This window comes from Salvelinus namaycush, chromosome 5, assembly GCF_016432855.1.
Source record: "Salvelinus namaycush isolate Seneca chromosome 5, SaNama_1.0, whole genome shotgun sequence".
Classification (NCBI taxonomy): domain Eukaryota; kingdom Metazoa; phylum Chordata; class Actinopteri; order Salmoniformes; family Salmonidae; genus Salvelinus; species Salvelinus namaycush.
In genome coordinates this window covers 26,513,453-26,584,611 of record NC_052311.1, presented here as the reverse complement: position 1 = coordinate 26,584,611, position 71,159 = coordinate 26,513,453, and the positions used below count along the sequence as shown (strand labels likewise).

Below are 71,159 nucleotides of genomic sequence, written 5' to 3'. Positions count from 1 at the left end.
CTGTGCCTCGACACAATCCTGTCTCGGAGCTCTACGGACAATTGCTTCAACCTCATGGCTTGGTTTTTGCTCTGACATGCACTGCCAACTGTGGGACCTTATATAGACAGGTGTGTGCCTTTCCAAATCATGTTCAATCAATTGAATTTATCACAGGTGAACTCCAATCAAGTTGTAGAAACATCTCAAGGATGATCAATGGAAACAGGATTCCTCTGAGTTAAATTTTGAGTCTCATAGCAAAATGTCTGAATACGGATTATTATTATTTTTTATATATACATTCGCAACAATTTCTAAAAACCTGTTTTCGCTTTGTCATTATGGGATATTGTGTGTAGATTGATGAGGATTTTTTTTATTTAATCCATTTTAGAATAAGGCTGTAACGTAACAAAATGTTGAAAAAGTCAAGAGCTCTGAATACTTTCCGAATGCACTGTATATATAAAAGTATGTGGACACTTCTTCAAATTAGTGGATTCAGCTATTTCAGCCACAACCGTTGCTGACAGGTGTATAAAATTGAGCGCGCAGCCATGCAATCTCCATAGACAAACATTGGCAGTAGAATGACCTTACTGAAGAGCTCAGTGACTTTCAAAGTGGCACCGTCATAGGATGCCACCTTTCCAACAAGTCAGTTCGTCAAATGTCTGCCCTGCTAGAGCTGCCCCGGTCAGCTGTAAGTGCTGTTATTGTGAAGTGGAAACGTCTAGGAGCAACAAAGGCTCAGCCGCGAAGTGGTAGGCCACACAAGCTCACTGAACGGGACCGTCGAGTGCTGAAGCGCATAGCACGTCAGTCCTCGGTTGCAACACTCGCTACTAAGTTCCAAACTGCCTCTGGAATCAACGTCAGCACAGTAACTGTTTGTCAGGAGCTTCATGAAATGGGTTTCCATGGCTGAGCAGCCGCATATAAACCTAAGATCACCATACGCATTACCAAGCGTTGGCTGGAGTGGTGTAAAGCTCGCCGCCATTGGACTCTGGAGCAGTGGAAACGCGTTCTCTGGAGTGATGAATCACGCTTCACCATCTGGCAGTCCGACAGACTAATCTGGATTTGGTGGATGCCAGGCGTATACTACCTGTCCCAATGCATAGTGTCTTTTATAGCTAGGGCTAGGCCCCTTAGTTTCAGTGAAGGGTAATCTTAACGCTACAGCATACAATGACATTCTAGATGATTCTGTGCTTCCAACTTTGTGGCAACAGTTTGGGGAAGGCTACAATGCCCCTGTGCACAAAGCGAGGTCCATACAAAAATGGTTTGTCGAGATCCGTGTGGAAGAACTTGACTGGCCTGTAAAAATCCTTGACCTCAACTCCACCGAACACCTTTGGGATGAATTGGAACGCCAACTGCGAGCCAGGCCTAATCCCAACATCAGTGCCTGACCTCACTAATGCTCTTGTGGCTGAATGGAAGCAAGTCCCCGCAGCAATATTGCAACATCTGGTGGAAAGCCTTCCCAGAAGAGAGGAGGCTGTTAAAGCAGCAAAGGGGGGACCGACTCCAAATTAATGGCAATGCTTTTGGAATGAGATGTTCAACGAGCAGGTGTCCACAGTCTTTTTTCATGTAGTGTATGTGCCCGAGTCTTGGCAGCAAGTACAGTGATTGTCTGCTTTAAAGAGCGTTGGTTCACCAGCTCCACCATGTCTCAGACAACGTTTAACTCAGAGTTTTACTCCCCAGGGATTCACAGATGCCCTCTCACACACAACAAACACTCGGAGAGCACACAAAACGGTCATGGATCCGAGTCCTCCCTCTCTCTCTCAGGCTCCATAAACTGAGACCTGGGAAGAAAATAAAACACGATATAAAACTGCTGACAATAAATAATAGACTCTACAGCTCTGCAAAACAATAGAGTCAATGTGACCTTTATTTGTTGCTGCTCTCAGCACCACCGGATCCTGATTCCCTGCACCCGCTGCCACTGCTGGCTTCCCAGTCTCCGAGGCCCAGCTGGACAGAACCCTCAGACAGACTGACAGACACCAGAGGTATAAACACTCACTGCTAGTTCACATGGAGGTGAATAGCTACGGCTTCACAGAATATAATATAGTTCAAATTGAAGTACTCGAACAAAAATGCTTCATCAAATCCATCTGTTGATGTCGTAAATAAAACAAAGTAGAAGGATGTAAACGAAGAGACTGGTTGGAGAGAGAGCATCAAGCGGAAAAACAAAAAGCTCTGGAGTAAACAGTACATGGGACAAGCAACAAGCAAGAGGGAGTGTTATGTTGTGGTGCTGGAAGGAGGGATGGCTGAATTCTTTGTTGTTGCTGTTTCTATTCATGAGTCGCCCAGACTTCATGTGACAGACATATGGGCCTCGTGCTGAGCCATGGAGACCCAAGTCCCTGAATCATCCTTCTTCAACCCAGACCCAGGCACAGGGAATCAGCATAGCACACAGATGAAGAATAGAGACCAAACACTCAGGGATCCTGCACAGTGTCGTCTCCCTTTACTCGGCAATGAGATGCAGCATGCTCTCAGCACTGTTCTGTCTCTATCACTTTCCCTCCCCTGATCCTCACCTCTCCAACTCTCTCTTTTTCTCACTCTGTTCTCTTTTGGGACTCTTTCCATCCTCTACCCTTTCACTTTCTTTATTTTTTCTCCAAGTGGTGTTTTTCCCCCTTTTCTTTGGCTGTAACACAAGGAAACTGCAGAGGACATCCAACAATGCAACACAGGACTTTAGTGAATGCGGGTGGATTTAAGTAACGTCTAACCTTGTCCTTTAACCCTCTGGCTCCCTACACTCCCTCATTTGATACCCTCTGATGGAGGTGCTGAGGTGTCAGATTCAGCTAGGCCAAGGTTAGGCCTGCCCACGTCTTCACTCTGTGTTAACCCTATGCAATCAATACAGTCAGAGTCACTGCAAAGTCAGATCACACACAACCTGCTGGCAGTGCTGGTCTCATGGAACCGGACTGATCCGGTCCAGACCAATCCATTGTGGATCCATAAGGGTTCATCAGTGGACTCAAGTCGATCCCCATACATTGTATGTTGGATGGGAATCCCATATAAAACGAACAGGTGGAGTTTGGCTCACCTGTACTCTCATCGTAGTTTGGAGTTCGGTGATACAACATAATCAATAGTATCATAATGCCTACAGCGGACCATGCAGCACAGCTGTGTCCATGCAGAGCTGTGGTGGGCGAGGGGCCAGCTATTTAAATCCCCATCACCATTGGGAATCCTACCAAGAGAGCCCATTAGTGGGGATAAGAGCAGTAATTTAGTGTAGAATGGCAGGGTTGGGCAATGGGCAGACCTCCGGATCATACCACCAGCTGACAGTGAACTTCTTATGATCTCTCACCACCTACTGTAATGCACTGCAATGTGCTGCTTGATGCCTTAATGAACCACACCCACATTAAAAAATACTATAGTATGGTATAAATACTAAAGTATTCACTGTAGTGTTTTTGCAGACTTTATTTGGCACAAACATTACAGTGAATACTGTACTATTTACTGTAGTATTTACTATAGTATTCTACAGTATACAACAACATGCTATAGTAGGTACTACACGTGATCAAGGGATACAACAGTGTATAGTATAGTATACTACATTTCACTATAGAATTCTATAGTAAGTACTCTCGTATTATATAGTAAACTGTAGTATTTTTTCATGTGGGTATACAGCAACAAGAAGCCCAATAAAGGCAATCAATGAAATACAGCACCAATGTTTGCAGATACTGTGGAAACACGTATAAATGTATTAAGACAAGCATTTCATTACGCACTTTCTCACACACACAGCACAGGCTCACATTTTCAATTGGAAACGCTCTGAAATACTCACGCAAACTGGGATTAGTTGGTTGGAATGATGTCACAGAGCACTTTGGCCAGGCGGTTTGATTCCAGTTTCATACAGTCCAGTTGAATCTCACGGCACCACTGTGTAGGTCAGTGAATGACGAGATGTGTTAAAGGAATGGGCACACGTCCAGATTAGGTCACCTCTCCTCCCCTTCTGGTCCAGTGATCCAAAACACAAATAGACACAGACACTAAACTTCAAACAAACAACTCCTTACTAATACTTATCTTTCTGGTGCCTCGGGAGTTGACTGTCTGAGCCACTGAGGAGATGCAGAAACCAGAGCCACCCATTCATAAATCATCATCATCATCATCATCCCCATCATCATCACCATCATGGAAGAAAAACAGAGAGATGAGAAAATGCAAACATGAACCAAATGGAAGTCATTAAAGATACATATTCATGACCGCAGACCAGAGATGTAACGCATGTCATCTGATCAAAGCCTGAGAGAAATATGATTAATCATTTGTCAGAAGTAAACAATGTTCTTTCTGTGGTAATATTTATGTAAACCAATGACAACAGCTGTCAGAATAATATTTATGTAAACAGCTGTCAGGATATCTATACTGAATCTATATCCTTGTCACTATATTTAAAGATCATGTCTGTTTGGTGGCACAGAGCAGACAAATCAGATAGATTTACAATATGTGGTTTATTAAAACGGATAAACTGTTTTGATAAACCAAAATAACTCAATGTGCATGACTAAAGTGTAATCAAACACAAAGATAACAACATTTAATCACTTTACATGACCTGTTTGATGGCTTAGAAGTAGCTGATTCTGAACCATTCTGAAAGGCATGTAGTTACCAAGTTTTGGCACAGTTTATCTTTGTATAATTTCTTTGGTATGTTTTTCTTCCTAGCTTATTTTTTCTCATTTTATTTCAAGGGAAGCCACACTAAGAGTTTGGATAGAAACCAGTCCCATAAAGTGACCACTCGCCCTGCTCTAACAATGAGCACATACAGAGCCAAGCCAAATAATCCAAACAAATCTATGGCAAAATGTTACTGTAGAAAAACATCAACTGGCCCTATATTCACACATCATCTTTGAGCTATTTGTATTGTGATCTGCAGCCCCTAGAGGACTCTGCCTTGGCAGAGATTACTATTCCATCGAATATGATTACTAATACCACTGCTAAAAGTCAACATCAGGGCTAATTTATTATCCTCAGCAGATCAACTCATCCAAAGAGGCTTGAATTGGCTCCTCTCCTTCGCTTCATTTATACTTTCCTATGCAGTGTGTATTTTGTGTGTGTGTGTGGGGGGGGGGGGGGGGGGGGGCTTACTCTCAATGGGATGGATGTTAGACTATTCTTATTAAGCTGGTTGGGGTACCAGACTAAGAAGACAATCCCTAAAGGCAGAGTAAAGGAATTTCATTTAAGAGCATGTTTACCAGTGCAGTACATAAGCATGATGTGATGATGTGATCTGAGATGATCTAAATGTATGTTGTTGGGTTTGAGGCAGCAGGACAGGATAAGAGGTAGAAAAACAAGAGGCCAATGAGGGGATAGACTGAGCATGAGCAACCATAAGATTGTGACAGAAGAGACCGCAAGGAGGCAGCCTTACATAATGGTTTATATTTAAGCAATAAGGCCCGAGTGGGGGGTGGTGGTACATGGCCAATATATCACGGCTATGGGCTGTTCTTAAGGACAACGCAATGCGGAGTGCCCGGATACAGCCCTTAGCCTTGGTATATTGGCCATATACCACCCCCCCCTATTGCTATTATAAAGTGGTCACCAACATAGTTAGAACAGTAAAAAGTCATGTTTTGTCATATACGTGGTATATGGTCTGATATACCACGGCTGTCAGCAAATCAGCATTCAGGGCTCGAACCACCCAGTTTATAACTATGGTTGATTAATGGGTCTACCAACCTGTGGGACAACAGATTAAATCTCAGGATGCCTCAGGCGGGGCTCCCATCCTCAGTCCTGTTCTCCTTTGACTACTCAGTCTTTCTTACGCCTTTATTCTCCACTTCTGTCATTTCCACCCGGTCGCCCCTGCTCTGTGAGGTACAGAATTTACAGTTGAAGTCAGAAGCTTACATACACTTAGGTTGGAGTCATTAAAACTCGTTTTTCAACCACTCCACAAATTTCTTGTTAACAAACTATAGTTTTGACAAGTCGGTTAGGACATCTACTTTGTGCATGACACAAGTCATTTAAACAATTGTTTACAGACAGATTATTTCACTTATAATTCACTGTATCACAATTCCAGTGGGTCAGAAGTTTACATACACTAAGTTGACTGTGCCTTTAAACAGCTTGGAAAATTCCAGAAAATTATGTCATGGCTTTAGAAGCTTATGATAGGCTAATTGACATAATTTGAGTCAATTGGAGGTGTACCTGTGGATGTATTTCACGGCCATACCTTCAAACTCAGTGCCTCTTTGCTTGACATCATGGGAAAATCTAAAGAAATCAGCCAAGACCTCAGAAAAAAATTGTAGACCTCCACAAGTCTGGTTCATCCTTGGGAGCAATTTCCAAATGCCTGAAGGTACCACGTTCATCTGTACAAACAATAGTACGTAAGTATAAACACCATGGGACCCCGCAGCTCTCATACCGCTCAGTAAAGAGACGCGTTCTGTCTCCTAGAGATGAACGTACTTAAAACCTACTAAAAATTAGTCCTATATTGACATAACCTGAAAGGCCACTCAGCAAGGAAGAAGCCACTGCTTCAAAACCGCCATAAAAAAAGCCAGACTACTAACTGCACATGGGGACAAATATTGTACGTTTTGGACAAATGTCCTCTGGTCTAATGAAACAAAAATAGAACTCTTTGGCCATAAAGACCATCGTTATGTTTGGAGGAAAAAGGGGGAGGCTTGCAAGCCGAAGAACACCATCCCAACCGTGAAGCACGGGGGTGGCAGCATCACGTTGTGGGGGAGCTTTGCTGCAGGAGGGACTGGTGCACTTCACAAAATAGATGGCATCATGTGGGAGGAAAATTATGTGGATATATTGAAGCAACATCTCAAGACATCAGTCAGGAAGTTAAAGCTTGGTTGCAAATGGATCTTCCAAATGGACAATGACCCCAAGTACACTTCCAGAGTTGTGGCAAAATGGCTTAAGGACAACAAAGTCAAGGTATTGGAGTGGCCATCACAAAGCCCTGACCTCAATCCTATCGAAGATTTGTGGGCAGAACTGAAAAAGCGTGTGCGAGCAAGGAGGCCTACAAACCTGACTCAGTTACACCAGCTCTATCGGGAGGAATGGTCCAAAATTCACCCAACTTATTGTGGGAAGCTTGTGGAAGGCTACCTGAAACATTTGACCCAAGTTAAACAATTTTAAAGGCAATGCTACCAAATACTAATTGAGTGTATGTAAACTTCTGACCCACTGGGAATGTGATAAAAGAAATAAAAGCTGAAATAAATCATTCTCTCTGCTACTATTCTGACATTTCACATTCTTAAAATAAAGTGGTGATCCTAACTGACCTAAGACAGGGAATTTTTACGAGGATTAAATGTCAGGAATTGTGAAAAACTGAGTTTAAATGTATTTGGCTAAGGTGTATGTAAACTTCCGACTTCAACTGTATATTGTTGCCAAGCCCCCCCCCCCCCCCCACCCTGGCCTGCCCCCTTTTACAGTGGAATTTTATGAAGGGACAAGGGACCATCTGGTAAAATCCACTGCCAAATAAAAAATGGATGTCGCGAAACGATGCCCGGTGGTTGACTGGGTGGCTCCCTCCACAGTTCTACATTGGTGCCGCTACTTCTTGGCTGTGAAAACAGTAGGACTATGTTGATTGAAACCCCCTTCCCTCTCCACATGCCAAGGCAAAGTCCACGTCGCGTCCTTGACTTCTGTCTAGTGTGGGTCCTTTCACGTGGAACGAATGGAGTCACATGAACTGGTGTCATTTTTCCAATTAGGAGAAGAGGGGATGACTGGAGAAGGGAGTGAAGAGAAGGAAAAGACTGCTTCAGTCAGTGTGTGAACACTCATTCACACCCAGCTGTGTGAGTTTAAGCCATGCGAGCATGTGTGTGGTGGATGTGTGTGTGTGTTTTCATACTGACCAACTGAACTCTTATAACTCCACCATGAGTGGGGTTCTGGTGCATAAAAAAAAATGAGACAGAGGAATGCACACGCTGTAAAAAAATAGGCACAAGTGTACGTACACACTTTCACACAGACAGACAGCGACACACACCGAAACAACATTCTCACGCATCCCGTCTGGCTTTCTCCCACACTACAGTCTAATAACCAAGCTGTACAGAAAGGCTGACTGACTTAGAATGACAAGCTCAGACTCTGTGGTATCAGTAGCTTGTCCTCAGTCTATGTGCTCAACTGTGTGTGTGTGTGTGTGCTTGTGTGCACTCACAGCTGGTTTTAATATAAGTGGGAATGACAAGGCAAGATGTATCTGCACCAGCCAGAAGCAGGAAGGGGGAAATTGATTCTGGTAGGCTTAAAGAACAGGAATTAAAAGGAATTAAAAAATGTATAAACAGTAAGTCACAACTAGGTTTGCGAAGGGAGGGTATTTACTGGAAACGTTCAAATTTTACCAGTAAAGTACAGGAATTTGGTATCTTTCAAGGATTTTATGTAATCTATCACAAGACATCTAGTGGCCCTTTTGGGTACTTCAGATTATTAATGGCGTCTAATTATCTCTGACCCTCTATCTGGCCTTATCACAGGTAAAATATATGAAATAATTAAATACATTTTTTTATTGAATGACAAACCTGTAAAACATGATCCTAAATATAAACCATCAGCTTAGTGAATACCATTGGTGTTTAATATGAGGATTTCAGCATGAAATATCCTTTATATATATATTTTCCCCCCCCCTTATTTTAGTATGTCAATATGTATTTGTTGTCAATGTTTTGACATCAAACTGGTGGCAGTTGTGGAAAAAGTCAATTGTAAGAAGAGTTACAGAGTTCATTGAAAATAATTAGTGGTGTAAAGTACTTAAGTAAAAATACTTTAAAGTAGTACTTAAGTAATTTTTTGGGATATCTGTACTTTACTTTTCTATTTATATTTTTTCCAACTTTTACTTTTACTTCACTACATTCCTAAAGAAAATAATATAGTTTTTACTCCATACATTTTCCCTGACACCTAAGAGTACATTTTGACAGGAAAATGGTCCAATTCACACACTTATCAAGAGAGCATCCCTGGTCATCCTTACTGCCTCTGATCTGGCAGACTCACTAAACACAAATGCTTTGTTTGTATAAATTATGTCTGAGTGTTGGAGTGTGCCCCTGGCTATCCGTCAATAAAAAAAATATAAGAAATTTGTGCAGTCTGGTTTGCTTATAATACGGAATTTGAAATGGTTTATACTTTTACTTTTGATACTTAAGTACATTTAAAACCAAATACTTTTAGACTTTTACTCAAGTACTATTTGACTGGGTGACTTTCACTTTACTTGAGTCATTTTCTATAAATGTATCTTTACTTTTACTCAAGTATAACAATTGAGTACTTTTTCCACAACTGTAAATAAGGCCATTGTTGACTAAAAACTTTTTTCATTCATTAGGCTATTTTCTCTTGAACCATGTGGTCTATCTACTAGAAACTCATGGACAATGTGGACACAGATATAACCAATTAGTACTATATATTAAAACAGAAGATTCCAGTAACTTTGGTAAATTTCCAGTAGCGTTGCAACCTTAGTCACAACCCACTGCAAGTGCAGAGCCTCAGACATCTAATACTTTTATGATGTTCACACACCTATTACCCAGTGTCTGCAGAGGGCCTCTGAGAGAGAAAGGGAGGGGGGGTGCAGGAGGAGGGAGTGTTTCTCACATAGAGCCCAAGATTAAGAGGGAAAAAGAGTGACGGGTCTCCCAGGGCCTCAGAAATCCCTACAAAGACAGGCCTCCGCTCCGCCACGTCACATGCAGCCCCTCTCCCAGATCACGGCTTCCCTGCAGAGGAGAGTTCCCAGCCAAGGCCAGAGGAAGCTGGGTACGGCAGCTGGACTCCACCCCACCCCTGCCGATCACCACAGCAGCATAGCACACTGTACCCACAGACGGCCCAGCTGAACCATGTGTGGTTCTGTTACCCTTGGTCGCCAACCCTGGACTGGGGCCCACTCTAACACACTGGACAGACTGACCGCACGTGCCAATTCATGCAAGACCGCAAAGTTATTCATCCTGAAACAGTGGTATCTGTGTTTAGAGCAGTGATGCTTTCAACAGATGCTGCTTTCAGGTCAGAGTTGCTGGTTATCACCTCACAGTTGAGACCCCTTTGTTATGACCATCTCTCTCCTCTCTGTGTTGTTACTTCATCCACTGCCAGAGAGCTAAAAACTGACAGACAGAGAGACATGAGCAGATGCATGGAAGAACAAGTAGTTTGATTTAAAAGATTAAGAACAGCAGTAGGTTTTAGAATAAATCTGGGAGCTTGACAGCACTTCTCCTAAATTTTATTGCCAACGTCAACTGGAAACCTGGAGCTCTCTCAGCTATACATCACAACCAGGTTTTTGGAGAGAATAATAGGATCTCGACCAACTGTTTCGACTACATCACTACAGCATTTTATATGGGGTCTAATTCGCAGACAGAATCCAAGATGCCCAAACTTATTTCCAGCACCAAAGCTATCAGAATGTATTAAAATAGCAATTTTTAATTAAAAAAAATGTATTTCAACTTTATTTAATCTAGTGACTGATTACTACGCTTTAGTTATCCAAGTCCACATATGGTAATCCATCAAAATTACACTGATTCTTATCCATTGTTAAGGTAATTTATGTGATATTGGAGAGTAATATTGATCAGTCTACTACTTAACTACATTCATTGCAAAGAATCTCTGAATAATAGATAACGTCAGCCAACCATTATTACAGTCAGAGGAAAAGGTTATGTAACAGCCAACATCAAATAGTACATTTTGACCTTGGATTATCACACACATGGAATTCTTATCGGTACAGGTGCTCCCGAGTGGCAAAGCGGTCTCAGGCACTGCATCTCAATGCAAGAGGCGTCACTACAGTCCCTGGTTCGAATCCAGGCTATATCACATCCGTCCGTGATTGGAAGTTCCATAGGGCGTCGCACAATTGGCCCATCGTCGTCCGGGTTTGGCTGGGGTAGACCGTCATTGTTTTCTTAACTGATTTGCCTAGTTAATAAAAAAAATACAAGTATGGGACTCAACCAGGAGGTGTTGAACAGCGATAGCCCAGGGACTAGGATGAGAATGGAGGAGCTACACAACACTGCCACCCAGCGGCCATCCATCTGCTCTGCTACTGACAAAGAACAGATCTGTCCCCTATATCGCAAGTCACGACCTCTACAATGAAGAATGCATATTGTACAAGCAAAGTGTTTCACACTTTAAAACTTACAGAACATTTCTTTAAAGATGTTTTATTAATTTATAATACAAGCTTTAAGCAGACCACATTTCATTAGTATTATTTTTTTAAACATTTATTCATATTGAGCTACATTTCATAGCAGTGACATTGGTTGACGGACACTAACCAAAGGACACTCACTAAAAGGAAGGATTCACACTGTTTCCATGGAAACCACAGCCACCCAACACCAATCTATCCTCCACCACCTGCATCACTAACCTCCAGTGCTCACACACACAAAACACACCGTTTTTAGGTTTTCGCAAACACACACCCATTACTCAAATACACAAACTGTCTCCATACACTCAGTCATTTCCCCAACCCATCCACTCACACATACAACAGTCATGTAAAAATAATACGCAATTCCCACACACACTAACCCCTGGGACAAAAAGCATTCAATTAACAGGAGTCAGACATCAGCAACTGGACAAACAATATCAATACAAGATAAAAATTGACATTTTCCAATTGCAATATTAATGATATTACTGAATAATTCCACAATCAAAAAGGCAAACAAAAACAGACAGCATCCAAACAAAAAGGAGGTCAAATACCATCATCATCATCTCCTCCTATTTTCCAGAGGGGAACCCTCTCCAAGGAATTGCTCCCTCTCATGCCTCTAGCCCTAATGCCCTGTAGCTGGCCATGAAGCCCTCCAACTACCAACACCTCTCTGTTGATTGGCTCCTGGTGTCGATTCCCTTATTCCTCACTCAGGTCGGACGGGGAGTGGCGAGGGGGCTGTCCCATGGGACGGGATGTAGTCTAAATGGTCATGTTGATCAGAGGTGGAAGCCATACAGAATGACAATGGTCACGCAGAAGCAATCCTTCAATACTTTTCACTCAGTTAAAAAAGAAGGGAAAAAGCAGGGCTTCACAACCAGGGGGAGAACGTGTAGGAGTTAGTTTAGATTCTTCTAGCTAGACCAGTTCATCATTCACCGTCGAGGTGATCAAACACGTGACAATGCCACACACACACAGGTGTGTGGCACAACTTTGAACTCTTCCTCTGTTGGTCCAAGTCCAGGAACAAACACGAGTGTGGCCCATGTCACAGAGATACACACCACTCCACTGGTGCTATGGCAGACTACACACACCCTGCTAGTAGGAGTCAACTACTGTACTGTGCACGGTCTACATCGGGTGAGGAGGATGGCACTTTGTCTAACAGTAGGACATTATTCTCTCTTCCTCTGTAAGATGGGAAGATTAAGACGATACAAAAAAAACCTACAAGAAACACTTTCAAATAAACAACCCAGTTAAGTGCAATGAGAGGTTTTAACACCGTTCTATAAGAGCCATGGGAACTTCCATTTCATTAGCAGAAAGATACTTGGAGTCAATGCAAATGACCAACGCCACAGTACGGGTCAATGTTCCGAAGTCATAGTTTGACAGTATTTCTGTGGGAGGTCTTCAAAACCTGTATGGCCACCCAGCTAGCTCATCCTGGGTAACCACGGAGATTATATGTACAAATTCTTAACATGGTTTTACAACACAGAAGAAAAAAGGCAGAATCTGGCAAAAGGGTGAAAAAAGAAAATTGATCTGAATAAATGGGTACGAAAAAAATAAAAAAAATAAAATAAAACTACAAATAATTCCAAAGCCACCGATTGGGTCAGAGTGCCACAAACATGTGCCAGACAGCAGGCTGACAGCTCTGTGACCCATCTCCCTGTGATCTCTCCAAATCCATGGTTGACGGGCAGACAGAAGCCGAGCAGGGGTGAACGTGGGGGAGGGTTAAGGGGAGGATTGTTGTTTGTTGTCGTCTTTACAAGAGCAGACAGCAGTTGCTCTCCGCGGTCTTCTCCCGGTTACGCTGACCTACAAAGACGAGGACGATAGAAAGAAACTTGGTGAGACAACTGCAAACACGACAACTAGAGCAATATCACCAGACTTTTCGGTTTAAAAGGGACCATAAGGCCTAAAGCTGTAGCAATTACAGCTCAACATGGTCCCTGACAGCTAGGTGATGGGATGGGTTGACCTCCTTGAGATGAGGAGACAGAACGAGACGGAGGGGTTCTCACCATGGGAGTTAGGCTCTGGCAGGGTCTCTCTGGCAACCAAGTGCATGACAGTTGTTCGGCCAGGGGGCAGCTTTAAAGCTTAAAAAACAAAAAAGGACAGAGACACAATGAACAATTAATATGCAGAATATATAAATCCTCTTTAATTATGGTATTACTAAACATGTTCCGAATGCCCATTCTCCATCTTTGAAGATTCATTCATTCCAGTGAACGTCCTTAAGTGTGGCACGGGTAACCCTCTAGAGTCTAAGGCCGCCATTGGCGGATTGAGACACAGCCCATTCAACAAAAAAAAAACGAATATCTCTTAGTCAAACAGTTGATGTTTTTATTATGCTAATTAGATGTTTGCGGGGAGCGGACATCGACTCTAGGGTCAAACTTAATTTCAAAGGACACAGGTGATTCAATCACAGTATTCACTAGTGAATTTCAGACATGTAGGATGAGTGTGTGTGTGTGTGTGTGTGTGTGTGTGTGTGTGTGTGTGTGTGTGTAGGAGGGTCCATCAAATACCTCCCAGGGTGACGTTGCCATGCAGGAAGCGTCCCTGGAAGATGAGGCGTAGGATGCTGGCGCTGCTCACCTGCTCCTCCTCCCATCCTGATGGAGCGATGAGACAACATTAGAGCAACACACAGAAGCTCAGGGGGGGAGAAGAAATCATCAGCGCCAGAAACACTCAGACACTTCCTGCAGTGGTTGAACCCACACAAACATTACTACCATCATCAGGGGTGTGGAGATGGAATAAAGTGCTACGACACAAGGCATGGTCCAACAGCTGTTCCTATAACAGTAATGGACTTCAAAGTGGTCTTTCACAACAAGAAACAGAAGTATGCCCAGTACAATAAATCAGACAGTTGAAGTGACCTGATTAATTCCACAATACAACTCAATAGAAAACAAGACAGTGAAGTGGTAGTTTCCTGGTCCACCTCCCAACATGCAAAAACTCACCCAAGGGCCAGTTATCAAAGACGTGCTTGGCGATGTCCATGGCCGAGTCGTTGGGGGAGAAGATGAAGTCTTGTGTCTTCCCACTGACCAGGATAAGACGCAGGTTCACCTGGAATGGCCCAAACAAAACATCTTAATAATCCTACACATGCACCACAGAAATCACACAAAATTACAGTATAATAAAAGTCCACATTTCCACCTCATCGAGCAATGAGAGGCACGTAGCTTCGCCTAATCACATGGAATCCTTCCGTTTTCTCTCACCTCGAATGACATGATGACCTTCGGAAGCCTGCACCGAAATTGGCATTCCTGTCTAATTAGATTTCTCTGGTGCAGCTCTCAGCCCCTTTGACTGGGCTGCTTCCTTCAGAGAGGACTGAGCTTGTTGTGTAGTGAGCCCCTATAGTAGGACAGGGCATAGATAAGGGTGGAGCTGGGGGGTGAGGGGGTGGAGGGGGAGAACAGTGGGCCTTCAGTGGCTTGAGGCAGGGAGCAGCTCCTCTCTCCGGGCTGTCGGCCTAATGTGATAACCCCAGGTGTCCCAGACAGCCCTGGGCCACATTATTACATTGATATTGCCAACGCGTAGTAACCCTGGGGGGGGGGGGGGGGGGGGGGGCGTACGTGAAGATCTTAGAAAGGGCTTTTCCCTGCTCTTCTTTGTACCCACCCAGTCCACTAAATGAAAGCATCGAGAAAAAAATACATGAAAATGTGTTTGACATGTTGCCCTAATCGTACTAGCTCCTCATGACATGTTTCCCTAAAGCCTTTAAAAGGCTCCTAAAACAAACAGACCATTTCATATTTATTAGTCATTTACAGAGTCCAAAAGGATGGTCCTAGTTTACTTTTTAGGAGACTTGGGTAATGGCACTTTAAAAAAATATATATATTCTTGGATTTAAAATAGTTATTTGGTTCAACGGTTACATCATCCACATGCTGTTTGCAGAGTTCTGCTGGGAATAAACGGCGAAAGAGGACAAGGTAAGGCAGTTGGTCCAGTGCATTGAGTCAAATCCCAAATGCCACAGAATAATGAATCAAATGATGAATAAAACCAACTGATTATTTCAGAGAAATCAAAGTACATACAAGTCATGAAATTGAAATCCTATTGGGCAATAGGGAAACATAATTTCACATGAAGTAGAATGAGGTAGTGCAACCCTGAGGTTTCCTGTCAGACACTCCATGTAGGCTATGTAAATAGAATCTATTATCAACTCATCAATTCTAAACTCATAAAACATCCGCTACGGTAAGTAGCCTTAAGCATACACAGCAGTGCCTGCACAAGAGGAGACCCAGGCTCAAAGCCTTCCCTCCTGTGGTGGCAGCAGCCCCAGGTCAGAACCTCCGATAGGGAAAAATGCTCTGAAGCATCATTATGGACGGAAGGCACACTGTCGCCACCCCTCCTCTGCATCTCTCCATCAGTTGACAGATCGTAACACGCTGCACACACACAACCACTGCCTCACATTAAAAAAAAAAATAATTCACCAAAGTAGATATTGGTATTCCACCAGAATCCAGCAAATGCCTGGGAAATCATGGCATTCCAACCATTAGGCCTACCAATACTATTATAGTTTGGAGACCAATATCAATGTTACATTAACAGATGGGTAATTTCCCCACATATTACAATGTGTTAATTTGATCCTAAACTTTCTCTGTCGGTAATCAGGGAAGCCAGTACAAAGAGCGTGCCACCAGGTGTGACGTCAGGACAGTCCTACAATGATCCGTTTACAAACACGCCAACCCCCCCTAAGCAGAGGAAGTCCCATCCCCTCCCCCCCATGAACTGCATAACCCCTTCGTGTGGGGTTACATACCCATGTCATCATTAACAAGCTTTAACCCCCCCTTATCCACAACCAAACAAACAAAAAACGAACTAGAATCTGCCCAGCTGCCCTTTTTTCTAATCCATCACGAATATACTGTTAAGATTATCCAATCAAGAGACAAACAAAAATGCACTTTAAAAACTCAGATTTGAATTAAGAGAAAAGGTCTGCAACATGCGTGCATTGAGAACAGAAATGTAACAATGAGGGATTCTACCAAATAAGCAAAAGTAGACGACTCCAGAACACCACAAGCTGGCATCAGTACAATAGTACAGGCAGTCCAGAGTAGCCTACTAGCTTCTGCATTGATTTTAGATTGTTTATGATTTCAATTTGACTGGTTCTCCTCAGTTCCGAAAAAACAATCCCCTCTCCAGCCATGCCTTAACACAAAAGTGCCACGGACATGGTTTTTACACTGGTCATACAGGTTTGTTCAGAAATGAACAATATCCAAGAGGGTAGAGCTGTGATTTGGGGATAGGAAACAAATCAGTTAAAGGTCCAATACAGCCGTTTATATCTCAATAGCAAATCATTTCTGGGTAACAATTAAGTAGCTTAGCGAGATTTTTTTTTTTTTTTTTAAATTCAAAACAAAGATATATATTTTCTTTAAATAGCTTCTTAGTAAAAGGACAATTTCTCAAGCAAGAATTTAGCTAAGACTGTCTGGGAATGTTTTGAGTGGGGAAGGGAAGTTTAAATGAGCTGTTATAGGCAGAGAGGTTTGGAACTCTATTGGTCTATTAACCAATTTACCACATGGTGACATTACCCATAGAAGGCCAAAACTCCCTCCATTTCAGGAGGGACATTTCAGGCAGTCTGAAAAACAGCTCTTACACTAAAAGTGCATTATAATTTTCACAGCATTATTCCAACCTCAGTGTGGAAATGTTTATAACAGGGGGGGGGGGGGGAATCATCACGTTTGACTGCACTGGGCCTTTAAGGCTCACCTCTACAAAAAATGTGGGGCAATCTCAAAATGTAGTTTGACAGATGATTACAGAAACAGCAGCTATTCTGTTTGAGTTAATCCCTGATCCTAAACTAGCCTTCAAATACATCCAGACATGGAAATCATCACAAGCACTGTAACCACGTCAATATTAGACATGCACAGCATTGGATCTTATGCAGTAACTAAGGATTGATTGTGTTGGGTTGCAATTAATACTCACAATATCGACATCCCTTTGAGTTGTCATGGCTCTGAAGCTGCTCTGAACAGAGCCGACTGGGCAGTTAGTGTTGCGCTTTGCTGATGGAGACTGGGCCAAACCCCTGGCACAAAGAACACGTTTCACTACTCTCTCACCCCCCCCCCTTCTTTCTCTGCTTTCCACAGCCTGGCACCAACTCAAGCGCTCTGACCAACGTGAAACATAAAATTGGTTACAAGATTCGCCTGTTGATGTGATATCTGCGAACGATGGTGGCTAGGTGTCAAGCGTATGTATCCAATCAACCACTGCAATCATACACTGTCAGACGGAAGCAATTTACTTAGATAGCATTTGGCTACACATTAGCTAGTTAGCTAGCTAGCTTCAGTAGCTTGCCAACACTAACGTTACTTAGTTAACAACAGATGGCTATAAACTCGTTGCTTTAACCTCGACAGATTAACTCAAAATCATCCGTACTGCCTGACAAGATATCCTAACGCTGGCTTGTAACTAGTAGCATTGTAGGCTAGCAAGGAGATGACACCCGAAGAAACGTTAGGTAGCTGTGTTAATTTACAAGGAAGGTAACTAACTTATGTAGGTAGGTAGCTACGTTGCTAAAATGTAAGGTGAAAATATCTGACTGCGGCAGAAAAGAGGAACTGTGGGAGCACAGAGACGACAACCCGCGATATCACTACCGTTAATCTTACCAAAATAAACCTCACATCTCTAAAGACCGTAACGGTATAAAACAAATACTTAAATATTTAAGCATCCCAATGGTTAAACGTATCCCACGTTTGGGTGTCTCTTTCCGTCAAATAACATCATACCTAGCTGCTGCTTGTCGAAGAATAATGGCAGGACATTTAAAGACACCGGAAATCAGCTGTTTGTCAACATAGGGAACGAAAAGTATTTCTGGGAGTTGCAGTCTTGCCATAAGATTCCATTTTGATTGAACAAGTGATGAAAGTCGGACACGAAGGAAATCGACAAATTGGGATAATTTGACATTTGTTTCAAGCCACCTTGTAAAGAAAGCCTGGAAAAAATAACATTCAGTAAGTCACAGAAGACAGAAATCATTTTTCATTGGATTCAAATTTACTTTAAAAAAGCATTGATTATATACAGTAATTTTTCTTGACACATTTACAGATAGTACATGTACTGTTATACTATGCTTTAAAATCAGTAAGAGTACAAATGGACATGAAACAGTTAGTACAACACAATTGTTATTTTCTCAAATACTGTTCTGATGACCTCAAGGTTGTTTGTAAACATCCTAGTATTGTAACTCACGCCACAAAACCTTGTATGAGACACTGATGTAATGTGCAAAACTTAGCCCCCTGGAAGCATAAAAAAAAAGATCCCCACATTGTAGACGTTTGTAGTGTGCTTTCTAGACCATTTTTACACAAGACTGGCCAGTCTTGATCTTAAAATTGTAATTTAAATCGCAATAATATGAAGGGATACCAATTTGAATTGATTATCTGTGATGTGACCATTTCCACATCTCGTAAATAGGCATAGAATACAAATAACAGTTACATACATACCCTTGAAGTGAGCAAATACATTTTGAGGCACATAGTTAAAAACAGAAAAAACATAACAAGTTGATTTGAACACCACAGCAAAGTGTCTAGAAACAAAATTTGACTGAGGCTGGTGGGGTTTTCAGTTCATGTTATGAATACATTCAGTTAGACACTCAGAGTTAAGACATTAAAACCCAGGCCCATCTTTCAATGACAATTATATACAAAACAGTTATGTACAAAATTATACATGGAATCAATCATGTAAGTAACATGTACCACGAGATTAAGACCTTAAAACAGGAATGAAACCTGTAAGCCTTTTCATACTAGGCTAATGTATTGTAATCCTTTCTCTGCCTTTTAGTAGTGCTAGTTTTGGGCTCCAAGGAATATCAGCATTTTTCTTCAGTGTACCTTCCTATAGACATCTCTCTATTCGGTAGAGTTTGTCGATCATCATGGTACAAAAATAAGTTATTTCTCTCGTCACACAATCTCTACAGTTAAGAGCATAATTTTAAATTGAATAATTATTTGGGCAGCTCTTCCAATAATTAACAAATATAACATACATATCTATGTATCTGTATAAATATGAAAACAAAATTAAATTAATGATTGTTTAAAAAAATATTCTCTATTCTAAATGGTAAATTCTTAAAAAATTAGAAATATTACCATCTTTTGGAAAAAGGACCAAGTTTTACACAGTGTAATTTAATTGTCAAGCATCTCTAAAGTGCAGACAGTGAGTTCTGGGGTGGTTTGACCCTCTCCTTGGTATTGCCTGTCCCCAAAGAACACAAATAATACCATAGTAATTTACCTATATGGACAGGAGGACACACGACACACCCTGTTGATGTGCTTACTGTGCCCAGCAGTAACTCACAGGGCAAAGACAGTAGAGATCAGACACCATTTTGGGGAAAATGGCTGAATTCAGGCAGAAACAACCAGGCACTAGAATAACACATTAAAAATGGAGGAACTCTGTTTCATGCCATTTGTACCACCTAAATGACATATTTAATACAAAAAACCCTTTCAATGTTTAGATATGCAGAAATTTGCCAAGTTCATGTTGATCGAGTATACTGAGCGTACAAAACGTTAAGAACACCTTCCTAATATTAAGTTGCACGCACCCCTCCCTTTTGCCCTCAGAACAGCCTCAAGTAGTTAGGGCATGGACTCTACAAGGTGTCGAAAGAGTTCCATAGGGATGCTGGCCCATGTTGACTCCAATGCTTCCCACAGTTGTTTCAAGTTGGCTAGGTGTCCTTTGGGTGGTGGACTATTTTTGTTACACATAGAAACCTGTTGAGCGTGAAAAACCCAGCAGTGTGCCTGGCACCTACTACCATAAGCTTTCACCAGGTCAGACTGTCATGGAAATCACACATGTTCTTAATGTTTTGTACAATCAGTGTATATCTCACTGCACATACAGTACCAGTCAAAAGTTAATACACTACTACTCATTCCAGGTTCTTTATTCTTTACATTGTAGAATAATAGTGAAGGTATCAAAACTATGAAATAACACATGTAGTAACCAAAAAGTGTTAAATCAAAATACATTTTATATATTTGAGATTTTTCCAAGTAGCCAGCCTTTGCCTTGAGGACAGCTTTGCACACTCTCAACCAGCTTCACCTGGAATGCTTTTCCAACAGTCATGAAGGAGTTCCCACATATGCTGAGCACTTGTTGGTTGCTTTTCCTTCAACTGCAGTCTAACTCATCCCAAACCATCTCAATTGGGTTAAGCTCGGGTGATTGTGGAGGCCAGCTTATCTGATGCAGCACTCCATCACTCTCCTTCTTGGTCAAATAGCCCTTACACAGCCTGGAGGTGTGTTTTGGGTCATTGTCCTGTTGAAAAACCAATGATAGTCCCACTAAGCGCAAACCAGATGGGATGGCGTATCGCTGCAGAATGCTGTGGTATCCATTCTGGTTAAGTGTGCCTTGAATTCTAAATAAATCACTGACAGTGCACCACAAAGCACCCCCACACCATCACACCTCCATGCTTCACGGTGGGAACCACACATGCGGAGATCATCCGTTCACCTACTCTGCATCTCACAAAGACACGTGGTTTGGAATCAAAAAATCTCAAATTTTGATTCATCAGACCAAAGGACAGATTTCCACCGGTCTAATGTTTACTACTCTTTTTTCTTAGCCCAAGCAAGTCTCTTCTTATTATTGGTGTCCTTCAGTAGTGTTTTTAGTTGTTGCAGTAATTCGACCATGAAGGCATGATTCATGCAGTCTCCTCTGAACAGTTGATGTTGAGATGTGTCTGTTACCTGAACTCTGAAGCATTTATTTGGGCTGCAATTTCTGAGGCTGGTAACTCTAATGAACTTATCCTCTACAGCAGAGGTAACTCTGGGTCTTGCTTTCCTGTGGCGGTCCTCATGAGAGCCAGTTTCATCATTGCGCTTGATGTTTTTTGCGACTGCACTTGAAGAAACTTTCAAAGTTATTGATATTTTCCGGATTGACTGACCTTCATGTCTTAAAGTAATGATGGACAGTCGTTTCATTTTGCTCATTTGAGCTGTTCTTGACATAATATGGACTTGGTCTTTAACTAAATAGGGCTATATTCTGTATACCACCCCTACCTTGTCACAACACAACTGATTGGCTTAAACACATTAAGAAGGAAAGAAATTCCCAAATTAACAAGTCACACCTGTTAATTGAAATGCATTCCAGGTGACTACCTCATGAAGCTAGTTGAGAGAATGCCATAGGTGTGCAAAGGGTGGTTACTTTGATGAATCACACTTTTTTGCTTACTACATGATTCCATGTGTGTTTTTCATAGGTTTGATGTATTCACTATTATTCTACAATGTAGAAAATAATACAAATAAAGAAAAACCCTTGAATGAGTAGATGTCCAAACTTTTGACTGATACTGTACATCCAAAATCTATTTAGCATGTGAGGGTCTCTACATTATAGGAATGACCAAATATCAACAAAGGAGAAGACAGTCGGTTATAGCACAATGCCCAGACAGTTGAAAATTAACGCGATGAGACTGTGCACCTGTTCGTCTTGCGTGGTATGTTGTTGGGGCGTACACCATCTACTCCACCACTATTCTCCTCTAAGGTGTCATCCCTTCCACCTCACTGTCATCCTCTGCCAGGTAGATGGGACTCTTTGATCGGAGGACTGTCTCAAATTTACCACGGTTGGGTGTGGCCTCTGAGCTGTTCTTAATCCCATAACCAAAGTAGATGAGAAAACCTAGGAGAAAGAGAAGGAAGAAAAACTGATTTAAACAGTGATAAACTGCAGCATGTCAAAGGTGAACCTCACTGACACACTGTACTTGTGCCCCCGCACCTCTCTGATTCAGAGGGGCTGTGTTAAATGCGGAAGACACATTTCCGTTGAATGCTTTCATTCAATTGTACAACTGACTATGTATCCCCCTTACCTTTCCTTGAGTAATACAACGTTGAGTAATAATACAGATCGGCACAAGAGCAAGAGGCAAAGCAATAATAAGGGGTGGGAATCTCACTAACCAATAGTCATCCACACTGCAAAGCGACACCACGTTGGCCCATCCAGCTGCATCATGAGGTAAATGTTGACAAAGATACTGACCAATGGCAGCACTGGGAGTAGGGGTACCTGAGGGGATTCACATTTTTTTGTTTAGTTTCTACATTAACCACAATTAGCACATACTGGACATAAGACTAACAAGTACAACATCTAATGTTAATTTTCTTTGTTTTTAGCTAAGAGCTGATGATTCAATGAAACAAGTACAGACAGACAGTGGTTTCTAGGAGAACGCAGAAACCTACAGTAAATAGGAAATGGTTTCTCAGGATGAATGAAACAACAAACGCGAACTGAGTCATGTGATTGACAACTCCCATCATACCTTAAAGGTGAGTGCCTGTCTGCTCGGGGGCTGTCTCCAGATGATGGCCACACACAGGAAGGCGAGGAAGGCCAGTATGGCACATATGGTGACCCACAGGGGGTGGCCACTCACCACCTCTGCCCCCCACACAGCCAGCACTACGCACAGCAGGGTGAATACCACAGCTACAGAGAAAAAGAGAGATTGTGAACTTCAGCATGTATAGTGGAATCTTAATTATACTTTACAGTTCTTGGTCATACATAATGCAAATGAGAGAATGCATTGAAATGATCAGACAGCTGCTTCCATTTGTAACCAGTATGCCAAACTTATCAAAAAAAGTCTCACTTAAATATGTGGAGCTATTCTGGTACACCCAAAACAGCTTTAAACGTCATCAACACTTCACCCTGACAAAAGGGGGAGACTCACAGATGACAGCGGTAGTGATGTACACGATAAGTCCGGAGGTCTTGGTGGGGACGTCACAGCTGGGCACCAGCAGCATCTTGAGGGTGAACCTCTCCCTGAGGGCCCTGGTCTCCCCCTCAACCTCCTGGTCAAACTCGTCCCCACTGTCCCCCTCCGCCATGGTTGCCCTCTGCAGACCCACCAGCTCCACCAGCTTCTCACTGGCACCGCTGAGGCCCAGGGTACCCGGCTGGTACCTGAGAACAAATACACATAAAGAGTCAACCTTACGTTGACTGAGAACTCTTTTTAGCCAAGATCCTCTGCACTAACCTGAGGATAAGCACACACACTGCCACAAGTGTGTATGCCAGGAGAGTTCCTATCGACATCAGGTCTACCAGGGCTGCCAGATCAAACAGGAACGCCATCAGGGCTGCAGAGAGAAAGAATCCATTTAAATTCTAAGAAACATAGAGTAGCTGCTAAACAGTTGACAGAAAACTAAGTGTTGGTGCACAGTAAAGCAAGGGCTAAGCTTACCTGCTACAATACCCGACACGATGGTGGCTAACAGGGGGGTCTTGGTTTTTATGTTCATCTTTGAGAGGAAGCGGAAGAGCAGGCCGTCCTCAGCCATGGCATAGATTACACGGGGCATGGGGAACATTGAGCCCAGTAAACTGGAAAGAGAAAAGACAGAGGGACTCAGACAAAGTCATCGCCATCACACAGAGGTCAGCCATGTCTCTGGACAGTCCACAAACACTGACTGGCCATCAACATTTAACACAAGAAACCAAAAAAGTTTGGTTCATATATTCCATATCATAATTGGAACAACAAAAAAAGGAACTGAAAGCACAATATATGAAAAGAAACATCTGTTCAGACACAAAAATAAATAAACTAAAAATAGCCTGCCATCTGGGTGCCTTTCTACCTTTGCTAGAAGTGCACACAAGGCCATGAGAAGTCTCTATGGGAAACTGTCTGTGCCAGTCACCTGGTGGAGAGGGCACAGAGGGATCCCACAGCCACGATGTAGCGGGCAGGGTCCCAGTGCACATAACTGAAGGCCTCTGGCAGTGGGCTCTCTCTGTTCAGCAGGTAGTAGGGCATCATAAGGGTGAGAGCCGCAGACACCCCGAAGTAGGCAAAGAAACAGATGAGCAGAGAAGCCACGATACCGATGGGGATGGAACGCATAGGGTTCTTGGCCTCTTCACCTGTGTAGATAGAGATGGTTTAAATTTGACAGTCGTCAACCACAGAAAAAAATACTCTGGTGTCAAGAGACAAGAAGAAATGGCCTACTTGTTGTTGCGATGCAGTCGAACCCCACAAAGGCATAGAAGCAGGTTGCTGCACCAGACAGGACTCCACTGAAGCCAAATGGAGCAAAACCCCCAGTGCCAAACTTCTCTTTAATGATCCTGGACAAAGAAAGAGAACAGGGGACTGGTTATTGCAGTACCCTTAAACACAGAAAAATGCCCAAGAGAAAGAGTAATCGTTTCATATTTAGTCTTCAAGAAGAGAACTGCTACCCCTGATGGGGTAAAGCTTTGATCTATTTTTGCAAACAGACTTTCGTACCCTCTCATTTACTGCATAGGTCTTATTTTAAAACATAACACCATTCCTGCCTAATAAACTCCTCTTTCTGAGCTCCCCTCCCCGTCTTGTGTTTTGGTGACTCACTCTGGATCAGTGATGTTGGTTGTGTTGACAAAGTCCTCCACGGTGAGGTTCCAGTTGGTACGGTCTCCCTTCACCAGGCCTGAGATGATGACGAAGCCCAGCACCACCAGGTTGACCCCCGTGAAGATCTTGTTCACCAGGGCCGACTCGCTAACGCCAAATGCCAGCAGGCCTGTGTGGGTGTTAGCAAAGTGTCAGAGCCACAGATGTGGGCAGCGGCCAATCATAATGCTGCACTGAATGGGCACTCTGCCCTTGCTCTAGGGCAGCAATGAAGAGGCAGCCATAGAAACCTCTCTTTAGTAGCTGTAGTTTCGCTGAGGTTGTGTATTATGCTTTCAAATGTGTTCTGAGTTATGTTAATGATATGCGAGCCACACCAGTGAGCAGCAAGATCAGGATGAAGGCGAAGAGGTCTGGGTATTCAGCAAGAATATTCCCAGGGACCTTGATGGACATGGAGGCTCTGAAGAAGTCTGAGATCTTCTGTTCAACCAGGTTGTCAAAGGTGGAGCTCCAGGCCCGAGCAACACTGGCTGTGCCTGAAAGAGGGAGAGACTTACAATGAGGAGGTTGGAGTCATACTTTCAAGGGCTCTTCTGTCATGAGGCAATCCTTCTGAAGGACCAGGCACTTGCTCTGCCTGTAAAACCTCTTCAGCTCACGTCCTCGTCAGAATCTTAATCATTCAGTCTAATTATTCAGCTACTCAGAATGGCTGATTATCTCAACTGACTGGCTGGGTATAGCAGTAATATCACTGCAGTTTAAGCAGCTTGGAGTTGTGTGCAGTCACATACATTTATGTTATCCTTGCACCTCATATCCTGCTTTTACCTTTAAAAACATGTTTCTTGCAACTTTACACAAAGAAAAGATCAAACATTTCCTGCCCATTTTTTTATCACGTTGGTTCTTCATTTCAAATCCCTCATTTTTACTAACCCACTTCTGACTTACCTATGACATAGGAGAGGATGAGGTTCCAGCCAGTGATGAAGGCCCAGATTTCCCCCACAGTCACATAGCTGTACATGTAGGCTGAACCAGTCTTGGGCACACGAGCACCAAACTCAGCATAACACAGACCAGCAAGGACGGAGGAGAGCGCTGCGATGAGGAAGCAGAGGACGATGGCTGGGCCGGCCTTCTCCCTGGCCACCTCTCCAGCCAGCACATAGACGCCCGCCCCCAGAGTGGCACCCACCCCCAGGGCAATAAGGTCCAGCGTGGTCAGGCAGCGGGCGAAGTGGCTCTCTTCCTGGTTACAGTCCAGCGCCCGTCGCCGGAGCAGCATCTTACCGAAGGACGCTAGCTTCTCAGCCATGATAGGACAGGTCACCAAATCAAGAGGAGGAGATGAAGGATCTTCTTACAGCCAACTGAGGAAGAGGACAATCTACTGTCAAATGAGAGCGGAAAGTGGTTTGGAGGGACAAGTTCAGACACAACGATCATTATTTTGTAATCGACTACTTTCTCAGAAGCGAAATATCATAGAAATCAAATGGGGAGTGAAATGTCAGTCAGAAAAACAAAGCAATACGCTTCCTCACACGAAAGAATGAGTCATTCCATGTAGAGTAGATGCCAAAACTGTATCATAATTCTCTGAAGGGTCATTCTGTTTGAATTCAGTCACTTTTTGACCACACCCCTTTTGATTTGAACAAAACTTTCGAAACATATTTGCCCATGGTAGAAGTGGTCAAAAAGTGACTGTGGACATGAATGCCAAAACATTTAGAAGACAGATGTGCTCAAAGTTTACCAATTTTGCATTACACACACCCTACCATAAGACATCCATGTCTTCATCACTGGATAAGATAAACAGTTGAGTTTGATATCACTAAAAAGCTTACAAACTGGGTTTACAAGAAAATTGTTTAATAAAAATTGTCATTTTTTATCGAAAAATCTTTTTTTTTTTTTAAATGTTGTAGGTTAGACCCTATTTTACATCATCTGAAGTGTAGGTAAGCACAACATCACCGAGCGCAACATCAGAGATATGCATCCTTCGTCAATCCCCAATCTCTCTGCTGATCTAACACTGACACTAGGTTAACAGTGCTGGGAAATCCCACAGTAACAGAATTGCGCTGAGACTCAGATGTTTCACTTAAAATGTATTCCAAACAAAAACCATTGATTTCAAAGTTAAACAAACCATACAACTCCATGCACAATGACTGCTTTTAACAATTTACACAGAACAGTTTACAGAAATATTTACTGGAAGAACTGTGCATATGCAAAGTTGGGTAACAACATTTCGGTAAAATATTACTCAGTTATTAAATACTGCTAAGAATTAAGATTCAAAGATTTCTGCCAACAGAATGGTATGTCAGCTGTCACAAGGCATCTTGACTCTGAAAAAATCTATTTTGGAACTACAGTAAGTGAAGTGGATTTACACCCGGTAACAGAATTGCGGTAATGGAATTCCATCATGGGTGCCTGATCTGTACTACACAAAAATGCATAATTATGGATATGAATGTCATTCTCTTCATGGTGATGTATCCCAAAGTGGTACACAAAGGTATAAATATCCTAATTTGCATATTTGGGTATTATTCTACACACTTGCTATTATTTTAACGAGCTCCACCACCAAACTTGGTTGGTCCAGACCGGATCAAACCTGAAGCAATCGTATTTGTCTATGTTTCACAATTTTGGATATTAAAGTACAGCCCAGTAGAGTACAGTACAGTAAAGTATAGTTCAGTACAGTACATTAGCATACAGGACTCTACTATATGGTAGTGTACTGTGCTGTCCAAACTTGTGAAACATAGATGTCTATGATTGGTTCAGATTTGGTCCGGTCCAAATCTGAAACAATCATGGACGTCTATAAAAAATAAAAAAAATAAAAAATAGGACTTTTACCCCTTTTTCGTGATATGCAAATTGGTAGTTACAGTCTTGTCCCATTACTGCAACTCCTACGGACTCGGGAGCGGCAAAGGTCAAGCGCCATGCGTCCTCCGAGACACGACCCTGCCAAGCCGCACTGCTTCTTGACACACTGCTATCTTAACCCGGAAGCCAGCCCACCAATGTGTCGGAGGAAACACCATCCAGCTGGCGACCGACATCAGCTTGCAGGCGCCCGGCCCGCCACAAGGAGTCGCTAGAGCACGATGGGACAAGGAAATCCCGGCCGGTCAAACCCACCTCTACCACGGACGACACTGGGCCAACTGGGCCCCGCTTAATGGGTCTCCCGGTCGCCTGGGATCGAACTCGGGTCTGTAGTAACACCTCAAGCACTCCGATGCAGTGCCTTAGACCACTTGGAGCCCATGGACCTCTATGTTTGGGCCAAATGAAGGCCGTACCAGACGTCTGTGGACATTGAAATCAAGGTCAGGCCGGACCAAATTCCAACTACTTTTCATCATTCATGGACGTCCGGTGTCAGTTGGTGCTCAGTGGGAGAAGATGCTGATTACAGTAAAATGGGAAGAAAGGGGGCTCATGGGTAGGTGTCAGTAAGAGCTGGGAGAGGTGACATTAATTGGAGAGACTTTTCACACTCTTGCTTTGACCACCAGACTACAGAAAGAAAACTTATCAGATCAACATGACAGTATGCCAGCAGAAGGGAGGACAGTAGCAGGGGACCCAACTGTGGTTTGTGACAACTATGATTTCCCCATTGTAGCCAATTCAATTGCAGAAATTCTGTTACCGATTCACTTAATTCATAAACAAAACTGATATCAGTAAAACACTACAACTAATTGATGTCTACCTTTACTTGTTCTGTGAACATTCATTATCCTTCCTCCTCATGAGGGAGAGAAATGAGAAAATATCTCAAAAGAGACTCTCCAGTTTTGTATACTTTTTTTGACAGTAATTCTGAAAGTTGTGCTCACAAGCCAAAAGTGGTCCCTGAAAATTGCTACTACGTCACATAGGTGCAGATATGTACACCACGTCATTGCATGTCCATCTTGCTAGTCTTCACTGAAATGGCGAGGGGTTGAAGCTCATTGGCTAGAACTCAAATTGCTAGGGAGCTGGCCCATGTGGGGGGAAAATGGTGCAGTACAACTTCCGGAAAACAAGTTGATTTCAAACTAGGGACTTCGTGGTCAATTTAGGTAATTCTGCTCATAGATTATGCATGTATGAAATACACCAACAAATCCAGCCTAAAGCGGAAGGTTTAAAAAAGACTTAGTAGTCGCCAAAGTTCCGGATCATGTCTAATGATGTGGGTTTTTGGTAATGGAATTTCAAGGCACAAGGCAAGATTTCTTGAACTTACAGAATGCTGACTTTTTCTCTTATAAACTAAATATAAAAAAGTGTTGATATTAGTTGGCAGGGGTCTTTACTTCAACATTGTTTTTTGGTATATTTCTAACACCTTTTAAGACTTTCTGGTAGATGTTTTCTAAGACCCATTTCCATCTGTTTGACAAGAAATCATAGTGTTAGCTTATTCCACATTTTTAGGATGGAAAATGGTTGAAAAATGTATATATGCCTTAATTTCTCAAAAATAGAGACTCTTAGCTATCATTTGACATGCTCATATGAACTTCAGATGTTGGAGCTCGTAGGTCCTTTTATATGGAATTTACCTGTCTGGCTGAATAGGGAATAATGTCAGGCAGCCATTTAGGCCCCGACCACTGGCTGGTGGCCGCTTGAGGAAAGAAAGCCCTGCAGTAGTGCATAGTGCTGACCAGTACCCTGACCTTGGCTGAGACCATATTGAATCTGAAAGACTGAAAGGGAGGGAGTCAAGAACCCCATTCATGTGCAGCCAGAAAAACTAAAATAGGAGAATGAAGAAAATAAATGAAAAGAGAACAGGGTGAAAAGAGAGAATAGCAGGAATGGCAGCATAGTTGGCAAATAAAGCTTGGGAGAGAGAGGGGAATGGAAAAACATGATGAAAGGCCTCTGACTTGACACACCAGACCGATTAAATTTTTAAGAAGCAGACAGATGATCCCAATACAAAGCTGGGTAAGAAAACTAGAATTGCCCTATCCAACTGTGCCCAAAAAAGGAACTATTCAACAGGAAAAAAATTGCTGTCCAAGCCCACTGTGTGGGCACCATGGTTGGACATAATAAAGCTCTCCTGTCTGGCAATGGGTCCAGTTCGAAGGGTTGATCCTGGCACACACACACCAGAGAGGCCATGCAAGTTTAATCAGGCCAAGTCTGGGAAACACACCTCATCAGGAGGGAGAGAGCGTCCATGTCAACTCTGTTTGGCTGACAGGAGACAATGTCTATAGGGGACACAGGCAACTGCATTTCCTACACCTAGATCTCATTCCCCTGTGGCCCTTGTTCTTAAATCTATAGTGTACACACTATAGGCCAGGGCTATTCAACTGGCGGCCAGCAGGCCAGATCTGGCCCGTATATTAATTTATACCGGCCCTTAGATCAATTCTGAACATTAACAAAAGATCTGAAAAATAATCCCTGCCCAAATCCGACATTCAGTGCCAAAAAGACAAGCACTATGGTGGTTGTCTATAGTGTGGTTTCTAGCACTATGGTGGTTGTCTATAGTGTGGTTTCTAGCACTATGGTGGTTGTCTATAGTGTGGTTTCTAGCACTATGGTGGTTGTCTATAGTGTGGTTTCTAGCACCTGTGGCATGTTGATCATTTTTTCTTCATATGAATTTATCTCTAGCGTTTGAACGGTTTAAGCTATGACCCCATTCCTGAAAGCTACGACTCTCAGTAACACGCATGTGCCTTCTATTTCCCTCTCTGACGCTCACAAGGACTCGTTAGAAGGGTGTGACAACAAACATCTAATGACTGAGAAAAAATGAATTCAAAGAATTCTTCCTTCAGACTGGAATTTGGCATAGCTGTCTTTTTATTGACATGCTTAATTAGGATTTTAAAAATGACCTAATTACTTTTAATTAAGCTTTTAATAGTTGTTTAAATAAAACAAAAATAATGGTGAGCAAGCGTTGCACCTTTTCCTTTCAATGATGATCAATTGTTTTGGTTGCACCTCAACTGGTGTTGGTTGAGCACCCTCCAAAGTGCTATATTGGTGGTAATGCATTGCTTTCTTTAATACAGTTCTTCTGAAGAATAATCGCATGTGCAAAATGTCCGGCCCCCGTGCAATTAACCTTTTTACATCTGTCCCCGTAAGAATACGTTAAATGGCCCTGCTATAGGCTATGAGTTCAACAAATAGACATCTCAGTCACAAGTTACTACACCCACGGCACTTACAATTTCCTAACAATTTGACTATTAACATATTGCTGACTTTAGGCTGATAGAGATAGTCAAAATGGGATTGCAAGGTCTGCCAGGCTGCATGTTGTCATCTACTAAGCGCAGTAGACTGACATCCTAGCCAGGCTAAATTGGGAAAATCCAGCCTCTGGAATAACAACTATATCAAGCACAGTTGGCCTTTCTCCTCCATTAAGAGGATAATCAACAGTGTTACATAAGCCTGCTAACCTTCTTAGAGGTGAACAAATAATTAGTCATGATTATGTTTGTGTAGCCTAGCATGACCATGGTGAAATGTGTGGGCTAAACTTCACCACAAAGTCTTTGCAATATGATGTGGGAAATTAATTGCATGTTCTGGTAATTTCTAAGAAGTATTAAAGAATATAACTGTTTTGGGCTCCCGAGTGGCACAGCTGTATTTTTATTTTTAACTGTAAAGAGGGCCTCAAGTTAACTTTTTGGTCCACCAGCCACTGTATAATAAAACAAATGAGCATGCTTTGTAATGTTCCTAAAACAATACATGCATTACTAGTAAGAAATAAATGTTGTTTCATTTCGTTTCATTTTTTGGGACACATTTTCACCTGCCCCTTTAACAGGCTCCCGAGTGTCGCAGCGGTCTAAGGCACCGCATCTCAGTGCTAGAGGCGTCACAACAGACAACCTGGCTCGAATCCAGGCTGTATCACAACCGGACGTGATTGGAAGTCCCATAGGGCGGCGCACAATAGGCCCAGCGTCGTCCGGGTTTGGCCGGTGTAGGCCGTCATTGTAAATAAGAATTTTTCTTAACTGAATTGCCTAGTTAAATAAAAAAGTTTTTTTTTTTTTTATTAAAAAAAAAAATTACAGGAGGTTAGTCACAAATAGAACAATGAGACAGATATTTCACCGGATGTATAAATGTGAAGCATCGGATTGGCATTTGGTAGTGAGGAGTGGAAAGCCCAGTGGTCGGCAGTGGGAGAAGATGGAACGAGATAGCAGAATGTCAGCCAAAATGTAATTTTCTCATCAATTAAACATTTGATCCCAATAGTTCTGTTCCCAAAACTAAAATATGTTACGAACAGTGGACACAGTTTTGTAGACTTTACCATTTGCCAAAGTTAAAAAAAAAGAAGTAAATATTTAAATTGAAGTGCGCGTGTGCAATAACTAAATTTGCACTCTGAGTAGGCGGTCCCTAACCGAAATTTGCAAATATGTGCTAGAACGCGCCAATAGGATCTCGCTAGCTCGTGCTTGGCTCTGCCCACCTCCTTGCTTGTTCCGCCCATATGACTAATTTGTTCCAATGTAAACAGGCTGTGGTCTATCTTGGTTTAGTAATAAAAATCTTTGTTACAGTGGTAAGGCGACTCGAGTCATGTTTGTGTTTGTGAGAATGAGTCTGACTAGTAGCCGTGTTGTCTTCTTTTCCCTAGCATTTGAAACTCAAACATTGAAAAACATAGCTTGTGAACAATGTAAATAGCCAAGAAACAGTGACAAAGTCTCACTTCAGTAGACTTTCGTTTCAACTAAATTAGACCATTATGCCTGTGCTCAGCACTTCAAAAAATAATCCTTCACTCAGCTCTTCACGTGCGCACAGTAGCGCAAGGTGGGATAGTCTATACTATATAATTCGTAGTTCTTTGACTTTGTGCGTTTACCAGCTATGGAACAAAACGGCAGAAATACTCTGAAAACAGCTACTGCAGAGTTTATTTAGCTATTAATGTGATCATACTTTGTATTCACAAATGCTAGTGAAATGCTCGCACTGTGGAGCCCTGACCACTCGCCAATGTGGCAGGTGAAATAGTAGACCTCTAACCTGCAAAATTTAAACCCTGACTGTAAACATAGAAGAACCATTGTAAAGCAGAACTTATGACACAGGAAATATGACCTGGGTGCCAGGACATTTCTGAATTCAACAACGCAATACTGTTGTCTTGCCAAACATGACTACAACTAGAACAAGCTGTTCCATGCTCAGAGGTTTTAAATATCAAGAAAAACAAAGGTTCTACTCTCACTCATTGTTATTGTTTGGAAAAACAACAAAAGGGGAAACAATGTGGCCTCCATCAAACAAGTGAGTGCTCAGGTTTAGCCTGTACAGCTAAATTAAAAAGGTTCATGATTCAGTTCCAACAATTCAAGGTGACAGGCCTCATTCAGAAGACCTGTCATATCATTTGACCATGGAATGAATCATTGCCAACTTTTGCTAAGGAATGAGACACAGGGCATAATGCTCAATTTGTGGGTGTTTCCATGGTTACTTTGCTTTGGCTTCTCTGAAATTATGCCAGTTGATGCACACACAGCATTTGTTATTCATCAGATCCCTGTCTTCAAAGGGCAATCTAATTATGGGCCTAGATGACAGAGCATCAGCCATCTCTTGCTACGTAAAGCCCTCTATCTACTACCGCACCCGTGTCTCCACACAATAATGCAATTTCACCAAAAGGCTGAAAGGAGTACTGGAGTGCCATGCTATACTTGGAGGTTATATCTCACAGTATATGACATATTTGATTACACAGCATGTCCTCCATGAGAGCTGTTTGCCTCATCACCCACCATACTCTCAGCCCGGGGGCACTCACAGGTCTCAAGCAGATAATGCACTTGCACAGCCTGTGCATGTCTCCTTGGGTGACACTCCTTCAGGTGGGGTTATTTCACACTAGTCTTTCCAGTTACCATAAATTACTCAACACTCAAACGGTCCTTGGAACTCTGAAAAAAGGTAGGTGTGGTAGTTTGATTGGTGGTTGTTTTTTGGCTGAAAAAAAAGCCACAGAAATTTGAAACACCTGGAAAAGACGAGCCTCAGCAGGTACTTGAACATAGTTATGCAACACCACAAACATACATAGACCCAAGCCTTCCACAATAGAAAGTGTCAGTACTCACTTAGCTGATTAAGCAGCAATAGAATATGCACTATATTTTATTGACTATATCAGTTAGTGACCTTCAGACTGGTCTCATAGACTAGATGTAACATAGTAAACGTAAATCCAGGAAACAAATTAGTATGATATGCTATGGTGACATACGGTAATTGGTATGTTACATAAGACAGGTTACTTAAGGCAAAAAGGAAAAGGAGGGTGGTTGTTCGGGGTGGAGATATCTATTTATGCGAACGTCTAGCAACCCAAAGGTTGCGTGTTTGAATCTCTTCACGGACAACTTAGGCATTTTAGCTACTTTGCAACTATACTGAACAAAAATATAAAAACGCAACAATTTAAGTTTTTACTGAGTTAAAGTTCATATAAGGAAATAAGTCAATTGAAATAAACTATTTAGGCCCTAATCTATGGATTTCACATGACTGGGCACAGGTGCACCCACTGGGAAGCCAGGCCTAGCCAATCAGAAATATTTTTTTCTGCACCAAAGGGCTTTATTACATACAGACCCCCCCCCACCCCCCCACCCCCCAGACAATCCCTCAGGTGAAGAAGCCGGATGTGGCCCTGGGCTGGCGTATACACATGGTCTGCGGTTGTGAGGCCAGTTGGACCCACAGCCAAATTCTCTAAAATGATGTTGGGGGCTTATGATAGAGAAATTAACATTCAATTCACTGGCAACAGCTCTGGTGGACATTCCTGCAGTAAGCATGCAAATTGCACGCTCCCTCAAAACCATGCTGTTTAATGAGTTTCTTGATATGCCACACCTGTCAGGTGGATGGATTTTCTTGGAAAAGGAGAAATGCTTACAGGGATGCAAACAAATTTGTGCACAAAATTTGAGAGAAATAAGCTTTCCGTGCTTATGGAAAATTTCAGGGATTTTTTTTCAGCTCATGAAACATGGGACAAACACTTTACATGTTACACTTGTATTTTTGTTCAGCATACTTAGCATGTTAACTAACCCTTTCCCTAACCATTTAACCCAACGTAACCCCAAGCTTAGCTAACGTTAGCTAGCTTGCTAACATTAGCTATAGGTGGCTAAAGTTAATGTTTTCCACAACAAAATGGAATTTGTAACATATGATAGATTTAGCAAGTGCATAACATATGGTACGATTTTGAATTCGTAAAATATCATACAAATTGTTAATTTGTAACATATTATACAAAATGGATGATTGACATCCACAAATCAATACATACTACATTAAATGTGTACAACACTTACATACAGAATAATACGATATGCTCTGAGACCAGGTTGTATTATTAACTAGCCAGCTAAGATTATTAATACATTTAAAATGGAGAGCTGCAGGCTTGCACACAACAGTCCGTGTTCGACAAGGAAGAAAAATAAACACCAACCGGATTACAAGAGTACATTGATAACGTTAGATCAAATAGAGAAGGAATGTTCGACAGGAATTTAGTTATCAATCTAACGTTAGCTACATAAAACACGCCCAAGGTTTACATTATTACTAAACTCGTTTACGTTTGGTTTGGCGAGGTTGGTAAACTAGCTACCTGATTTACAGCAAGATTAATTAGACGGTCCATTCACTTGCCAGCCAAAACACCTAACTAGCTAACGTTAGTACTCAAGCCCTATGGTTGAGGAAGACTTGCTAAAACCAAAGAACCGACAGCTGGATTGTCTGAAAAGCTAGCTAGAACCAAACACTCCAGCATGTCTGCCAGACTACGCTAGATAGCTACAAAGACTCTCGTTAATTCATGCTGGGCATCGCGAAAATGTTGTCCAGCTGACCAACTAGTACTGCCACATTCGATTCAGGTGTTGTTATTCACTATAAATCTCCATACCTTGAATGACGTTGAGTTAATTCATTCATTCCTATCGATGAGCACACGCTTTGGTTCAGACTATTTCTTGGAACACATCGCTAGCAAATACAATCTTCATTCGATGTCTTTGGTATACCAAACATTAGTTAGCTACATACCTGAAGAATTGATAGGCCCCTTGCGATCAGCAAGATGAAAACTATCGGTCTTCCGATTGAACTTCTGTCTTTACAGTCCGAAAAAAGGTGTGACTTGTCTGTCTAAAAACTTGATACAACACACGCTAATGTACCGTACCAGTCAAAAGTTTGGACACACCTACTGATTCAATATTTTTTTCGTTTATTTTTTACTATTTTCTACATTGTAGAATAATAGTGAAGACATATCAACACTATAAAATAACACATATGGAATCACGGAACCAAAAAAGTGTAAAACAAAATATAATTTTAGATTCTTCAAAGTAGCCACCCTTTGCCTTTAACAGCTTTGCACACTCTTGGCATTCTCTCAACCAGCATCACCTGGAATGCTTTTCCAACATTCTTGAAGGAGTTCCCACATATGCTGAGCACTTGTTTTTTCCCTCCACTCTGCGGTCCAACTCATCCCAAACCATCTCAATTGGGTTGAGGTCAGGTGATTGTGGAGGCCAGGTCATCTGATGCAGCACTCCATCCCTCTCCTTCTTGGACAAATAGCCCTTACACAGCCTGGAGGTGTGTTTTGGGTCATTGTCCTGTTGAAAAACAAATGATAGTCCCACTAAGCACAAACCAGATGGGTTGGCGTATCGCTACAGAATGCTATGGTAGCCATGCTGGTTAAGTGTGCCTTGAATTCTAAATAAATCACAGACAGTGCCACCAGCAAAGTACCATCACACCTCCTCCTCCATGCTTCACGGTGGGAACCACACATGCAGAGATCATCCGTTCACCTACTCTGCGTCTCACAAAGACACGGCAGTTGGTACCAAAAATCTCAAATTTGGACTCATCAGACCAAAGGACAGATTTCCACCAGTCTAATGTCCATTGCTTGTGTTTCTTGGCCCAAGCAAGTTTTTATTGGTGTCCTTTCGTAGTGGTTTCTTTGCAGGATTCACTCACTCTCTGAACAGTTGATGTCGAGATGTGTCTGTTACTTGAACTCTGTGAAGCATTTATTTGGGCTGCAATTTCTGAGGCTGGTAACTCTAATGAACTTATCCTCTGCAGCAGAGATAACTCTGGGTCTTCCTTTCCTGTAGCGGTCCTCATGAGAGCCAGTGTCATCATAGCGCTTGATGGTTTTTGCGACTGCACTTGAAGAAATCTTCAAAGTTCTTGAAATATTCCAGATTTACTGACCTTCATGTCTTAAAGTAATGATGGACTATCATTTCTCTTTGCTTATTTGAGCTGTTCTTACCATAATATGGACTTGGTCTTTTATAAAATACGGCTATCTTCTGTATACCACCCCTACATTGTCACAACACTACCGACTGGCTCAAACGCATTAAGAAGGGAAAAAATTATACAAATTAACTTTTAACAAGGCACACCTGCTAATTGAAATGCATTCCAGGTGACTACCTCATGGAGCTGGTTGAGAGAATACCAAGAGTGTGCAAAGCTGTCATCAAGGTAAACGGTGGCTGCTTTGAAGAATCTGAAATATATTTTGATTTGTTTAACACATTTTTGGTTATTACATGATTCCATGTGTGTTATTTCATTGTTTTGATGTATTCACTATTATTCTACAATGAAGAAAATAATAAAAAGAAATAAAAACCCTTGAATGAGTAGGTGTGTCCAAACTTTTGACTGGTACTGGTATCGTCCGAACACTGTTGTGTTGTTCAGAGGAGCTAGCCAACAACACAGCTAACACAATCACTTCAAACTGAAGCTGAAAAGACTGCAAACTAGCTGCACCGCGTTTCGTTTGACCTGTTTTCTATTGATAGTTTTTTGTATATATCCATAAAATGATGATTCAAGATTGCGACTGGCAGAGAAAAGCTGCCTACCTGTCTTCATTACTATGGGACAGCTGGAGATTGAATTTGAATATTGAAACAATCTCACTGACAGCAAGGTTTATACAAATCTCCGCTGTTGAAAACAAATTGTTAGTCTAAAAGAAATGTGAGATAATGTCTAGATGCTTTTTATAGTGGAGATAAAGTTTAGAAATTGCCTGGCTGGGCTGATGAGACAGTGGATTGGCGCAGTCAGATGGAACAAAGTAAATAGGCATTTTAATAACATAGATTTAGCCGGTGGTAACTTGTGGAATAGACACTGGCTGGAATGCGATTTTAACCAATCAGCATTCAGGATTAGACCCACCCCTTGTATAAATGAAAATAATGTGCAGTAGATTCTCTCAATTCCGTAAAAAAACATGGTTTACATTACTTGAATGTATCTTTAACAAAAGGGATATCTGTCTTTTTTATCTACTACATTGTAGTAGTAATAGATAGATTAATACAATATTTGGAATATTACTTGAAGGCTATTACACCAGGTATGTCTCTTTTCTAGCCCAATATTAGATACATTTTCTCATAAATAAGGACATTCCATAGTGACAGCATGCAAGATAAGTCATTGTACAATGCCTGTACCTGCTTGCAGCATGTGTCCCACCACATCTGAAGCTACATCTATAATCAGAATATGGGTGGCAATGTTTTGTTCTAGCATTTGCGCACATGTTTCTTCTACTTCCCATCCGGGGCAGCATGGTGCCCTCATTGCAAGGCTGATTACCTAGATAAACAGGTGTGCGTTCAAAGTGAGAATACAACATGGAACCCATGTTTGATTGGGGGAGGTAGCATCTAAAAACTGGATTTAATGGGCGCGTTCAACATTGCAGCCGACTTTAAAAACGAGTCAAAACTCACTGATCTACAAATCACCCTGCATCATAAATAACTACTCAATATTATTTATAGATCAGTCAGTCACAATTTTCCCATGATACATCACCATTTTGATGCTCTTGAACACAGCTAATAGTTTCTTGGTCACTGCTCAGCGACACAAACAGTGATTCTCCAATCAGAACAGTCTACCGATTATGAATGTAGCTTGGGACCCGGTACACATGCTGTTAACAGGTTGTTATTGGACCATGTCACAATCACATGCTATTCGGAACTCAGACATGTCTAACTTGCTGATTCGTTGAACGTGGCACGTGTGTATACGTTTCCTAGTTCTGACTAGTACGTGAACGCAGCATTAAGCTTATGCTTCCTAGTCTAAACAGTTCTGGCATATATTCGGATAAAATTTGGCAACATTTTTGTTCATTTTAGTCTTCGCTGTTCGTGCACACATTTTTCTTGAGGCAAGTCGAGTTCGGTAGTGGAAGTCTACACCCCTTCATTGGTGATTGGTCATAAATTCTACTCCTAATAAGACTGGGACATTGTGTTTGTTGTCCTTCAATGAGAGACAACTAGTTTTAATGCATATTTCACTTAAGAAATACTGCACCAAAAATCTTAGGTAGATGTAAAACTGCTCGACTAAGACCTCAGCAAAAATGTATGACAGATTTCTTGATTTACTTTAGATTAATTCAGACTATTTCGAGGAAGTGTTTCTGGCTATGTTGTTTCTACGGTGGCTCAAGACGAACAAACAACAATAATATTGCCGCTTTTTTCTTGTTTTTCAAATTAAGGTTTTTAGGGAGTATAAGCACAGACGTTCACCTAGTTCCGCCAGGAGCAAACCGAACCTATGTATGCAGACAACTTTAGACTTTGTCTCATTAATTTAATAATTAGTCAGAGGTTGCATTTACACAGGAAACCCACATTTTGATATTTTTTTTCACTAATTGGTATTTTGACCAATCACATCAGATCTTAACTCTGCCATATTGGGCTAGGCTCTTTCCCTCCAGTCTGGTCGCTTCCTTGCCTTTTCTCTTTTTGACCAATGGTAGGTCTTGATAATTGAAAGACTACTAATTGGGGAAAGTCATTTCCACTAAATAGGTAATCGAAATTAGCCATAATAACAGAATATTTGTTAAATGAGAAAACCAGCGTTGATAGATTTCCACAATGGTTTAATAAACTAACATTACACTGTGACCAATAACGTTAATAAAAAAATCAATAAGCAACAATCAGCCTTTATGTATATGAATGGCGGGCAAATACTCATGAACATACAAAACCCCAATTAAATGTTTGGCGAGAAGCCATTAGTTTTGTTGAGGCCGAGGATGTCCGAGGAAGGCACAGTACAATCACAGGGCAGCAGGCACTGTCTTTGTTGCTTGATTACCAAAAATGTCCAGCTGCATCAGTGAAAAAAATTGTTGCTCGCTAGGACCATGAAAAAAACGTTTGGCTGGAGCTTGTCTGAGCGGTTGGTTGTGCATGTACATTTAATGCTGATTGGTTTTGGTTTGCCCACTATAGTGCTGTCCGGGTAGATGTTCAGGCCCATACTGAACACTTGTCTTGTCACCAACACACACACACAGCAGTTTCCATTAGAGATAGTTCTTTATGGTTGTGTGGTTAGGTTCAATGGATGAACAACACCTTAAGATAGGAAAACATCATGTGGGAGTCCATCATTACCATAGATAGATGGACTCATCTCTGTTAGTGTCTTCTGTCACAGCCATTATAGCGTCTGTCACAGCCTCAATGGAACTGCCCATGCTATCTCCATTTTGAAGATGTCAATTTTCTTCTTCACGATTAGCTGATCACTCCTGAGGACCCGGTAGGACATGACTCCAGCAAGGTTACCAAGAGGGATCAGCAAATGAAGTTGGAAGTCCCACCCAATTGACTACATTAAAATGATGGAAGCCCTCAATGGAGCTGCCCATGCTAATACGGCCTTTTGGCCACTAGAGGCCCCTATCATTCTGTATAGACATTAGGCAATACTTGCTTCTTCTCGCATCCAAGCGCCGATTGGTTGGATAAACAGCGGTGTGAAGGCTGATTGTCAGGGCTGCAGGGCAATCAGATTGAGAGGGCCGATCTTTGTACAATCAGCCTCACCCCACACATTCAACAGATCAGAGTGAACAGTTGCACCTAAACACTGCATACATTTCCTTCTGAGGCACAACCCTGGATCAGCAAGTGTAAAAATATGTATCCTGCTGGACATTCTTTTTGCCATCGATCAACCTTTATTTCACAAGTTAAAACAAAAAACAACCTACAATAGTGTTGCAGTAGAGAAGAGATGTTTAGAACGATTATGTGGCCATGGTGGTGAGAAGCTAGGTTGGGAGTTTTCCCAAGAAGATCAGGGTTAACATCCCTGCTATTGCAGCAAGTGCCATGGAAATCTTTGATGACAATTGAGATTGTATGAATATTTGTCCCCGAATACTCAATCATAATTCTTTGCAAAAATACAATTCTAGTGTGGAATCATTCCTCAATCAAGATTTACTAATGAGTTGTCAAGTACATATACATTAATAAAAAATGTATTTTAATGGAACGTAATATAATTGTTTTCTTTGTGTTTGGTGAGTCAGGTGGGCCAGGTTTCCCTTTGAAAATATAGAGATCAATCTCTATAACTACGAAAAACTGGGGACTCTGGAATAAGTATTCAGAGCCTTTGTCATTTTCACATGAGAAATTTACACCAAATTATACTTCACCAAGCAAAATTCATGAGTTAAGGAAGCAAACTTCCGTTACTGAAACAACGCAGTATTCTCTAATTTGTTGTTAACTATTACTAAATCATTAGTCTTGCTGACTAAGCCTAAAGTCAAATAGAAAATGTTCTTGTTTCAAAAGGTTTACACAAGGTAGCTTACTAACTCACTCGTTTCATGAATTCACCTTCTCCAACATCTGCTACAAGTTAAATGCTCTGCATGTAAGTATCCTGACAGCTTCCCCAGACATAGATTACAAATAAGATATGTATATATGTACATCGTATTTACAGAGCGTTCCAACACAGATGCAGTTGTTAAGGAGGATGTGAGGGGAGGCCCCCTGTGGAAGAGGCAACGTGAGCTCTAGTGATAAAGCCAAAGAGCCAGGGGGTGTAGGGGTGGGGGGGCTGGGCTGAGTAGACCATCATTTTCATCCCCGGGCTGCTATAGAAAGGAAAACAATTCACAGGTAATTCATGGCCTCATTAGCATCTGAACATTAGTTGCCATTTCTACAGTCACCTTTATAGCCTTGCTAAACTTTATGTAGACCAAGTCTTTAAAAAGTCTAAACAAAAGAGGCACATAGACATAGGCTTTACTTGTTGAACAGTAATGTTCTATAACATAGTAGCTACTAGGGGGAAAAAAAGAGTAGGGTCGGTGTGTGTAGGTCAGTTTTAGGCTCCAATGCTATGGATGGGTTAACAATCTATCATAGAAAAATAAGAAGTGATATGATTTTAGGGGTATGTTCCATTTGCCCCATTAATGACGAAGCATTGGCCGTTTGAAATCAATACTTTTTTAAAATCACGATTGAAAAACTAGTCAGTGATTCATAGGCTGTATCACAACCTGCCGTGATTGGGAGTCCCATAGGGCGGCGCACAATTGGCCCAGCGTCGTCTGGGTTAGGGTTTGACCAGGGTAGGTCGTCATTGTGAATAAGAATTTGTTCTTAACCGACTTGCCTAGTTAAAGATAAAATAATATAGAGCAATTGCGTTACCAGTATCAGTGGTATTAGATGCAGACTTTAGGGTGCTGGAGATGAGAGCAGTTGATGTACACTGCTACTTCAATGTAATTACATGTAATTTGTCATAATTAAAGAAAAAAAAAACTATGGGTGAGATACCAACAATGGTTAGCAAAACAATGAAAAAGCCTGCGTGATATACAGTATGTTAGATACTGCGCTCTAGGTCTCACTTAGTGCCCCCTTGAAAGCCTGCATGACTGGTTTGAGTCAAAAGGGGAAGTAACTAAGTTATCTCTACTAAAGATGAATTGTGAAGATTACCCCATGCATGCAACCAGATCATGCCAACAGTTACACTTGCATTTACGCAGAGAAAATGAACAAAAGAGAACGTTGGACAGGTGCTGATTGAGAAAGTAGAGGCGAAGCGAAGACAGATGTTTGTGTGTAAATGCATGGATGTATCATTGGTAACCCGCTATACCAAATCTGAGTTGTTTTTTTTGTTTTATGGGGGGGGGGGGGGGGGGGTTTATCACAATGGTATTAGTACGAATAAAAAGCAACCTTACCTTATTCACACCTAAGAAAAGGGGAAAGACATTGTAAGACACAAAAACGTGTGACACAGATCAGTGATTTCAGGTACCTTAAACCACTGCAAAATGTATATATATATACACACATACACTACCGTTCAAAAGTCTGGGGTCACTTAGAAATGTCCTTGTTCTCCATGAAAACATACATGAAATTAGTTTCAACAGGAAATATAGTCAAGAAGTTGACATGGTTATAAATAATTATTTTTAATTTAAATAATTGTGTCCTTTAAACTTTGCTTTCGTCAAAGAATTCTCAATTTGCAGCAATTACAGCCTTGCAGACCTTTGGCATTCTAGTTGTCAATTTGTGGAGGTAATCTGAAGAGATTTCCCACAAATTGGATTGGCTTGATGGGCACTTCTTACGTACCATACGATCAAGCTAATCCCACAACAGCTCAATAGGGTTGAGATCCAGTGACTGTGCTGGCCACTCCGTGATACTGACTGCAACTGACTGCTTCTTCCCGAAAAAGTTATAGCATAGTTTGGAGCTGTGGGTCATTGTCCTGTTGAAGGAGGAAATTGGCTCCAATTAAGCGCTGTCCACAGGGTATGGCATGGCGATGCAAAATGGAGTGATAGCTTTCCTTCTTCAAGATCCCTTTTACACTGTACAAATCTCCCACTTCACCACCACCAAAGCACCCAAAGACCATCACATTGCCTCCACCATGCCTGACAGATGGCGTTCAGCAATCCTCCAGCATCTTTTCAGTGTCTCACAAATGTTCTGATTTGTGATCCGAACACCTCAAACTTAGATTTGTCTGTCCATAACACTTTTTTCCAATCTTCCTCTGTCCAGTGTCTGTTCTTTTGCCCATCTTAATATTTTCTTTTTCTTGGCCAGTCTGAGATATGGCTTTTTCTTTGCAACTCCGCCTAGAAGGCCAGCATCCAGGAGTCGCCTTTTTAAATCAAATTTTATAAGTCACATGTGCCGAACACTTACAATGAAATGCTTACTTACGAGCCCCTAACCAACAACGCAGTTCACGGTTGACGTTGTGACTGCTGTTTTGCGGGTACTATTTAATGAAGCTGCCAGTTCAGGACTTGTGAGGTGTCTGTTTCTCAAACTAGACACTCTAATGTACTTGTCCTCTTGCTCAGTTGTGCACCGGGGCCCCCCACTCCTTTCTATTCTGGTTAGAGACAGTTTGCGCTATTCTGTGAAGGGAGTAGTACACGCCGTTGTACGAGATCTTCAGTTTCTTGGCAATTTCTCACATGGAACAGCCTTCATTTCTCAGAACAAGATTAGACTGACGAGTTTCAGAAGAGAGGTCTTGTTTCTGGCCATTTTGAGTCTGTAATCGAACCAAATGCTGATGCTCCAGATACTCAACTAGTCTAAAGAAGGACAGTTTTATTTCTTCTTTAATCAGAACAGTTTTCAACTGACCTAAGAAAATTGCAAAAGGGTTTTATAATGATCAATTAGCCTTTTAAAATTATAAACTTGGATTAGCTAACAACATGCAATTGGAACACAGGAGTGATGGTTGCTGATAAATGGGCCTCTGTACGTCTATGTAGATGTTCCATTAAAAATCAGCCGTTTCCAGCTACAATAGTCATTTACAACATTAACAATGTCTACACAATATTTCTGACCAATTTGATGTTATTTCAACTGACATTATTTTTTGCTTTTCTTTCAAAAACAAGGACATTTCTAAGTGACCCCAAACTTATGAACTGTAGTGTAAATACATATACTTTGCATTTGGAAAGTATTCAGACCCCTTGACTTTTTCCACATTTTGTTACGTTATAGCCTTATTCTATAATTGATTAAATAGTTTTTTCCTCCCCTGCTAACTGTGGGACCTTATATAGACAGGTGTGTGCCTTTCCAAATCATGTCCAATCAATAGAATTTTACACAGGTGGACTCCAATAAAGTTGTAGAAACATCTTAAGGATGATCAATGGAAAGAGGATGCACCGGAGCTCAATTTCGAGTCTCAAAGCAAAGAGTCTGAATACCTATGTAAATAAGGTATACGTTTAAAAAAAAACAAAAAACATTTGCATTATGGGCTATTGTGTGTAGACCAATGGTTTAAATTTAAAAAAATCAATTTTAGAATAAGGCTGTAACGTAACAAAATTTGGAAAAAGGGGTCTGAATACTTTCAGAATGCACTGTACATACATATACACACAGTATTTATATTCTTTAATGTAAAAATAAAATGCTATTCCCTTGCCGGGAGAGATGGATAGAAACCGTTAAGGATCAGCCAGTCCATCCCACCTACTGCCACCAGCCTCTTCACCACACCCACCCAGTCGGAACCCCAACCATGCCCATCCTACTTGCGTACTTTTCCAGGAACATAGTTCCGGTCAATGGACTCATCCTGAAGGAACATGTGCAGACAGCGCTCATTCTGGGCCAGGGGATGACCTGCAAGTCTGGTGATAGAGGAGAGAGTAGCAGGTTTCAGTTAAATAGCAATCATAATTGATTATTAGTGGAGTAGAAAGGCAGATGGCTGGGAGTTCATTTGATAATGAACTGAAATGGAGACACAGCCATACAGAGAGAAATACTATAGACAGAAACGATACACACCTGTTGATGAACTGCTCCAAGCCTACCCTCCGCTCCTCAATGAAGGACTCATCAAAGATACCCTCATCTCCTCGGAAGGGCAGCTGTCTTTTTAAAGCTTTCCCAGGGAGAGGGGGCACCACAATCTTTAGAAAGCACACAACTTATCAGTAACTTAGTCACATACAAACTTTAATGTATTAAACATTTCTGTTTAGATTAGTATTATACTGGTCCGACATACAAGCAATTAGTTATGCAGTGTGTAACTACCTTACTGTCTCTCTCCAGCTCATTCTTCAGCCACTCAAAATCACTGTACCTTCTCCGCACAACAGAGTCCTTAAGTTTGAAGATGGGAAGATTTGTCTGCATGTGAAAAAAATGTATATTAAATCACATTAAATGACAGAAATCCAGGAGTGGCATTTCCAGTACAGCATTCAGTGACATGGTCAGACATCAGTGCTTACACCAGAACCCTTCACCGATGAATAATTTGATCAGCATCTTGTCTCTGAATCTGTGAAAAACACTGTTCAGTTTTGTGACACTGGTGTGTGGTGCTGTGTCTAGTGATAATGGATGGTTTATAATGCAACCACATCTTTCGAGTAGGGAAACACAGAGAGAGTGTTGCATTAATGTTGAGATTTGTAGTAGTAAGGGTATACAGTAGATATTTTTTAAATTTTACTAGGCAAGTCAGTTAGGAACAAATTGTTATTTACAATGACGGCCTACACCGGCCAAACCCGGACGACACTGGGCCAATTGTGCGCCGCCCTATGGGACTCCCAATCACGGCCGGCTGTGATACAGCCTGGATTCAAACCAGGGTGTCTGTAGTGACGCCTCAAGCACTGAGATGCAGTGCCTTAGACCACTGTGCCACTCGGGAGCCCAGTACACATGTAGTCTCTGTTCAGCATGCCCTAGATCTGGGATTTAAGAGACTAGCCCATGTACAAAAACAGATCTTTCTAATACCATGAAAGTTTAACACCCTAGTGGCTGGTTGGCCTATCTCATAACTACAGTGTTAGCTGGCCCAGTACTCTCCAATCTTGGTCCTGGGGATTCCAAGGGTGTGCAGGCTTTTATTCTGGGTTGGAGAAAAAGCCTATACATCCTACAGAAATCAACAGAGTTTAATAAAAGAGCTATAGCCCATGCTAGTCACTATGTTATCTGGCAGAAACACTGCTACCAAACTAACACAGTTCTTTCACATACTGGCTATTTGATGTTGATGGATCTTAGCAACGACTGCATCAGGAATTTGTATATAACGATTATTTCAAATGACAAAGAAGTGAAAGGCTAAGCATTTGAATAGCAAAAAGTCCAGTCTCTCGAAAAACCGTCCCACCCATGTTCCCTCATCATACTAGCGTCACCTAAATCTTCCTAAACTAGGCCCTGCCAAAATCACCGGCCCCGATTTCAATACTGCAATATAGTACAAACCTAGAACACTCACCCGCATTCGCACTTCATAGGTGGTGAATCTGTTCCGGCCAACTCCAATTGTTTGTGGGTCATAAACGTCGATTTCAAGAAAATTGCTTGGGGGGCCATACGCATCTGTGAGATCCTGTGGTTTAGAGTTTAATCGGCGAGTATCTGCAACAGTGGGATCCGACATGTTCGGCTTCAGCTGCGGCTGATCTCGAGACGACACAATTGCGAAGGTTCTTGTTCCGCAGCCAATCGAAACAGAGGAAACGCATTCCTCTTTTCCCAAGTATTTACCGGCGTTTACTTTGACCAATTGTAGAAGAGAATGAAACAATTGTGCCAAAATTAAACGAGTGTAAAACAGTAATCATACTGACAAAATGTGATTAAAATATTATCAATGAAGAGAACGACTGTTTATCATTTTGAAGTCTTACACATTTACAGGACGGCCTATTCTGTTGTAAAATAAATAAATAATTGTTTCCAAAATAAAGACTTTTAGGAGTCTAAATCAGACCAGATGTATATTTTTACCGTACATAGGTCTAGCTCTACTGTAGTGTAACGACCCTGGATTTAAAAGCGCGGAAATCGACTCTGCCGCACGAGCATGCTTTGCGGCACAGTGGATAGCGCGCCGGACTTCGGGCTAGAGGGTTCGAGACATGCTCCCTGCTGTTTCATCACAGTATATTATTATTCTGCTTACATCACGCGCTGCATTCGATAAACACTCCCCAAACAAAGTTATACTCTAAAATACACTGGGAATTGTAGTTCTTGTGCACACTGTCAGATTATTGTTTAAATAAACACACCGTAACATGCTGATTTAGGCTGATCTTAAAAATTCAAATGAAACGTGTTGCATAGAACACATCGAACATTCCTATGCTTTTCTAGGTTGGTACCGATATTCTTGAGAAAAAAATATCATACTGAAATGAATCTTCTTCACAGATCTTTCTGGACACAAATCATTATTTTTGAATGTCACTGTACAACAATGGCAATTTTAAAGTAACCTGACTACGACCAACTTTTTTATGGCAGTATACCGACAGACTGGGACTATTGGTGAAAGTTTGAGTGTCAAATGAAAGAGTGTCAAATGAAAAAAAAATGAAACATGTGCTTCAAGACTAGATTGGAGCTGGAAAGATCTGTAGCCTAGAAGTCTGGGCTACTTGGGCAATTGAAATCTGATTGACCATTGTTGGGTAACTTTCCAGCTTTGGTTTAGGTGTGTAGGTGGTGTGTGTACACTTTAGGAAATGTCACAATCCTGATTTAGCTCTTTTAGCTCGACAGACGTTCGTTGTTTACATTCGTGCTTTAAGAAGTCACATGACTGACTGCATTTCCCAGCAGTCCTCACCACGCAAGCGCAGTACACGTTTTCTGGCAGTGGTAAACAGACGTCAGAAGGGAGTCTTCGCCTCGAGTCAAAACTAAACAAAAAAAGATATACGATGAATGAATATTTGGACAACCAGAATAGCCACAAGTCAAGCAAAACTAACGATTGAAAGGGGGAGAATTCCAAAGGAAGGTACTGAAGCCTTTTTTCCACTTTTGAGAGGATTTTGAACTCCAAAATAACTGGAGTTAGCCAGCAGCTAACGTTAAGTGGCTATCACGCTATTTTAAAAACTACGTTTGGTGTGTGGAGTCGAGCCGAGGTGGGAGAGCCTAAACTCCAAGAAACCGTGGATTACGAACCGTGCTTTAAATTGGTCACAAGACGCCGACTGATCCAATTTTAGGCACACTCTTAAGGTTTGTGCTCGCGCGAGCATCGTGTGCTGCTGCGTGTCAAGAAACATGGCAGATGGTGACACGCGCTTGCCCGCAATGTGGAGGAGCGTGAAAACTTGAATCAGAAAACCACGGACTTTCTGATTCATTTGTTTCTTCTAATTTTGTTTTACAGACCACCATGATCAAACTGTTCAGTAAGGTTTTGCGCTCAACATTTTATTTTTGTCAGTCGACTAAAATTACTTAGATAATACTGTAGCCAAAGAAGCGACAGCCAGCATAACATTACTGTTTTGACATCAGAAGTAAACGTGTCATTGCTTAGATAATCAAATATTGCAGATTTTTTACTTGAAACATTGACAATTTTATTGCAAACTCCATGAATCCAGATTTTGTATTCACTCTAAGTAATATTGTTTCACGGGGAGCAGTGACAGATGTATGTTGAAATGAAAAAAGTTGTTGTTTACTAAATTGCTTTGAATTTGGATATCAATGTTCAAAGTAATATTATATCAACTCCAGTGTTCTATTGAAGCTGGAGGTTATTTCTACATGCGAAGGAGCGAGACAGCACGTTGTTTACAAGTGCAGACGAAGGCACAGTAAACCTAGTCGGCTCTTTTGTATCAGTGACCCACTGTGGTAATCCTCATTTGTGGGTTATTTGCAAAGTATATGTGTTTGAGGGCGACTTTTATGTTATAATGTTAAAGCTAAAAGCAAAACAAGTCAGTTCAATTTATAGTGTTGTGAGAGCAATAATTTTATAGCTAACGTTACTTTTACCTTCATAAACATCGAATATATTTACATTTTCCACAACAAACTACCAAAACTAAACCGAGACAAACGTTTATATATATATATTTTAAGTATATACCCCACAGTAACACGTTATGTGGGCCATAAATTGCATTGGTCTCTGATTGCAATCCAGATGTTTTGGTGTGCATTCCTCCCTGAGTTCTCTTTGTTCTTTTATACAAACAAAGGAACCGTCATCCCAGCCCTCTGCTCTATGTAAATCGGAAGGTTTATGATAGTTACTATTAAAGGGATTATTTGGGTCCCCTAATCTCCAATCTCAGGATTAACACCACTATACTGGTGTATCCAGATTATTGTTTCTCTCTTCTACTAGTCCCCTTAATAGAGAATGGAACATAGCGTTTTGGTGTAGATAGTTGACGTTTATAGAGAACTTTTGGTTATACAATAATTACATTAGACAATATAGTCTAACTTTGAACATAGACCCATTCTTAGATAAGAATAGGCCTACATTTTGGTGTGCCTATTACAAATACATGTCCCCAGATTACATTTTACATTAGTCATTTAGCAGATGCACTTATCCAGAGCGGTTTAGAGGAGCAACTAGGGTTAAGTGCCTTGCTCAAGGGCACATCAACAGATTGTTCACATAGTTGTCTCAGGGATTCAAGCCTTCAGTTACTTGCCCAACGCTCTTCACCACTCTTCACCTGTGACCCTACAAAAGTACAATATTGTTATTTTGATTTAAAAAAACATTTTGTTTCAATATTTCAGTCTCACTATTATTTACCTTGATGATTTATTTGAAGTATTATCTCTTAGTTGTCTACATTTAGGATAGTTGTAGCAAACAAAACCTTACAATGGAGGGTTCGACGGTACCCACGATTGACCCAGATTTTGAGCCGCAAAGCAGACCTAGGTCGTGCACATGGCCGCTCCCCAGACCCGACATCTCAGCTGTCAAACCGGAGGTGGCGGACGGCCCTGAATCTTCTGCGGGAACCCCGCCCGCCGACGACGATAAGCAGGAGCAACAGCAAATCATATCCGAGCCTGAGAAAGTTGTGGTCACAGAGGGAGGAGTCGTAGCCGGAGTAGGTGGAGCCACACCCAGAAAGGGATCATCCCGGCGCAATGCATGGGGGAACCAGTCTTACGCGGACCTGATTAGTCAGGCTATTGAGAACTCTCCAGAGAAGCGTCTAACCTTGGCACAGATATATGACTGGATGGTGAAAACTGTGCCTTACTTCAAAGATAAAGGAGATAGCAACAGCTCAGCAGGGTGGAAGGTAAAAAAACATGCTCATCATTATTGTTATTCACATTGTTAGAAACATATTATACAGCCCATTTGCTGTGAACACATGATACATTATTACACTGCATTAATTGGTGAATAATGGAAGTTATTGCTTGAAATCTATCGTCAAACCAAGTTGAATGTTTTCTGAAAATTTAACAAGGCACCAATCTTAAAACCCTTTTTCTTGTCCCCCCTTTCCTCTAACTCAGAATTCAATCCGCCACAACTTATCACTCCACAACAAGTTCCTGAGAGTTCACAATGAGTCCACAGGCAAGAGTTCTTGGTGGATGCTCAACCCAGAGGGGGGCAAGACTGGGAAAGCCCCCCGTCGCCGTGCTGCCTCCATGGACAACAGCAGCAAACTGCTGAAAAGCCGGATGCGAGCCAAGCAGACCAAGAAGGCAGCAGCAGGCCTGGGCGGGACCACTGGGGGAGATGGCGACGGGGGCGCAGACAGTCCCAACTCCTCCCAGCAGTTCCCTAAATGGGGGGTAAACAGTGGCAGCCCCTCATCCCGTGGTAGCCTAGACGACCCTGACATGTGGACCAGCTTCCGTCCACGCACCAGCTCCAATGCCAGCACCCTGAGTGGCCGGCTGTCCCCCATCGGCCCCGGCCAGGAGGATGAGGATGACCTGCCTGAGGAAGGTCTACTGGGCTACTCCACGGGCAACCTGCCCCCCACCCTCACTGAGACACTAATGGAGGAGCTGGACCTGATCGATGGCCTGACACTGATGACCGAGCAGCAGGGAGGGGCTAGTCCCAGCACAGCCCCACCGGCTCCCCCCACCCCTCTGCCCTCTGCCTCAACACTGCTTCCCCGGGGCTCCGGGTTCCCCTCCTTCCGTCAGCTACAGCCATCCAACATCTCCCAGGCCCCCAACCAGACTGGGGGACAGTCCTCAGGCACACAATGTGGCAACAATAACAACTCCAAACCATTAAACTATGGTAACTCTCTCTTTAACCCCATGCCCAGCCCTGGCTCCCGTGGGACTGGTCTCTATGGCACCCATGTTCCCTCCAGCTTGGAGGTGTTGCTCACCTCAGACTCCCCGCCTCCCAGTGATTTCATGATGACCCAGGTGGACCCCCTTATGCCCAGTCCTAGTGGAGTGGGGATGATGGGCATGGGGGGTCCCATGGTGGGAGGGCGGCCCAAACCAAACCAGCTGTTGCTGGGGAAGGGGCTTGAGCCAAACACTGTGGCATCCATGAGGATGCAGTCCCAGCTCCAACAGCAGCACTCTCAGCTGGGCCTGGGCATGATCCTGTCAGGCATGGCCCAAGACTCTCCACAGCTCTCAGCCCTCAAAGCTCAGCATGCACAGCTGCCAGGTATGGGGCCTCACCACGGAGGGGGCCTATCCAATATAGGAGGAGGTCTGCCAGGGATGGGCCAGTTCGGAACGCCGAGCTCCTTCCTACCAAGTCAAGACCGCTTGCCCACTGACTTGGACATTGAGATGTTCACAGAGAACTTGGACTGTGACGTTGACTATATCATCAACAGTGACCTCATGGATGGAGAGGGCATTGATTTCAACTTTGACCCCATAATGCCAGGTGGGCAAAGCTACTCTGGCCCTGCAACTACGCAGAGCTCCGCCCACAACTGGGTACCCAGCTAACTTCTCAGCAACCTTGCAGTGTTAGCCAGGTATGCTGAAATTATACTTTCAGGTTCTAACCTCTCTAACCTAGTTTTGCACTGTACAACTAAACCACTCTTTTCTTTACCCTTTGCTTTCTTTATCCTCTTCATGATTACCCTTGTTTCCCTCTCACCCTCACTCACTCCCTGTATCCCCTGCTTTGTTCTGGAGATTAATCAAGAAGATCATGAACTACAATTTGAACATTTGTCTTTTACTTGTTGTTGCAGGTAAGGATCCCCAATCACACACAAACTCAACGACACCTACAACCTAGAACACACCTGGTGCATTCATTCCTAATCCTCATCTCCCTATTGGCTGAAGATCCAATTCCGAAGCAATTTTTTTAACTTTTGTGCTTGTACTTTTGACGAAACCAGACCTCAGACATCCATGTCACAGGCCATCCATGTCCCTGCCCCTAGTAACAGTTGCAACTTTTGGGGACTTTGCTGTATTTTTTTGAGTGTTTGAGATAAGTATGACAGAATTTATTTCGGGTGAAAAGATGAAGCACAACTAACAACTCTAAGTTAATATCACAATGAATATTATTACCATACCAAAGTAGTTTTAGGATTGATATGGTACACTTCCTTGATGTCTTTGATATTGAAGGTGAAATGGACAGTGCACACAGGAAGGAATTGCCAGTTTTCATATAAATTGTAGGTGGTGAACTATTACCGACAACCACCAACTTGGACATGAAATGAAGCTGCTGCATCTTTATCTATGGAGGGAATGAAGTTCCAACACACTCCTCTGGACTTTCCTCAATTAAAATATTGAGAAGATGACACGAGCAAAGGCTGATGATGTTAAGTCATTGGATGAGACCAAGTTGAAGATGTATGATTTGACATTGGACTCCGCATGTTGACCAGACGTAGTCTAACATTTGGTCGCTTGGTGGTACGAAACATGTGCTTCTGTTTCTTTTTCATTGACGAGACCGGAGCTGCAAAGTAACTACGAGTTATGTCAGTAGTAATTTAACAGTACAGGGTATGTGATATGCATTTACCGCTTGGCATTCATGACTGCTCAGTGTGTGCTAAAGAGCAGGGTAGAAAACACTTTGGTGGAGTTTTTTATTTTCTTGATGTGCAGTTACACTAACAATGTGAAGAAAAGTGATTTGTGAGCTTTTTACAGGGGGCATTCAAAGGTAATTGTATTTGCCAACAAATTATTTGGTTGACCAAGTGTTATATCATTGAAAGCAGTTTTCCTCCACTGCTTTAAGGGCCGTTTGAAGGTTTTGCGTAACTGGGTTGTGTTTCAAGGCACTTGGGAGTATTCCTGTCATGTGGCTCCTGTACTCTAATGGCAAAATAAGAGACTAAACCAAGTTCGGTTGAATCATTTCATCAAAGAAAAGAGGCAAGGTTGTCATGCTATGCAGATCAATCAGGAAAATTCAAAAGAAATCTTGAAGGAAATTGTTAAGATCTCTTGAAGGGTTTTGCATTTAATGTTTTCCTGCAATGTTCTATCCCTTAAAGTAAGGGAAACTGGGGCTTCATGTGGGAATATTTTCTCACTGATAACTTTGTTATACATTACTAACCATTTTTTTTTTAAATGAAATTAATACAACATGTGAGAAGTAAAATATTTGACTAGTTTAATATACAATTTAGATGGAGGTTATATGTGAAATATTAACATATATGAATATATTTCTATTACTAATCAGACGTTATGGAGAAAAACAATTTCAGATCATTTTGAACGGTCATTTTCTATATATTCTTTTATTTTTGTAAAAGATGAGATGCATGTAGATTTTATACATAACCAAAAGAACACTAAGAATTACATGGCAGATAGTGGGTGCTTGGGACAAAAAATATTTTAGTGTAGATAAGCTTCGCAAGTGGAGCCAAAGAAAGAAAAAAGAAAAGAAATCTGCATTTTAACAAATGACAAGGCAGGTGAGTTGAGGCGAAGTACATGTGTGGATATACCAGTATAACTTGATTTTCCAAATTGACTAGCCACTTAGTTAATTTGACTTGATTATTGTGAAATTTAAATCCAAGTTAAAACCCGCACATGTTATTTACACAGTGGAGGACATTTAGCTCACAGCAGTAATGCTGAATTCACATCTCAAATGATGCAGCGATTAAATCTCAGGGTCATTTAAAAAAATAAAATAATGGAAACATCTTCCTTAAGGGAGTAATCAGATAATCATCATAATTACATTTATTTTAGGTAAATTTCTATGTTAAAATACAAGACTGGAAACCAACAGCCCCTCGTGTTTTGCCATTTTCTTAATCGTGAGGCATCCTTGACACAAGGGTCTTTGATTCATACCACTTTCAATTTAACACGTAAAAATATAAATTCAAATTTTACTATCTAAGATGGAAATAAACAAGAGATCTTTAGTCATGTATATCATAACAATAGTCTCGTTCGAGGTTGTTAAACTGCCAATATTGAACACTATAGCATGTTATTCAATAGCAAGATGCACCATGTCATTTTTCATGTTTTTTTTTCCTTTTGAAGATGAGTTTTGTGTTAGGAGGAAGTTTGTATTTAAATACTTGATCACGACAGAAGAAAAGGTTTCATTTATTGTAAATGTTTTTTGTGTTGACCAGTTTTTCATCTGAAATGCATCCTAGATGGAGTTTGACATCCATTATTAATAATTTCACTGTAACCATGTGAATACTTTAGCTTTTCATTTGTATAAAGCACTCTTTTTCGCACAGATTTTTCTATTGACCGGTGCTAGTTGTCATTTATGACATACCCTAAGAGGGCCATAATGCAATGGGTGCATATTTAGATTCTTTCAGGGCCTTGAATCATTTTGTATGCAGCACAAGGATATTTTGAGTGAGGTAGTGATTAGTTAAAGCTGAAATATGTAACTTTTTGGGCAACCTGACAAAATTGGCGTCATTGTAAGCAAGTCTAAGAAGTGGTAGATCTGTTCTATGTGCACTATTCCTATTCTTCCCGTTTTAAGTTTCATTTTTGTCTTTTACTTTCAATTTTGTACACCATCTGAAAATATAATTTTTGGTTATGGAAAATATATTTCACAGTGGTTTAGATGGTACAATAATTCTCTACACTGCGTGATTGTTTTGTCACATAAACTGAAATTAGGCAAGCTATTAGAATTTTAGCAACCAGGAAATGGCGGAGCGATTTCTGCATAGTGCATCTTTCAAGAAACAAACCTTTTATTTTTCTGTATTGTGATCCCCAAACGTTGTCACTTAAAAATAGTTTTGAAATTAAAGTGAATACTGTGTAGTTTGAGGTATTTTAGTAATGATGTATGAAATGTAAGCAAAAGGCAATTCATTTACTGGTCCCATTGATGTACAACAACTCAACTTGGTTGCTGTGATGGATTCCACAGGGTCATACTATTGTTACCATTATCGGCCGGGTCTTTAAGACATGTCTTCTGCTTATGCATCTTAGGATGGGTGTGAGTGTTTGATAGGACTGTGTGAAAGTGAATGTGTCAGTGTTGGACAGTGGTGTAACTTGTGTGTTGGTGGCTGTTTGTAAAAGCACAGGGTATAGAGGACATCCTTCTCATAGACTTTATTTGCTCGGTCATGCCTTGAGTAATCTGCTGGAGTTTCAGCCACTGTCACCTACAATTTATGGGCTTTTTACTTTGTATCCCCTAGTCCCTGTAATATTTCCTCTCAATATTTTTCTTACATTTCTTTAATACTAATTTTCTTATAATAAAAGTAGCAGTTAGTAATTTTCTTATTTTGAAATAAAAAAAATGGCCCCACTTTTTGATAATACAGCATTTTAGTATGTGGACAGGGTTGAGTAAGTTTTTTTTTTTTTAAGGGGGTAAGGGGGTCAGGGGTTGATAAGTTGTGCATAGCCAATATGGGTTGATTTACTTTGATTAGTTTTGGTCTTATTACTACAGGAGGACATTTGAATAAAATAAAAAAAAATCCCATATGTCGATCACAAATTATTTATCTCATGATCACTACATAAAGTTGTTTTGTCGAGATCACGAGATAATCAAAAGGACCACACATCATCCATTCCTTTGTTCAGATGCACGATAACCACCATTAAGGAGCCCTGTGGCTGCATTTAAGCCCTGAACGATGTCTGACATGTGCGCCACCCCCAAGACCACAGCCAATCGCATGCAAGGAACAACACGGCTAACTTGGCCAGTCTTGTGAGCTAGCTAAGTAGTCTTATTAGCTAGCTAGCTTGTTATCTATGCAGGTTGTTAAAATGATAAACATCAGTTATGCATGCTAAGGGACACATTTACCGTGGGTGAGCTCCATTCCTAACAGGCTGATCAGATGCAATTTCAGCCTCAGAGGCTGATAAGTCAGGATGCTGCCTTGTAGGCTGTTTCATAGGTAAAGCTCCTTGCAGGCAGATTAGCTGTCAAGGTGCTTTATAGGCAAATTAATATCTGATCCAGGGGCTGAGCTCTATTCCTGGCAGGCTGATTAGATTCAATAGCAGCCTTAGAGGCTGATAAAACAGGATGTTGCCTTGTAGGCTGTTTCAAAGGAAGGCTCCTTGCAGACAGCCAACAAGGCAGCATCCTGACTTATCACTCTCTGAGGCTGCTATTGCATCTGATCAGCCTGCCAGGAATAGAGTGCACCCACGCTTGATCATATACATAATGCACTGACTGCTAATCTGCCTGCATGGAGCTTTGCCTATGAAACAGCCTACAAGGCAGAATCCTGATTTATCAGCCTCTGAGACTGCTATTGAATCTGATCAAGCTCTGAGGCTGAAATTGAATCTGATCAGCCTGTCAGGAATGGAGCTCACCCACTGTAAATGTTTATTATCCATAAAACATGAAGTGTCCCTTTACAATTATACACATCAGTTATGCAAGCTAACAACCAGCATAGATTATTTTAATTTTTTTACGAGCTATCTAGCTCGCTCACAATACTAGCAAAGTTAGCTGTGTTGTTGCTCGCATCCGAATGGCTGTGGTCTTGGGGGTGGCACACAGCCTGGGAGACGGGGCTGCCTGTCAGGCATCGTTCAGGGCTTAGATGCCCTACGAGAGCTTAAAGGAAAATTCCACCTAAAAACTATATTTTGGTATTTGTTTCATTAGTCCATTGTGGACATAGTCCAAAATGTTTTGCTTGGCAGCAATCGTTTAAGATATGTAACTTTCAAAATAGAGAAATCATTACATTTTGCATCATACAGGATGATTTCTGTATTTTGAAAGTTACATCTTGAAAACTTCATTGCTGACTAGCAAAACATTTTTGAGTGTAGTTTTCCTTTAAAACATATGCGCTGATCCACGGTGGGCTCTGCCGCTTCAACCATACTGTCAATCATTAATACGTCCACTCCTATTTATAGAGTTTCTCGTGATCTCGACAAAACAACCTTTGTTATGTCATGATCATGAGATAAATATGTTGTGATCTCAACATAACGAGGGAAACATTTTAATTATTGATATGTCTGTTTTCTGGACATCCATATATTTCTCTCCCAATCTTACTTTACATGTTGTAAAGTCAGCCAGAGATAACGTTGAACACGGTTCTGGAAAGTGGAAATAAACTTTAAACTCTGTTTAACTCATTTAGCCAAGTAATTATTTTATTTAAAAATGTCATTGGTTCACTAATATTCACATGTATATTGTTCATGAACTTAATGGTATCAAAGAATATAACATTGGGATGTAATTTTTTTAAACGTTTTAACATTGATTCAAAATGCTTAATATCTGCCACTAGAGGGGGTACGTGTATAGAAAAAGGATTCTCAGACGCAAGTCCAACATTTCTGTGAGACTATAATGGATTAACATATGTTATCCAATAGCAGCTACCATGTTTTAATCATGTCACGAGGGAGGGAGGCCTTTCAAAGTAATTACAGATGTATGTAGGACATTACCTTATGAATTAATTCAGGCCTCTGTTGCAACCTGTTGGTCTATGTTTCTAAGAATGGGAGCAAGTGAGGACTGGTGGGACTGGAATGGAGAATAAGAAAAAAGCTGAACCCAATTCCTTCATCTTTCATGCTGTCATTTATCATAGCTGGAATCAGTTATACCCTTAAAATAAATCATACTGACTGCTCTATTTTAGTGACAAACTGTTTAAATGAAATCGAAGCAACCCTAAACGATCTCACTAATAACACTTCTGTGCCAACTATTAGCAATATGCATGAGCACAACTGCTTGTTTGTTTCATATTGCACAACAACATGATCGGTTAAATGTGGATTTCTCAGTAAAGTGATCACGGGGGTGAGGGATAAGAAGGGAACTTGGCCTACGGTCAGGGATCCGTGATGAGTTGATTGCAGACATGCTCAAATCACCCTGCCATCTGTCTTCGGTCTCAGATGCTGTTATGGATCCAGGCTAGCCTCACCCTTACTCTGCCTCAATGACGTAAGACAACCATCTTTTTAACTGCAAGGACCTTCTCCCCCCTTTATTTCATATTTTTGTAAATATGCTTTAATGATATACAGTGAGTATACAAAATATTAAGAACACCTGCTATTTCCATGACATGGACTGACCAGCTTAAAGCTATGAACCCTTATTGACGTCACTTGTTAAATCCACTTCAAATCAGTGTAGATGAATGGGAGGAGAGAGGTTCAAGGATTTTTAAGCCATGAGACATGGACTGTGTATGTGTGCCATTCAGAGGGTGAATTAGCAAGACAAAATATTTAAGTTCCTTTGAATGGGATATGGTAGTAGGTGCCCGGCTCACCGGTTTGTGTCAAGAACTGTAGCACTGTCAGATTTTTTAGTCAACAGTTTCCTGTGTATCAAGAATGGTCCACCACCCAAAACAACATCTTGGGCAAGAATTGCTGTGGAACATTTGACACCATGTAGAGTCCATGCCCTGATGAATTGAGGCTGTTCTGTAGGCTAGGGGGAGGGGTGCAACTCAATATTATAAAGGTGTATACTCAGTGTATAATATGTTTCTGAATTGCACTTATTCCAATAGTACTGTGAATGGTTCAACTAAACTGGTTTGCTTGAGATACCGACGTAGTTGTCAAGTCCCTCAGTTGTACGCACTGACAAGTTGAGTTGGAATTGACTACAGCATATGGCAAATGTGAAAGCACTATTAGGCAACCACAGTAAATAAAACAGTGGAAACACTCACTTGATAGAACATCTTTATAGAAAAAATAAGTCTTCACATTTCCCAAAAACATTTTTTTTTTGCTTTTTTCAATTATGTTTGACATTTTTTTCAATTATATTGTCCATTCATTTACGTGGTAAATATTGAACAACTGTAACATCCAACTTTGTGTCAGTGGCTCTATCGTTTAGTTCCTTGGCCAGGTGGTCAGAAGCTTCAGACAGACAGGAACACAAAACGCTTTGGCTCCTGCATTTGGAGCCATAACAATGTCATGGAGGTGTTGACAAGGTGCCAATGAGGACTGTAGTACTCCAAGTAGAGTAACAGTGTCCATGTGTCCAGCGGTGATGGCACAGGGAGTTCTATATGGGCCACAGAACACTGTTCCAGAGGAGGCAGTGTGGCAGTCTGCTCGAATGAGGCCCACACTCAACCCAGAGTAGACTAGCCTATTCACTCAAGCACCAGTCCAGTTTGGCCTAAAGGCACCTGCACTAAAAAGCGCTTCTTTTGCATCTATTGATATGCACTTCCTTCTTTCTTAATTTCCCTCTCCTGTCATTTAAAACGGTCGAGCCCATTAAGAGTCGTCAACCTCACTGCCGCTGAAATATTCAGGGTGCAGCACAACAGGTAGGATATAGCAGCGAACCCAGCAACTGAACAAAGGGCTCAACAATCATAGTACTGTGATGCAAAGTTTACAAAAAGTGTAAAAAAAAAAAAAAAAAAGAATTCAATAAGGTTAAAATCTAGTTTGCAGTACCCACATTGTTCTGCTCTGCAAATTGTACCATGCATCAGCATCTTTATTTTAGGTCATAAAGCTCACCAAATAAATAATTGAAAGACAAACCTACTTTTCACATGCACAAGATCATACACAGACCACTGATGACATTTGATCCGTAGTCTACATCTTCTGTAGCATAGTAGAGTATGTTTAACAGCAATTCAAAACCCAGTGCAGGTCACTTTTGGGGACTTTTTTGTTGCAATATTCCAGTTCAGAGTGCTGCTGACCAATGCAGTTTTAGGGATGTTTGAGGTTTCCTTGAAATGGAGATTCCTTCATTTGATCTATGCCAGAGCACATCAATATAACAACTGACAGTCATACGGCTGTGCGTCACTCTACAAAACATTACTTTGGCCACCCCTGTGTATATTAAAGTTAAAATGTGTTTTTAAATAGTTGTAGCGATTTCAGGTTTATCTAAGATACTGAAGTGAATTGTGATCTCCTTCAGGTCTGGGGCCATGGCCTCTGTTAGGACCCTGTGTAGCTCTGCACTACTCCACCTACACAAGAACGCTCTGGGGCTATGTAGTGACTGTAGGAATGGAGATCAGCTGATCTAACTACAGAGGGACCCAAGAAGGATCCTTTCTATCAGACGCCATACAGCGGAAAGGAAAGACTCAGACCAACTTTGGCCTTCATCTCTGCCACTGAGCTACGTTGTTTATATATATATATATATAAATAAAAGTGCTTTTAAAATAAACTATAGTTGTGTGATACCATCTTGCAGTGTCTTGATTTGTTCTTGACCTTACAGTACTAATGCAAAAATGTTAAGAGAGCTACAATGAACAACTGTCCATCACCCTCACCAACTACCTACACCAACACTGGCAGGGACTGTAACAAGACAAACTATGGCAATATCTCCAAAACATCCACTCAATCCAATAAGGATAAACAATTAGTTTAGAACAAATGTAAAGTTGAAAAGACTAATAACAAACAAAGAAATGGGTTATTGTGTTGGCCATGGGTACGCATCTCTTTGCTACACTGCAGAACCAACCGTCTGCTTTCATCACAGAATTGAGACAAACATGAATAAAAATAATTCATATCTATTGTAATAATAGTAATATAATTGCACATTAACCATCAAGAGCAGAGACATTTTGTAAGAGGAAAATACATTAAATGAGAAGTGTACAGACCACCCTTGCACAGTGGAAAATGAGCAGGCAGAGCGAGGGGAAGAGGAATTGCGTTGCGTGTTTTGACTTTGGAAAATAGCTTTCCACTAGATCTTAAATGATTGCATTATAATTCTTGTCCCATTTTTAACTGAGAAATAGGACAGATAGTTGCACAACACTTCTTCCTCAGAATCGCCAGTCTCCTCCCCATATCCCTGCCTGATGTAAGGGGGTTCCCACCCTGCGGCCTTCTAGCTTGGTCTTTCTGTACCGTTGGTGATGAACTTTGTGCCTCCCTCCCAACCTAAGCTATCATGTACTGGGTGATGGCTCTCAGAGCATACAGAAGCTCAGCCTGTAACCTAGCCTCCATTATAAGCAAGTTCACATGGATCTAAGAGGAGAGAGAGAGAGAGAAAAAAAGAGGGGAAAAAAGAGGATGATATCATAAGAGAGAGCAAGAGATGGAATGGGGTTGAGGGGGAAACAGAACACAAATGACCACTTTGCATCCCATTTGACCACATTACTTGGACAAAACTATTATTCTCCAGTAGATTTAGTTCCAGTATATAGTTCAGCTTTATATGGATGCAGAGTGTATTGGTATGAGGTGGGGTGCGTACCCTCTCGGAAGGTTTGAGTGGTGCCCAGGACAGGGGACACAGCGGGGTCTTGGTGGCGTCAGGGTAGCAGGCCACAGACTTGATATAAAGCTTCATCTCCCTCTCCAGCAACTGGTTTACCTCCCCGTAGTCATAATCGTCGTACCTGCAGACCCACACCACAAGTGTCACATGTCATGCAAACATGAACGCTATCCAAGCGGGGCCTTTGCAGCGAATCCCAAGCGTTGAATCATAGGACTAACCTGGCTGCAATGCATGTGATCACGATAGCATCTTACTTTACAAGAACTCAAACTATGTACCCAGTGTTCATACGATTTGTGCTGGTTCCTGTGTATGTATACGTGTGTGTGTGTGTATGTATACGTGTGTGTGTGTGTGTGTGTGTGTGTGTGTGTGTGTGTGTGTGTGTGTGTGTGTATGTGTGTTTGTGTGCAGACCAATAGAATGACCTCACCTAATTCCCAACATGCAGTGGATGTAGTTCCAGATGGCTCTCTTCAGGTCAGGCCCGTGGGATGAGGGGAGCGCCGTGACGCTGCGGAAACGGTCGTCCAGCAGGTGCCCAATGTCCGAGTACAGCCGGTTGACCAGGGAGAAGCCGTGGTCCTCCCAGGAGTAGTCCTGCCCAGGCAGACCGCACAAACAAACCTGAAATACTGGCATGTTTCCTGTAACACCTCAGCTAACTATATGCCCAAAGACATACGATGCAGCATATGCTACTCACATTCTACAAAAGCTGATTTATTACTTTACTGATATGGACGCCGGTCACCTCCTAGGGAGGGCGTCACGTATTCCAACATGAATGTAAACCATGTCCTTACCTGCACCCGGAATACTTGGAAGTGGTCTTCCTCCCTGCGGGCAAACTCCTGGTAGCCGAACTCGGGGTCTGTTATGAAACGAGAGGGGTCTGCTGAGTAGATCATCTCCTCCTCATCTTCCACATCTGAGAGGAAACAGTGAGAGAGGATAAATAAATATAGTCGATCTGTCACTCAACGTTCACGCCAGTGGAGGCTGGTGGGAGCAGCAATAAGCGGACGGGCTCATTGTAAAGGCTGGAATGGAATCAACGGAACGGAGTCAAACATGTGGTTTACATATTTTTGTTATACCGTTCCATTGACTCCATTCCAGCAATTACAAAAAGCCTGTCCTCCTATAGCTCCTCCCACTAGCCTCCACTGGTTCACACATGAGGATAAGTTTAGCCCTCGCCGCTTCACAATGTCAGGTGTGAATGTGAAAGTGAGCGGGGACAGCTGAGTGTGTGTGTGTGTGTACCTGTGTGCTGGAGTGTCTGGGTGTGTAGGACACACTCCCCCCTCCTCTCTTTCTCCTCCTGGGATTTCTGGATCCTCTCTTTCAGACACACCATCTCACAACTGGAGTCCAGAGACTGCCAAGACAGATGAAATGATAAAAGACGTGAAGTTGAACAACATGAAACAATCTGTTGTGGAATAGCGCCGATGTCATACTCAGTCTGATACAGCACACAACCCTTACCCGTCGTCGTGTGGTGTGCTCTGAGGGTGTGGTGAGAGGCGGAGGCGCGCTGACATTGCCGTTGGCAGCGTCACAGAGCCAGTAGCCCGGGGGGGTGCCGTTGGGGGCTATGTGGAGGGGGACGGGGTCGGCGTCGGTGCCAGAGCCAAACACAAAGCTAGAGAGGGAGTGGCAGTGGGCCAGCAGCACCACAGCCTGAACCAGCTCAGCCAGAGACCAGCACTGCTCCCCCGTCTTCAGCAATGCCTGGTGGGGGAAGGACACAGCAGAGAGTGGGCCTTATGGTGGAGATTAGACAGGGGTGGAGAACTCTACTGATCAGGGATATGACCTTCTAAACCAGCGGTTCCCAAACTTTTTTCACTCAGGTCCCCCTTCCAACATTGGGGAACGTCCCGCTGTTCACACCCCCCCTTGGTGGAGAGAACATTTTGCAGGGTTAAAGTACATTTCCTGCAATTATACACATTTTGTCATGGGGTGTTGAGAAAATGTTGCCGTTAAAAGCTAATTTTCTTGCAATTCTATACGTTTGGCCATATCTAATGTGTATTCATGTGATATTACTACAACATCTATGGGCTAAAAAACATTAGCTGACATGGGCTAGTTGATCAGCAAGTTATAAAAAGCTCTATAAAGTCTGAAATGACAAGAGGAAAACTGATGATGCACTACCCAATTTCAAAATTGCACCTTGTGCATTCTACCATTACAACTTTCAAGAGTAAGCTGATCCGGACTGAGTTCCTTACAAAAAGGGGGAACCACTGTTCTAAACCGCAAAGATAAGAATTAATCAAAATCCAAATTTAGGCATCAAAACATTAGTTTTTGGCACATTAGATATTTTTTATAAGAGCCCATAACTTTTTCAAGGAGCTGGTTCTTGTGGTACCTGTATGTGTGAGCGGGCGGTGAGCCAGGGTTGGTGGGCCAGAACCTTGTTGAGTTGGTCAAGGTGTTGCAGGCGAGGGGGGACGGCCTCCAGCCCCTGTAGCCACAGCGGGTCCCCCCCCACCCTGAGAAACTGGGCCGAGTGCAGAGACACCAGGTAGCCACAGTGATGCTGCGCTGCAGCCTGGGAGAGATGGAGGGAGGGACAGAGACACACACTTCAATACAAGTAGGCTTGACTCTAGGATGTTGACCACGTTTGGGTCAATGTGCGTGGGTGGGTTGTGGCGAGTTTGTGTCTGTGTAAATGTTTATGTACATGAAAGTGGGGTCAGTGCAAGTGTATGCAACTGTGCATGGGTGATTGGCGCAAATACATGAGGCATTTCTGTGCATCATGCAGTGCGCGTGTGTCCAGTGGCCTCACCATAATGGCGATGTAGTGGCGGTACTGCAGGGGCAGGGGGCCGTCCATGTGGAGGATGTAGTGCTGGGTGCGGAGGAAGCTCTCCAGGTACTGGGGGTGAGAGGCCATCTGCTGGGACACGGCGTCCACACCCCCCCTGCTGGCCAGAGCCTTCATGCACCGCAGCGACACCCGCTCCTTCTCAGCGTTCACCTTCGTCACCTGGACAGGACCAGAGGAAGAGGAGGGTGAGACAGGTGGCAGAGACAATATGCCACTGACAATGCACACAGCAACTGCCAACTAGGTCTATGCAATGATTCATCCCAGGTGAAAATCAATGTTTTATAACAAAAAATGGGGAATAAATTAAATGCCAGTTTTTCCACAAGCCTTATTTAGTGAGGATTGCTTATGGTGGCAGGCATGCTGACAGATAGCCTCAGTTTTGATGGTCCCTGTGGTGTCAGCCTACAGTGAAATCGGTATGTGAATTGCAGGCAGGTCAGGACTGTGGGTTTTGAACCAACCGTTGACAGGAGCCTTCTTATAACCGCAGCAAAGATATTGTACCACTAGACATTCCTCACAATATTCCCCTGCAAAACACAAACAAGGCCGCTCTGCACACTTTTCAGGCAGAGAGACTTGCTGGTAGAGAAAAGAGCTCAGCATCCCACACATTCACAGTACCAGAGAGGATCAACCAAAAGACAAAACAGATCAATTTTATTTTATTTATTTCACCTTTATTTAACCAGGTAGGCAAGTTGAGAACAAGTTCTCATTTACAATTGCGACCTGGCCAAGATAAAGCAAAGCAGTTCGACACAAACAACAACACAGAGTTACACATGGAATAAAACAAACATACAGTCAATAATACAGTAGAAAAATAAGTCTATATACAATGTGAGCAAGTGAGGTGAGATAAGGGAGGTGACGGCAACAAAAAAAAGCCATGGTGGCAAAGTAAATACAATATAGCAAGTAAAACACTGGAATGGTTGATTTGCAGTGGAAGAATGTGCAAAGTAGAGATAGAAATAATGGGGTGCAAAATCAATAGTCATAGGAGGATGCAATGAGACTACCCTGAATTAACTGCTCAAAGTCCTCCACTTTACTATGATAAAATGAGTAGAGCAGATACATGTAGAGGAACTTGGGTGTATGGGGGATTGTGAGTCTGGAACTGAATGAGGCCTCATTGAGGGAAGAACCACAGTAAAGAAGGAGGAAAGTCCAAACCGACAGGGAGAGTCTGGCAGGGGAGGAGGAGAGTCACAGGCCGAGAGAAACATGGACTCAGAGAGACTGGTCTTATAAAGGCTAAAGGGATTTATTACCTCTCTCACTCTCATACAACGGCTTCTAGGAAAAGGTGTTGGCACCGGGCTGGAGAGAGCGGGTCTTGACTCGGTTCCACAGTGTGTGAAATGTGAGAGGCCAGGGCAGCTTACATAGGGTCCAAGTGGCTAAGCAGCCTCTGCTGGCAGAGCCTGGTGTTCTCAGTTATGGCTAGGGCTGTTGCGGTGAACTTATTACCGCCACACCGGCGGTCACGAGTGATGAAGGCAGTCAAATTCCACATGACCATTTAAGTCGAGGTAATTAGGCTTCAAGCTCTGATGCTGCTGATGGTCATTAGTAGCCTACTAAACTTGCTAACTGCCTGGTACTCAGCACTCTATTGTCCCTCTAATCACTGTGATATCAATGCAAATTTCTTCGAAAATCTAAATCAGACCCTTCAGGAGAGCCCATGAGCTCAAGTTGCGCAACATTTCTATAGGCTATGCAAATGCAGGAGAAAACAGATTGATGGCCACTATTAAAAATATAAGGATCCCATCAGCTTTCTATAAGCTAGGCCTACTATATTTATTTCTCAACTTCCCTAATATTAAGCACATTGCTTCTTTACAACAGGAGTATAGCCTAACTGGCTGGCATGAAAATAAACCACGGGGAAAAGCGTTCTCCATTCGCTATTTAAGTGCATAGATGACATCCTGCTGCCCCCGTTTTCGATACAGGTGCATGATAACGGTCCATTCTAAATCAAAACGTCACACATTATTTAGTATATGTAAAGACAAGATTAAATCAAGAAAAGTGTGATGGGTGACAATATTAGCTTATCACTTGTGAATTAAATATTATCCCCTGTGAATGACACCCAGCATAAGAAACAATGTGACTTTTTGGAATCCTAGTCGCACACCTCATGTAGCCTAGCCCATAGGCCTATATGCTTTGATAAGGTTTGTATTACAACTAAAGTGGCCAAATAACTTCTTAAAATTAAGTACATTAATCCGCTTTACAAAGGGTGTAGAGTCTAACTGGCATATATAAGCAGCACGTGACTTTCAAGTTTGGGGAAGATCATTTTCACCATAAAAAATACCCCTTTATAATAAAAGCATTACATGCATAATCGCATTTGCGGTCACTTTTGATAATGGTGTTTTCCACTAATGGAACATTCACGCTTATAGCCTACTACCATGTATGCATTGCTGCGCTTATAATGTGAATAAATAGCCATTTTAAGCTAAACATTCTGATCTGTTGAGTCAGCCACATTGCATAAAACATGTTTTGATGCTAGTGGTTGTATTAATTTGGGATCTATCACATCCCACAACTGTCCTGGACTATGTTTGGAATATTTATTTCTCACACAGAACAGGTCAACTAATGTACTATGGGGGATAGTAGATTGACATAGGCTAGTGCTTTTGCTGTTTGTTAGGCCTACTCATCTTGACGAAAAGTAAATGTGAACAGTTCTTCCAACATGCACCTCTGAAGAGCCATGTGAGTGAGAGGGCTTCCAATTGCACAGCACACTCAGGGAGAAGGGCACAACGCAGCACTCCAGGCCGCAAAAGGCATGGATTTCTTCAGGGTGCATTACGGCCACAAAGGGGATGCCACCGTGAAATCCAAGGCATCATCAAGTGCTTGTCAAATTGTGAATGAGACTATTGGAGTGTGTACAAAAGCAGAGCTCATGACTTTATAATCTAATCATGCAGCCTTACAATGTAAAAAAAATATAAACACATTGGCCAACTTTTGTATAACAATTAAAGTTACATTAACTCTTAATTAAGCATACAGGAGTACCCATTTCTTTGTTAACCGCTCAAAACATAATAGCCGCATGTGCACACTCCCTCAAATCGTTTGGAGACAATATTTATATTTTATTCAGCCTTGTTCAAATTGAATTCTTCATATTCTAAAATAATGCCACGGAATTATAAGCAAATATTGTCTGCTAAATTAACTAGTGTAACCCACAGCCATTTGGCATAACCACATCAGGACAACTCAAGAGTACGCTATTCTTTTCATCTGAAATTGACTAAATTTTCTTCATATCATGCTTCTTTAGACCTGTCTAAAATAAATCATGGATTTATTGTTAACGTGTAGGCTATATTACATTGACTTTTTTTAAATGGCTTGTAGGCTATATGTGGAAGCCATGAGATCCTAAATGTGTTTTGGTCAATTACCGTGAGACCGACAGTTATTTGCTTGACAATCCCCGGCTGACAATTTCGTGACCGCCACAGCCACTAGTTATGGCTCCCCTCATACCAAAGGTATATCTATATCAGCGGGTGTGTGGCAGCGATGATGATTTGCGATGGTCGTTATGTAGCTCTAACACCTCACGTAATAGCTCCGTGGCATTTAGCCGCATGTTAGCATACCTCACTGGCTTCTCTGTGGCTCATAAAAACGCTTCACTTCACACCTTACCCAGCAGGTGGCGCTGCTCTTCCTCCAACATTAGGCACAAAGACTATCCAATATTAAAATGAACACACATCTCCAACATTTTGGTGGATGTCAAGAAGGGGAACAGGATCGGCCTAGGGGGTTTAACCACTCAGCTGACAGCCCATGGCATTCATTGCCTCAATGATTAAATGTGACATTTTATTTCTATGGCCTTCCAATACACGAGTCCTCATTCACAATGACTTTAGTTCTTTTTAAAATCACCATGCAACAGCCATTGACTGCAATGTGTCAATCTCATGGTAGTCCTATATAGAGCATGCATGGTCAGGTGTGGCCTTTGAAGAGAGAAAAACATGTAAGTGGTTCAGTGACAGAGACTGCAGCAAACAGGAGAGAAAGCTCTTGACATGCAGACTTGGATCCTGACCCACTTGCCTACTTTCAAGGAACGCGGGAGCTCAACTCTACGACATGGGCCTCATTGGTCTAGCATCAAGGTCTTTGACACTGGCGTACGTCACTCACACAACCCTACATGTATGCCCCCACAACTCTGTGCTTGCTGATTTGTGGCCCCACATTTTCCATGTTGGAGAGCAATCAAAGTCCCACTCTCCAGGAACTCGGTCTAACCAAGTCTCCATGGGTATTTTGAGGAACTTTCTGGGAATCAAGTTCCATACAAGCGAATTAAACACAAGTTAAAATTTCAGTCAGGGCTCGGTCAGGCTTTAAAGGCTGTATCATAAACATCCTGCTGTGGCCATGACACCACATTATTAGTGTGTTTTATTAACGTGTCAGACCGATGCGTTAAAGCTGTAATGCCAACGCTCCAGACCAGTCAGCCAGATGGAACCCTATTCCCAACCAGGATGCTACGAGCCTCAGAGGTCATGTCCCACTTGCACTGTAAATATATCACAGTTCATCAGGGCCCGATAACCAAGCCTGATGAAAAACAGGCTCACAGTGGCAGTAAAGACAAATGTGTTCAGCACCTCTCAACAGGCCAGTCACCATTTACCTGATAGCGCTGTAGGGAAACAGAATCAAGCATGCTAGCAGATACCATAGACCTCCAGTCATTGTGCTAACGCTAGTTAACATTGGCTTGCAAAACTACCTTTAACTTCCTTCATACTAGACAGAGACATAAACATGGTATCCACAACTTAATCTGACTCTGGGGAAGAAAATAAAGGGCCTCATTGCCAAAATCCATAAGTATCCCTTTAAGTTACAGTATGAGAGAACCTGTATGGAAGGTGTCAGTGGCACACATACAGGTAGGGTGAGTGACCTGCTTCAGAAGACATGGAACTAGTCATTCTGTTCACCGTTGTTGGAATTTTGCAATTGTTCACTAATAATTCAAACCAGACAAGAAAAAGTCAGACACTTTAAACTATCACAACAGCATACATTTTCTATATGGTACAATTAGTCTCCCCAGACATCTTGACATTCTCAAATAGGGAAATTAATCTCCAACATGTTCCATTATAAGAAGTAGTCTAGTCAAACTAAAACAGGAACCAACATCCTTTCATCAGTCCCAGGCAGGAAATGACAATGAGTCGCACATCAATTCTGCTGACTCTTAACACAATTGTATTTGTTAGTTGGGCTATACGTACACAAGTGGCACAAAATAAAAATACGTAGCTAATGTACAAACTACAATAAAAATAATAATATAAACGCAACATTTAAAGTGCTGGTCCCATGTTTCATGAGTTGAAATAAAAAAATCCCAGCAAAGCTTATTTCTCTCATTTTGTGCACAAATTTGTTTACATCCCTGTTAGTGAGCATTTAATCCTTTGTCAAGATAATCCAGCCACCAGAGGGGTGTGGCATGCTAAGAAGTTGTTTAAAACGGAATGCTCATTACACAGGTGCACCTTGTGCTGGGGGACAATAAAAGGTCACTCTAAAATGTGCCGTTT

The 71,159-nt window shown here is 41.9% G+C and overlaps 5 protein-coding genes across 9 annotated transcripts in view; 1 reads left to right on the top strand and 4 right to left on the bottom strand.

Moving 5' to 3' along the window:
* Window positions 1-11,411: 11,411 nt before the first annotated feature.
* On the bottom strand, window positions 11,412-18,315 carry ubl3b (ubiquitin-like 3b). Its single transcript, XM_038993841.1, has 6 exons — window positions 18,286-18,315; window positions 17,462-17,649; window positions 14,404-14,512; window positions 13,957-14,043; window positions 13,438-13,515; window positions 11,412-13,228 (listed from the first exon to the last, which is right to left on the bottom strand). The coding sequence occupies exons 2-6, from the start codon at window positions 17,486-17,488 to the stop codon at window positions 13,176-13,178; spliced, it is 354 nt and encodes a 117-aa protein (XP_038849769.1). The 5' UTR covers window positions 17,489-17,649; window positions 18,286-18,315; the 3' UTR covers window positions 11,412-13,175.
* A 3,569-nt stretch (window positions 18,316-21,884) lies between these two features.
* Window positions 21,885-36,332, bottom strand: LOC120048121 (cationic amino acid transporter 3-like). The gene is made up of 12 exons (XM_038993840.1): window positions 36,219-36,332; window positions 26,001-26,422; window positions 25,421-25,582; window positions 25,041-25,212; window positions 24,654-24,772; window positions 24,343-24,565; window positions 23,880-24,019; window positions 23,670-23,772; window positions 23,358-23,593; window positions 22,941-23,107; window positions 22,573-22,681; window positions 21,885-22,288 (listed from the first exon to the last, which is right to left on the bottom strand). The coding sequence occupies exons 2-12, from the start codon at window positions 26,365-26,367 to the stop codon at window positions 22,146-22,148; spliced, it is 1,941 nt and encodes a 646-aa protein (XP_038849768.1). The 5' UTR covers window positions 26,368-26,422; window positions 36,219-36,332; the 3' UTR covers window positions 21,885-22,145.
* A 3,808-nt stretch (window positions 36,333-40,140) lies between these two features.
* On the bottom strand, window positions 40,141-47,983 carry LOC120048120 (sorting nexin-12). Of its 3 annotated transcripts, none has more exons than XM_038993839.1 (6): window positions 47,373-47,982; window positions 46,163-46,258; window positions 45,911-46,035; window positions 45,660-45,750; window positions 43,291-43,301; window positions 40,141-42,174 (listed from the first exon to the last, which is right to left on the bottom strand). In XM_038993839.1, exons 1-5 carry the CDS (start codon window positions 47,535-47,537, stop codon window positions 43,296-43,298), a joined length of 483 nt encoding a protein of 160 aa, XP_038849767.1. In that variant the 5' UTR covers window positions 47,538-47,982; the 3' UTR covers window positions 40,141-42,174; window positions 43,291-43,295. The 3 variants fall into 3 exon arrangements, with proteins under 3 accessions (XP_038849767.1, XP_038849766.1, XP_038849765.1); XM_038993838.1 differs by having other exon boundaries at window positions 40,142-42,177; window positions 47,373-47,981; XM_038993837.1 differs by lacking the exons at window positions 40,141-42,174; window positions 43,291-43,301 and having other exon boundaries at window positions 45,648-45,750; window positions 47,373-47,983.
* Window positions 47,984-48,768: 785 nt separating this feature from the next.
* On the top strand, window positions 48,769-56,161 carry LOC120048119 (forkhead box protein O4-like). Of its 2 annotated transcripts, none has more exons than XM_038993836.1 (4): window positions 48,769-48,905; window positions 50,734-51,192; window positions 51,416-52,872; window positions 53,098-56,161. In XM_038993836.1, exons 2-3 carry the CDS (start codon window positions 50,761-50,763, stop codon window positions 52,841-52,843), a joined length of 1,860 nt encoding a protein of 619 aa, XP_038849764.1. In that variant the 5' UTR covers window positions 48,769-48,905; window positions 50,734-50,760; the 3' UTR covers window positions 52,844-52,872; window positions 53,098-56,161. The 2 variants fall into 2 exon arrangements, with proteins under 2 accessions (XP_038849764.1, XP_038849762.1); XM_038993834.1 differs by having other exon boundaries at window positions 50,720-51,192.
* A 3,898-nt stretch (window positions 56,162-60,059) lies between these two features.
* Window positions 60,060-71,159, bottom strand: part of LOC120048118 (sestrin-3-like) — a 17,362-nt gene continuing 6,262 nt past the window's right edge. Inside the window, exons 2-9 of one of the 2 annotated variants that reach the window (XM_038993833.1) lie at window positions 65,461-65,661; window positions 65,035-65,217; window positions 64,137-64,382; window positions 63,912-64,026; window positions 63,449-63,573; window positions 63,076-63,242; window positions 62,616-62,760; window positions 60,060-62,383 (exon numbers count right to left, since the gene is read on the bottom strand). In XM_038993833.1, coding sequence (XP_038849761.1) covers window positions 62,294-62,383; window positions 62,616-62,760; window positions 63,076-63,242; window positions 63,449-63,573; window positions 63,912-64,026; window positions 64,137-64,382; window positions 65,035-65,217; window positions 65,461-65,661 — 1,272 coding nt within the window. In that variant the 3' untranslated portion in view covers window positions 60,060-62,293. Of the gene's footprint in view, window positions 62,761-63,075; window positions 63,243-63,448; window positions 63,574-63,911; window positions 64,027-64,136; window positions 64,383-65,034; window positions 65,218-65,460; window positions 65,662-71,159 lie in introns of both variants that reach the window. The other variant, XM_038993832.1, reaches the window with a different exon arrangement.

Bases quoted from the DNA above. Each gene is read 5' to 3' on its own strand.
- LOC120048120 (XM_038993837.1), bottom strand. From the start codon at position 47,537: ATGTCGGATCCCACTGTTGCAGATACTCGCCGATTAAACTCTAAACCA. The intron at 46,036-46,162 runs GTAGTTACACAC...TGCTTTCTAAAG, and splicing joins AGCTGGAGAGAGACAGTAAG to ATTGTGGTGCCCCCTCTCCC. The intron at 45,751-45,910 runs GTGTGTATCGTT...CTCTATCACCAG, and splicing joins TTGGAGCAGTTCATCAACAG to ACTTGCAGGTCATCCCCTGG.
- LOC120048119 (XM_038993836.1), top strand. From the start codon at position 50,761: ATGGAGGGTTCGACGGTACCCACGATTGACCCAGATTTTGAGCCGCAA. The intron at 51,193-51,415 runs GTAAAAAAACAT...CCTCTAACTCAG, and splicing joins ACAGCTCAGCAGGGTGGAAG to AATTCAATCCGCCACAACTT.
- LOC120048121 (XM_038993840.1), bottom strand. From the start codon at position 26,367: ATGGCTGAGAAGCTAGCGTCCTTCGGTAAGATGCTGCTCCGGCGACGG. The intron at 25,583-26,000 runs GTAAGTCAGAAG...TCCCTCTTTCAG, and splicing joins CATCCTCTCCTATGTCATAG to GCACAGCCAGTGTTGCTCGG. The intron at 22,682-22,940 runs GTATGATGGGAG...GAATCCCCTCAG, and splicing joins GACAGGCACTCACCTTTAAG to GTACCCCTACTCCCAGTGCT.
- ubl3b (XM_038993841.1), bottom strand. From the start codon at position 17,488: ATGACAACTCAAAGGGATGTCGATATT. The intron at 14,513-17,461 runs GTGAGTATTAAT...GGGCCATTCCAG, and splicing joins CTCAAAGGGATGTCGATATT to GTGAACCTGCGTCTTATCCT. The intron at 14,044-14,403 runs GTGAGTTTTTGC...TCGCTCCATCAG, and splicing joins CTTTGATAACTGGCCCTTGG to GATGGGAGGAGGAGCAGGTG.